The following is a 71,369-nucleotide window of genomic DNA, read 5'->3' as shown; positions in this document are numbered from 1 at the left end:
GCAATGAAGTATAATTAGATTCTCAACACATGGACTTGGTATTCATGGTGTCAGCAGCCTCTGAGTACTTACATAGGTCTATGCCATACATTGATTTTTTTTTTTTTTTTTTTTTTTTGCGGTACGCGGGCCTCTCACCGCTGTGGCCTCTCCCGTTGCGGAGCACAGGCTCTGGACGCGCAGGCTCAGCGGCCATGGCTCACGGGCCCAGCCGCTCCGCGGCATGTGGGATCTTCCCGGACCAGGGCACGAACCCACGTCCCCTGCATCGGCAGGCGGACGCTCAACCACTGCACCACCAGGGAAGCCCTTTACATTGATTTTTAAAAAGACTATTTTTAAAGAGAAGTTTTAGGTTTACAGCAAAAATTGAGAGAAAGGTACAGGGATTTCCCATATAGCCTCTGCCCCACACATACACAGCCTCCCCCATTATCAACGTACCTCGCCAGAGTGGTACAGTTTTTACACCTGATGAATCTGCACTGACACAGCATCATCATCCCAAGCCCGTGGTTTACCTTAGGGTTCACTTGGTGTTGTACATGCTATGGGTTTGGACAAATGTATAATGACATCTACCCATCATTATATCATACGGAGTATTTTCACTGCCCTAAAGATCTGTGCTTTGCTTATTCATTCCTAACTGCTCCCCAAGTTCCTGGCAACCACTGATCTTTTTACTGGCTCCATAGTTTTGCATTTTCCAGAATGGCATAGCGTTGAGGCCAAACGGTGTGTAGACTTTTCAGATTGGCTTCTTTCACTAAGTCATATGCATGTACATTTCCTCCACGTCGTTTCACGGCTGGATCGCTCATTGTGTGTGTTCAATAATATTCCATTGTTGGGATGTACTGTAGTTTAATCGCACATGCAGTGATTTTAATTCTGCTGGGTGCGGTATGACCTGGTTGGCTGAGGGCACAGTGTGAAGTGTATGGACAAGAACATGTTGCCAAATTAATGAGGACACCAGCTGACTTCCCACCAACAGATGCTGGCTTCTGCGGGGGTGATGGGGGGACTGGCACAGTTACCTTCACAGTGTCATAAAAAACTCTCTCAGTATAGTGAGAAACAACCTTGAGAAAAATCCGGTTGCTAGTGACAATGATACAAAAGAGGAGAAATGAAAGACCTCCAAGGACATGACTGTTCTTGTCCAGAAAACAGAGCATTTAGAGAGAATAAGGGTGCTTTACTGGTGGGCCCCGATGCAGGAACTCACGAAGTGCTCAGAATGTATTCCTCACGAATAGAAAGGCTCTATTCTATACAAAGTGCGTAGTGGTAGAGGGAAATTGTCAGGTTAAGCTTCACGAAGGGAGTGATCTTGGGGCAGATTCTTGGAAGATAAGTCATGTACCGACCATGTGACTAAAATCAAAAGAAGAGAAAGAGCCTCGCCTGTTTGGAAAATACTGGTCAAAAACCAAACAAAGGGACTTCTATTGCTGGCCAAGGAGGGTGATAGGGATTTAACCGCTGACCAGAAACAAACAAAAGTGATCATGGCAGGAAAAGGTCATAAGCTGGTTGTTTGCCCTTGAAATATCGTTTCCAATAGCATCAGTTTTAAGTGGTACTTTCATTCCTGACTAACCCACAAAAGCTTGTTTCCTCCACATGACGGAATTTCAACTGCGTTCTCTGTTAAGTAGGTTTTGTGGCCTGGTTTGAAGACACAGTCCCCACTTTATACATTGTTTTCCTGGAGGAGATTTTGGGAGACAAGAGCAAAGAAACCATGTTTATTCCAAAAGCCCTTTTACCTGCTGCCAGGTGCCTGCTGAAATGGAAATGGAGAGGTGTGGGTGACAGGTCTGGCCTCTGGGAACAGTTAGGCGTCTTTTGGTCAGTGGATGAAGGTCTTGTCTAAGCACTTGAGGGCTCGCTCCTCCGTGGGGAGGGCTGTCCGAGGCTCTGGGCTGCCCTGAAAGGGTAACTGGGGAATTCTTATGGACCCAGAGGCTCTCCAGCTTGATACAGCTCCTTTTAACCCAGGTAATGTAATGAGTGAAAGGAGTGGTGGGAGATGATAAATGGCAAATAAATGTCAATGTTCAGCAGGTAATAGGGTCTGTGGACATTTAGCAAAACAGAGAACACATATTCCTGTGGGGCAGAGAAAATACTCACCGGGTATTCTGTCGGCTCTTACATTGCCCCGTCTCCCTTGTAGCTGAGTTGGGTCCACCTGATAAGTTTTGGTCAATGGATTCTGAAGCGAAATGTCAAGCTGGGTGGTCAACAGCCAGGGTGCTTCCTCCACCTCTCCTTCCTCCCCCCAGTAATCTTGGATGCTACTAATTTATATGATGGGTCACAGGAAGGAGGAAGCCTGGATCCCTGAGTTGCTGGTTGGAGCAGAGCCCTCACCAACCCTCAGTGGACTTTGAGTGAATGAACAGTAATCTTTCGTTGGGTTAAGCTGCTAGGATTTTTTTTTTGTTTTATTTGTTATGTCATCAGAGCCCATTCTGTCTTGACTAATATACTATTTAAGTCTGAGCCAGATGGTTGCTGCCGTACATAATGCAGGATTGGTGTTGCCTAATATCCCAGTTTTTCAAAACAAGCCAGAAATGGACATTTTCGTGTGACTCCGGGTTTGAAATGCTGGCGACATATTCAACTTGAAAACACCATGGTTCTACGCTGTGTAGACCAAACATGTCGGTGGGCTGAGTTCAGCTTATCAGGGGCCAGTTTCCAATCTCTAAGGTCCCTCCAGCCTATTTAAGTATTTTACAAACTTAATGTCCTGTTACCATTCTAATTTCAGACTTAAAGGCAACAATTGCGGGGATCAGTGGTGGGGAAATAAATGTCTCAGAAACTTCAAGCTAAAACGTACGAGGTCATAGCCAAGGAAGGTAACCCAAAGAGGAAGTTCTTCTGCTTCTTCTCTCTCCCCTCCTCTCTTCCCTGCCCTTCCCACCACCTTCCAAAAAGGATGTGAGGCGTGCCTTAGGTCAGGTTCTCCAGAAGCAGATGCTGAGATGGGGCTTCAAGAGCAAGTGATTTGCTAAGCAGATGCTCCCAGGGCAGGTTGGTTAGGGATGGAGAAAGCAGGGAGCGAAAGGGGAGGAACCAAGCAAAGATGACACCATCTCAGGCAACATCCTGCAGAAGGTAACTTGTCCTGACCCTATGGGGAAGCTTGGAGGGCTAGTTACACCTCCGAGTTGTCCCGACCCAAAGCAAGGGGTCTGTGCTTTCATTCTCCTCAACCGGACAGTCTGGCTAATGACCAAAGTGGGGATGCAAGGCAGGTATGTGAACACCAGGCACCACCAGCTCTCCGAGCCTGCAGGTAGAGTGGTCCAGGAGCCCAGGGGCAGCCCTTCAAAAAAGACCCGCAGGTACCCGCCATTGGAAACACAGTGATGGGGGCAGCTGGGGGCGCAGGTGCAGAGAAATGATAAAATGGGATGTGAGGGTATTGGGGCACAGCATGGATACGGCCCACGTTAGGCGTCAAAAAGATCTAAGGAAAAGAATTCTCTAAAACTGCATCATTAGGGAATGGAAAAGAGTGATTTTGTTGGGAGCTCACGTAGTAGAGATCGTAGTTCTTTGTAAGCACATGGTAATTGTGTGACTTTGGGAATCTCGTTTAATTTCTCTGAGCCTCAGTTGGCTTGGGATGATAGGGTTGCTCTGAAGAGCACAGAAGTAGTGTGTTAGGCACTTAAGCCTGGTGCATTTTGGTGCTCACCAAAAGTCCTTAGCACCTTCCTTCCACACGCTCCTGGGACCCCGGGTCCAAGCACCTGCTGTCCGATGCTCTCCTCTGTCCGGACGCCCTTCAGTAGCCTGCACCTCCCCGCTTCCCCGGGCGATGCCTCCTCCCAGAACTGGTCCTTCTCTGGTCCACGGGGTCCTCTCCAGGGAGTAGATTCCACCTCCATCACTTGGAAGCATCTGATACAAAACTGATGCATGTTTCAACATTCCTAACCTAAAAGGACCCTCCAGCAGTGAAATCAAGAAGTGTTAAAAATCTTGCTGTGCAGGTAGTTATTCTGGTTGTCAGAAATAGAGACAGAGGAAGAAGAAGGAGCTGCTTGTACGAACATATGAGCACTTGAACTGGAATCCAAGCTGACCAGGGTCCCGGGCAGCCTCAGGGACTCGATGGCCCCTCCATCTCACTCACTTCCCATCCTCCAGGGCCAGACGTGACAGGGGGCAGCAGCCAGCCTGGGTGCCCCCATTACAGTCCGCGACTACCTCTGTGCACAGTCCCCGGGGTGCTGGTGGCAGGATTGTGACATTTGTGGTTTTGTGGGACAGGAGCCCGACCAACAGCACTTTGTCACAGATTCATTTCTGTGATATACTAGGGACTCACCAACAAGGTCAGCCCTGCTCCAAGCTGCAAGGTTAAAATTCACAGTCATCCACGGAGCACCTGCTGTGAGTCAGAAATGGTGCTTTGGCCCAACTCGGAGACAGTGCAGAAGATGGACAAATAAAAAGAGAATCTCCAAGGCAACGGAGAGGAGTGCTATTTGGGCGGGATGCAGGGGTGGTGAAGTGGGGACCGTAGCAACACAGGGGATGGATTCCTAACCAGTCCTTTCAGGGCGTTTGGGAACTTTCCAAGAAATAATAAGCTGAGAGCTGGGGGATGAGCACAAGTCAGAGAGGAGAAGGAGGCCGAGAGAATTCCAGGCGGTGAGAAGGGGTAGGGCAGGGCTTGGAAGACAGGACAGAACACACATGTTCGTTAGAGGCGCTGCAAAGTGCAGCCCACCTGTCACCTGGGACGGAATATGTCGGGGATATTTCAAAGCACCATCACAGCAAGTTTTGTTACAGGAGAAAAGGATGTAAGTCAGCTAATAAGTAGGCTATAACCAGGTTTTCGTTTTGCTCTGTTTTGATTTTTTTTTATTGCAGGACTTCTCAGAACCTTTAGAATTCTTCTAGATGCTCATGTCCATCAGGAAATCCTCCAATGGACTTTTTTCCCAAGAAATATTTAGCGTGCTCCATGGAGCCCTTAGTGGGCAGTGCTACCTCGGTAGAGGCACCTGGCTGAAGCTCCGTGGACAAAACAGGGCTGAGAAAGTGGTCTCTGGAGATCGAAAGACCCAGGTTTTTTGACTGATTCTATGAACAAATTGTTCACTGTTTCTAGCTTTGTTTCCCTCATTGGTTAAAAAACAACACCACAAATAATAGTTCCAAAAATAATAGTTGTCAACAGTGGTTGCCCCTGGGGGCTGGGGATGGACTGGCAAGGGGCTTGATGGAATTTTCTGGGTTGACAATAACGTTCTGTATTACTCAGGTGGATGCAATGATCAAATTCCACCCGTGGTGCCCTTGAGATGTGCACATTGTACTGTATGTAAGTCTTACCTCAGAAAAGTTAAACATGTATTGCACTTTAATGATTTTCATGCCACGTTATTTAAGAGTGAAAAATACGCTGGCATCTGCAACTTACTTTTAAATGAATAAAAGTTAAATGGGTTGGTAGATGGATAGTTCTGTGATAAAGCAAATGCCGCTAAAAGGGAGCAAATAGAGACTCTACGTGGTAGGAATTTGGGTGTACACTGGGTCACTCTTTCGAATTTTTTGGTAATTTTTTGCATAATAAAATGTTGGTGAAAAGGAATAGTAACTATTTCTCAGGTCAAAATTTCAGTACTTAGCACAGTGTCCAGAACAGAATAAGTTGGTGATGATTGTTATTATTAACGGTAAGTAGATAGTGGCAAAATGGAGGCGGAGCCTTTGGCTTTGGCAGTAATTCAGAGAAATTAAACCAGGGCCTAAAATAGAGTAGTTGCCGTGAGAATGAAGGTGGTGGAAACATTTCCAAGGTGCAGCTGCTAACACTTGGTGGCCAGTGGGTAACTGGTGTTGAGAGAAGGGGAAGAGGCTGGGATGCTGCTGCAGCTTCTGGTCTTGGCAATGGACGGATGCTGGTACCTTTCAGAGATAACCATCCTCTCCAGATGGAGGATAGCTGGCTCTAGAATGTCCTGGGACTCCATGCAGTTTTGTTGCCAAGGAGCCGCCGCAGCCCTGACCCTTTGACAAGTCTTATCTTCCCCCCTTCCAAAGAACAGTTCAACATATGTCAAGCTTTGTTTCCACCCATGAAGGGAAAATCTTGAGGCTTCAAGTCCCTCCCTCAGGAAGATGCTTCAAGGGACACTCTTTAAAGTACTTTGCAGATTTCTCTGGAAACGACACCCTTCGTGGTCCTGGTGTCTGCAGGTTGTTAAGAAAGTCGTAGCTCCGGGGAGGGGAGTGGCCGCTCAGAGAGCAGGCTGCATCCTTCCGCGGGCTGGAGTGCAGTTCCTGCAGCCCTGAGAGCTGATCCTCGCTGGGCAGTGCTCAGCACTCAGATCAGCGTTGCCATCAAAACTGTGACCCACAGGTGGTAGAATGATGCTTCCCAGTACAACTACTTTTTCTAGCCAAGAAAGTGCTGAACGTTGAGAGTTACTGTTTTCATTATTCAGCGCTCTTCCCAAGTAAGGGTTCTGTCCTTCATAAAAACTTTCCTGTTTTTTGATTTTCCATAGGCCTTGCGTTGGGGATTGAAAAAGTACCATTTGTTTCGGTGTTCAAAGAAAACATTTTAATAGTCAAGCTTATGCCACAGATGAGAGTTCGCGGTTCCAGGCCAGGGATTGTACCAACTGCAGGGCTGGGCTCAGCCTTCTCCGCAGCGATGCTGCTGGAAGTATTGTGCACACATGGGACCGGTGCCGGCTCAAAAACTAGTACCGGGCTGCTGTGAGTAAGGAGAAATTGAGAGTGAGAATTTAGAAGGTTTCAGAGCAGTTTTACGTGGCATGACATCCAGTGCGTGACCAGGGGACACGTCCATCTGGCATGTCTATAGGATCCTACAGAGGCTCAGGAGTCTTCTCAGTCTCTCTGACCTTACCACTCTCCTTCTTCACGGACACAGCCGAGCCAGCAATGAAAGCCCGTTTTCCAGGCCCCCGAGCACCAAGAGCGCCACCAAGTCTATCCACTACCCCCGAGGACATTGCCTCTCCTCTGCTGGCAGAGTCCTGCTTCTGAATACAACCTGTGTGGTACCAAACCCCATCCCTGTGATTCTTCATGTATCAGTTAGCTTCTGCTGTGTAAGAAATCATCCCAACTCAGTGGCTTAAAATGACACATTATTGGTTTTCACGATGCTGAGAGCTGGCTGGGTTTTGTTTGGCATCCCTTCTGGTCTGGGCCAGCATCAGCTGTTCTTTCCTGGGGTGGCTCACATGTCTGGGGCCTTTGCTGTGTTGGCTGGGATGGTTGAGATCATGCTCCGTATGGTCTCTCGATACCCAGCAGGCCTCCCTGGGCTTATTGGGATGATGGGGAACAGTGCCCAGCAGCAGGAGAGTAACCCCCAATGGGCAAGTGGGGGTTAAGCCTCTGCTGATGTCATCCTGCTAATGTCCCATTGGCCAAAGCAGGTCATGTGGTCAGCTCCGGATTCAAACAGTGGAGAAACAGACTGTACCTCTTCATGGAGGGAACAGAAAAGCTACATTGCAGAGAGGCGGGCATACAGGGACGGGAAGATTTCCCGGCTATTTTTGCATCTAATCAAGATTGAAGAGACCAAGTGACATTGTTTGCTCCTGGCCCATAGTAACTGCTCACTAAAGAGCTACTGAATGAATATGTTTACTTCTTTTTTTGCTGTACGCGGGCTTCTCACTGTTGTGGCCTCTCCTGTTGTGGAGCACAGGCTCCGGACACGCAGGCTCAGCGGCCATGGCTCACGGGCCCAGTCGCTCCGTGGCATGTGGGATCCCCCCGGACCGGGGCACGAACCTGCGTCCCCTGCGTTGGCAGGCGGACTCTCAACCACTGCGCCACCAGGGAAGCCGTGAATGAATATGTTTTTAAGAGGCCTTCAGTTTTCCTCCTCTTCACATATTTGAGGTTAAGATGTTCAAAGTACACTGCTCCCAGAGTCTGGTTCTGACTGTCGATGGCCTTGGATGCCCAAAACGCTTAGTCATCTGTTTACTCTGTCATCATGGAAGAAGCCAGTAAAGTCCAGTGACCTTAGTAAGAGGAACTGTATGGCTTTTGTTTCCCATATAGAAGCAACCACTGGTGTAGACTGGGAACTCGATCTTCATTCATTGTGTGGTTGTTAAGACAACACCAACTGGTTTCAGCTATTCACACAGGTATTCACACATAACATTGTGCATAAAGAATAGGGAGTAGGGATCAGCTGGTGAAATTGTTGGGCGAAAAATGGCTCCATCAGGCATATATCTGGAGAAAACTCTAATTCGAAAAGATACACGCACCCCAATGTTCATAGCAGCACTATTCACAATAGACAAGACATGGAAGCAACCTAAGTGTCCATCAACAGATGAATGGATAAAGAAGATGTGGTGCATATATACAATGGAATACTACTCAGCCATAAAAAGGAATGAAATAGTGCCACTTGCAGCAACATGGATGGACCTAGAGATCGTCATACTAAATGAAGTAAGTCAGACAGAGAAAGACAAATATCATAGGATATCACTTATATGTGGAATCTAAAAAAATGATACAAATGAACTTATTTACAAAACAGAAATAGACCCACAGACATAGAAAACGAACTTATAGTTCCCAAAGGGGAAACATGGTGGGGGGAGGATAAATTAGGAATTTGGGATTAACAGATACGCACTGCTATATATAAAATAGATAAACAACAAGGACCTACTGTATAGCACACGGAACTGTACTCAATATTTTGTAATAACCTAGAAAGGAAAAGAAATCTGAAAAGATTTTTCAGAATCACTGTGCTGCACACCTCAAACTAACACAGCATTGTAAATCAACTATACCTCAATTTAAAAAAACAGAAGGGCTTCCCTGGTGGCGCAGTGGTTGAGAGTCCACCTGCCAATGCAGGGGACACAGGTTCGTGCCCCGGTCCGGGAAGATCCCACATGCCACGGAGCGGCTGGGCCCGTGAGCCATGGCCGCTGAGCCTGTGCGTCTGGAGCCTGTGCTCCTCAATGGGAGAGGCCACAGCAGTGAGAGGCCCGCGTACAGCAAAAAAATAAAAAATAAAAATAAAAAAACAGAAAAAAATGAATAGAGGAACTTGAGCTTGCAGAAAAAGTTTTCTTGCCTTTTCTAATAAACCTCACATTTCCAGAAAAAAAAAAAATAAGGAAAATGGCGCCAGCAGTCATCTGAGTGGACGCACACCCACTGATGTGCAGAGAGTGGGGCTCTGGTGCCACCAGGCTTACGGACAGGTTCATGGACCAGGTTCTTCCTTTACATAGCTCCATAGCTAAGTGGTCCAGGCATCCAGCCCCATAACAGGTCTTTTCCCTCAGCTGGATCGAGTGAAGCTTCTTTGTCAGAAGGTCTTCCAGTTGGGGGCCCATCACTGCCAACCCATGCCAACCACTCTCACCCTGGATTCTCTGGAAGAAGCTCTTCAGCTGGGTCATTTGAGGAAGCTGGGGTGGTCTGCACGATGATACGACCAGGATGCTTCTGTTTCTCTGGAGGATTTCCTGCCCTCCCCTGCAGCCTGCATCCTACGGCCATCGCTGGGTTTCTGTGCACCAGCTCCAATATTCCTCCACGCATCACCTCTCTCTATATGTTGGGGTGCGTCAGAGGGGCCTGGGGCTGATCTAGGAAAAAAAGATATGACCACAGGAAGCTGTAACACACAGCAAGCTTCATTAGGCTCTTGGACAGGGTTGCATGAGAGACAAGGTCTGTCAGCATGAGACTCTGCATAGGGACCACCATCCAGAAAGGGAAGAAGAAAGGAACTCCTCAGGAGGGGGGGGGGTCCCATTGAGGCTGCCCAGCTGCCCGGTGGGGCGTCTCTGGGTCAGAGGACTGAAGGACCGAAGCGCTTTGGGGGTCTTACAACCACAAGGCTCTCATCAATAGCCTTCAGATGTGAGGTGAGGTTTCATGGGGTATGCAAAGCAGGCAGCTTCTAAATAACTAAAACTTTACTCATTCCGGCTATTTTTAAACTGATTGGCTGTGTAAAAATTGGCGTTAGATGCCAGCAAGCTTTCAGGTAATGGGTCTCAGCTATGCTCAAGATATAAACCACTGAGGGGCCAATACCCAGAGGCCACCTTCGGATCACTCCCATAACCCCATAACTGGGTTCTGGGGTGTTCTTCTGAAGACCAGGATGAGGCCACCCTGAGTTAAGATGCTGTGGTCCCCCTAAAACGAGAATAAACGTATGACAGGGGAGAGCCTGAGTGGCGATTGGGAACCACGTTGCTCCGATGACCTCAGACCACATCCAGCCGATTCCTTACTCAGGATCACAGCCCCTGTGGAAGCTGTCTCTTCCCTGCTGGGGGGAAGTTAGCTGGCCTGCGGGCCTTAGCCGATGCCTGCTACCTACACATCGCCTCTTCATTTCCTGATGTGCCTGGAGCCAGTCTGAGGAAATGCCATCTCTTCCATTTGTCTCCACTGATTGAGGCTAGAACGTCAGGGCCGGGGAGGGTCATGTGGCCCAGTGTTTCCAGTAGTGAGCTCCAGGGAATCTAAGTCTCGGGAAGAAATCTGGGAACAAACGTTCCATGGTACCATACATTTAGAAAATGCTTCATCACCTAGTTCCCTCCTAGGGATTCCCAAGACACGATTATAAGTTCAAGGATCCAAGACTATAGAGGAGTGAGTATGTCAGGTAGAGCGTCCTTTGGGGAGACTCTTGAAGATATATCACTTGGGAGGAAGATTCAAACGGCCCTGAGGTCTTCCAAGGATTTAGGAACTCACAAGGTACTGAAATTCAGATATTAAGGGTATTTTGAGTTCATTATGGTTGCACGGCATAAAGGACAGATGAGGCAAGAGAGAGGGAGAGAGAGACAGAGAGAGAGAGAGAGAGAGAGAGGGAGGGAGAGGGAGGGAGGGAGAGAGGGAGGGAGAGAGAGAGGGAGGGAGGGAGGGAGGGAGAGAGAGAGGGAGGGAGGGAGGGAGGGAGGGAGAGAGGGAGGGAGAGAGAGAGGGAGGGAGAGAGAGAGGGAGGGAGGGAGGGAGAGGGAGGGAGGGAGGGAGGGAGGGAGAGAGGGAGGGAGGGAGGGAGGGAGGGAGGGAGAGAGGGAGGGAGGGAGGGAGGGAGGGAGGGAGGGAGGGAGGGAGGGAGGGAGGGAGAGGTTCTGAGAAATAAGCTGGTAAGACAAGGGGGTCAGTTTAATGCCCTTGGTCGAGTGAACCACAGGTTTCATCTGAACCATGTCTGACCTTGCTTTTGCTGAAGGTTGTAGGGAATCTCAGATTCAAAGTCACATACTAAACTAAAGAACTGTTGGCTTATTCAGGGTTCCTAAAGAACAACCAAAGTCCAGGCCACCCCCCGCTTTTTCTCTGAGTCTCCTGATGTATTTAAACACGAACAACATAAGGTTGCCAAACTCACGGTCCATGTAAACGCTTACATTTGACCATCAACATCGTAAGACACACATCGTATTTCATTTGTAATTCAGCGGTGTCCTACCACCTCCGTGCCTGGGTGTGTGAGTCCCATCTGGAGACAGCACAAAAGATGACGCGAGGCCTGGCCTGAGGCCCTGCTGACCCCTCCCTGGGGTGGGCCGAGTGCAAATTCCTCCACTGACACCAGAAAAGTCAGAGTCTCATCGTGACGGAGGCACGAGGCTAAGATCTGTGATTATTAATCATGAATAACCCTGTGATATGTTCCGTTGCATGCAACCTTATTTTTCCCATTTTATGTTACAAGTTGGAAACACAGACGTTAGCTGTCATTCTCCAAGATTTGCAGTCTTTCATTTTTGTCGCTGTGGAAACTGGGATGAGTCTAAGATGGTACATTTGATGGAATTTAGTGACATATGGCCCAAGTTTACACTTGGGCTCCACCATCTGCCCCCTCTGTGCCCTTGGGCACTCGGTTAGCCTTGTGGGGCTGCAGGGGTCACAGCGGTCCACCCACCCTGGGATTTTTGTAGGTATTAAATGCGAGGTTATAGCACAGCACCCGGGGAGTGCCGATCAATTATAGGGATGGTATTTTGTAACTCCCCCCTCCAACCACGCGTTGTTGACTTTTCCTCATTTCCTTAAATCATCTTCCTCAACGTTATGTTTAGTATCTACACAGCATTTCATCCGAGGACTGTACCGACTTTTGTCCAGTCCCTCCCCTATTGTTCGAGATTTAGGATGTTCATGTTTTCCTTCATTATAAAAGTGCTGAAACATATAGCTGCATTTTTTGTTTAGCACATCCACATTTCTAGAATTTTAATGTCTAGATCAGAATTCTAAGGTAATTGCCGCATGAAGCCCAGGCCTTATCACCCACGTCCCCTGGAGAGAAATTTCCTACTCTTTAACAATGAAGAGTAAAAATACTTGAAGCTTTGCCCAGTCCTGCCTTGAACCTCTGCAAAGGTTTTGACCTCGATCTGTGAACACCATTGGCTTCCGCTGAGGTTTCACGCTGGGTAAGTGGTTTGAGGAGTCGTGAGGAGGAAAACTTCTGCTCTCAAGTTCACTTGAAGTGCAACCTCGTTCCTCCAGCTCAGAGGCGCTCATGGGACAGAACCAAGCATCGTGGAGGCAACGAGTCTTCGCGGGTGTGCCCCCCCGCCCCTCCCAGGTCCCCTGTGGGATGGTCTGCGTGCACCCTTTCTTTAAAAAAAAAATTTTATTGGAGTATAGTTAACTTACAATACTGTGTTAGTTTCAGGTGTACTTTTTTTGTTTTGTTTTGCTTTCTTTGTGTTTTGCTGGTGATGAATGCCCCACAGCCTGGCGTGGTCCCGTCTGCCTGAATCAAGCATTCCCTCGGCTTTTAGTGGACTTTCCCGTCCACCTCCCTCAACAACTACCAACATCGGCATTGTCGCACCTGGTCTCCACGGGGCTTGGAAAGTCCATCCACGCCTCTCCTAGCCCATCATCCTTATGTGGCAAGATTGTCCCCTTCCCCACCTCCGGGAGCCTCTCCCCACCCAGAGCAGAAAAATGTCCCTCGGAGTAAAAGTTTTTAGGAAAGCTTCAGAGTTTTCAATCCCAGGTACAAATCCATCCAGACCCTCTCTTGCTTGAGTTGCTTCTGCATCCTGGCTCTGCCAGCTCGTGAGATGTCAGAGAAAAGACTGCCTTCCCCCCTCCGCTTGCATCTATGGAATCTGGCCTTCCTAAGCAACAGTGCATTTGGGAACAAAGAATTCTTTGTATTTTGTATCATGCCATTGGTTCCACGTGATCAGTCTGTGCTTTCTCTCTCCCACAGGTGACGGAGCTAAAGGTACAGTTTATCCCATGATACATTGTATATTTGTGTAACTTAGGGAACAGCCTTGGGCCAACCAGAGTTTGTGTCTCATAGGCTGCTTTCCACCTGCTTCTCTGTTGCTCATTGAGAATGTCTTCCAGGGACTTGGAGATGACATAGTTTCAGACACATCCAGTTCTAGCGGGATCTGCTCACGGAAGTCACACCGGCTTCGTTCCTTCCTCTCTCCTCCCCCCTCCCCTTCCTTCCTTCCCTCTGCTCTGCTTTCTTTCCCCTCCTTTGCTAGCTCTCTTAATAATAAGCTGCTCAGAAGAGTCTGGATGGGGCAGTAGCCGGCCTTTGGAGGACCCTTTCAGTCCAGCTGAGTCCGGGCCTCGCCAGGAACGCCCACGCAGGCTGCTGGCTGCCATGAAACAGGAAAGTCCTCCCTGGTCGAGTAAAACACTCCCCAGATATTGACCGAGCGCCTGGTGAGGGGCCGATGCTCCAACAACAACTTCATCCACTGGACAAATGCCCAGTTGAGACTCACCTCTGTTTTTCCTTTGGGAAATCTGCATAGTGGAAAAAAAAAATCACAGGTTTGGAAATCGGAGGAGCTGGTTGCAAGTCCCAGCCCCAGCAGGTACTCGCTGGCCCCTGGAGGAAACACTGTCAATTCTCCCAGCCTCAGTTTCCAGCTAGAAAAATGGTCATGATTCCCCTTCAGGTAAGAGACTATATGAAACCGCATTTTCGCCACCGTAAGTGCAGAAAATAAGGGCTGCCTCTCACTTTCAGAATCTGCTCGGATTCTCCTCCCCGTAGAGAACAGTGATGGTCTTCTGAAATCAAACTGTCAGCCACGTGCTAATTCCACCCGGGGCTGGCTGCACGGGACAGTGAAACTGACACCTCCAAGGCAGGGTAAGTCAGGGCACTGGAAAGGGGGACGCACAGGACTGGGGCAGTTGGTGGAGGCTTTAGGACGTTCTCTTCCTTTTTTAATGAGAAAAGAAACCTGGGTGTGTAAATGGATAAAGCGTGTCAGTATCTTTGGTGAGAAAAGGGAATTAGATTATATAACGTCTATGGAAGTGCCACGGAAAAGGTACCGATGTGCTATGAACGTCGGACACCAATAAGAGACTCCAAACAGCACTGGGTACCGAGCATGGGCTCTGCTGCCACGTGCCTGGTTTGATTGTGGCCTCTGCCATTTCTTCACGGGGTGTCTTGAGAAAATCACTCAGTGTCTTACTGTGTCTTGGTTTCCCCGTTGTAAAAAAGAGGCTGATGGGGTGCCTGTTTCCAAAGACTGCTGTAAAGATAAAATGATCTGATTCACACAAAATGTTCAGAATGATGCCGCACACGCAGGAAGCACCAGGTAAATAGGAGCTATTCTTGTTGTTATTACGTTGGTGAGTGACTTGTGGATGACTTATCCCTAGTGAGCTGAGGTAGCACAGTGCAGCCAGTCGGGACGAGCTAGTCCGATGTGTCTTCACTTTCTTTCCTCAGGGAGTTTGCCCAGTTCTCATTTTCCCTAGCTAGAAGGTGGGAGGAGATAATTTAATAATAATAATAATAATAAATGGGGTCTGGTGACTATTCGATTTATTATCATGGCAAGTAGCCCAGCGGATACTCCCCGTGGTCCTCAGGATACGTTGCTCAGCACAGATGCCTGGAGTGGGGTCCCATCTGGCTGAAGAGGGGCCTCCAGAAGCGGGGAGAGAGGTCTCGGCAGGCCTTTTCCTCGGCTGACCGTGGGGAGGCAGAGACCCTGGCCCAGGTTGGTGGGACAGCGTGTTGCGACCCACGAAGGGGCCAGCAGAGCATAGCAGTGACTGGCTCCCACGCCTCGAAGCCTCCAGAAGCATGTCAAACAGGTCACAGCCAAAGCCAGCGGGCCCTCAGGGCCTGGCTGCAGGGGGCCACGTGGGAGGAGGCACAGGGCTGGGAGAGCAGGTCCCGGATGCAGAGCTTATGCCAGGATGGCGGGCTGATGAGACTGGCTCAATCCAGCCAGAAGCAAGATGCATTCCCCACAGCCCACCCCACCCGAGCTTTCTTCCTCTGAATCCTTAGGGCTTGGGGCAGGAGCGATCTTCTCAACGTCTCCAGGCTGAGTCCTGGCCTGAGGGGCAGTGGCCTCTGTCATGCAGGCCTCAGAGTCGGATCATGGGGGCACCCAGGAAGGGGGCTGTCTGGGGAGGCCGGGAAATCATGCTTATCAGTCCCCATCAGCACCGTGGATTGTGGGAATCTCCTCTGTCTGTGTCTGTCTCACACGCATGCACACACACCCCCCCCAAATATACACACACGCCCCTGCTTTGCCTGGCAAGACTCTGAACACAGCTCGTGTAACACTGCAGCCCACACTAGGACTTACCTCGACTTGGGTTCCACAAGAGAAGGCAGCTGGAAGGAAGCCGGGGACCGCCTGACGCCCTATGACAATCTGGCTGGATGCTGGAACATCGGGGTCGTTAGAAATGACCCACACCTGAGCCCCCTCCCAGGCCGCCGCGTCCACGGCTCTGGGCCCGGGCGAGGATATTCCCAGGCTCTCGGGGGATTCTGAGGAACAGCTGAGGGTGAGATCTGAGATATGAAAAAAGGCTAAATGGTTTCACTGGGCCTGGAAAGATGCTGGCTGGGGGTAGGACGGGGGAAGGCCAGCAGGCCACCTCCTGACTGCGGAGGCCAACAGAACGCAAAGCGTCTGTGGCAGAGAGGGACGTCCCCGCATGCATGGGTGCTCCAGATGGGGGACCCTCGACATAAGGTGGGGAGAAACTGCCAGAAATCCAGGAAACTCATTCAGTGAAACCAAGTCCCCTTGTCTTGAAGCTTCCACCCAAGAGGACTTGCTAGAGATGGAGGATGCTTTCCGAGCTCGAAGGGGGACAAGTTGCAGAGAGCCCGAGGAACACCTGCTTTCATTTGTCTACCTCTCCGCAGCAGCTCTTCAATTGTCCTTCCAGCCTGTCCTGCCCCACAGGTTAGAATGTTCTCAACAGAGCTTTGCTTATTTGAATTATCTCATGAAGGTCAACATTTAATCACGACTCGATTGAAGGCCCATGGAAGACAGAGCTGAAAGAACCCATTTCTTGGAGCTGTGTTCCAGTACCCGCCCATGTGGTAGAGCACAGAGGGGTCTAGACAGACAGGGCAGGTAGCAGGGCCCTTCTGCTGTTGGGGGCTGGGACCGTGGATGTGATTTGGTTCCCTGCAGAGATGCTGTGAAGAGATGACCTGTGCAATGTCTGAGCCCCTTAAAATTATGTTGTTGATAAAGGATGGAACCTACCTGCACACACGTGTTAGACACACAGTGTATTTCATCTTTGCAGACTCCACTGGGAGGGGAGGGGGATGGGACCGAGGACTGGGGGACCTCTTTGTTCTCACACAGGCTGCCACTTGCGGTGAGAACGGGCACACCCAGAGCTCCTCTCCTGGCCGAGTCCAGGCTCTCCACACCCCCCAGGGCCTCTTGGGATCATTGTGTTTACTCTCAAATACGCAAAGCTGGGCGCTGTCTCTTTAAATAGTAGAGGCTGAGAGGCTCTCAGGCCACCATGACATATCCCAGCATTGGACCAGCCCCTGAATAAACTGGGTGGACGCCCGGTCTGGCTTCAGTTACAGGGAGCACCACCAGGGCACATCTCGAGAAGCCTGGCTGGAAGCAGCGGGGCTAGATCTGCCAGCTGCCGGTCTTTCCACCGCCCTGTTCCGGGGGGGCCTCGCCTGGGCATCCGTCACGTTTGACTGCAAAGAAAGCCGCGGGGAGGAAGGGGTTACACCGTTTGGCCTGGTGAGTTGTCTTGGCAAACTCTGCCTCTGGATGGTGTGTGCTTATGCTTTGCAGAGAGCTGCCCAGCCCCGCGTCCTGCCAACCACAAATGGAAAGCGTTGCAGGGGAGGTGGCACGTGTGTGTTGGAATCCACCGGAGAGTCAGAGGATTTCTAAAATCCTTGGTTAAGAGCTGGATGTATACTCTGGCTGGGGAGGGGAGAAGGACCCTCTGGGAGCATCTAGAAACCTCAGTGTACCCAGAGTGGAAGGGAGAAAGGGGACCAGATGCGCCTTCCCTGATGGGAAATAGCTCTGCACACACAGCTGGCAGGTGGCCTTGGATTGGTAGGCAGGTTAGGGAGAAACCTAACCTCTGCTCCACCTGTAGCGGAGCCCTGGCTGGGCTCTGGGTGTGGCCGAGCTGGTGACACCAGCCACACTGGGTGGTATCCTGTCTTCCACCCCTCGGGGCTGAGTAGGCAGGACGCAGGCGAGGGGCAGTGAGGTGACCGCCAGGGACGGGTGGGTTCAGGTGTCCCACAGTGCGGTGTGACCTGGTTATTGATAAAAACATTGGATTCAAAAGAAAGGAAGAGATGAGCTATATCTGACCACGTGTGCACTTTTCTAAATGTATGTACTTCATTTAAAAGTTTAGTTGGAACAAAAGAAAGGAAGGGAAAGAAACTCCTGAGTTAAATATGCTAATATTTATAAAGTGCTTAGAATAGTCCCGGGTACCTGGTGACCATGTGAACATTGGTTAGATAAATAAAAATGTCTGAATGGCATATGAAGAAGGGCAATAATTCCCAGGGCAAACCCGGCCTAGACCATGACCCAGGAGGCGAGAGGTCACTCCCATTGGTAGGTAGAAGGTAGTCCTTCTACCTACATATGTGCTTTCAATCTATGGGATTGATAAGCAATTTTAGTTTAGGGGGTCAGGCTTTCCTTAAAAGGTTGTTGTGAGGATTAAATGTGAAATAATAATTAATAATTATAATAATAGTGACAATTTACTGGGTACTGATCCTTTATTCTTTTCCAGACGCTATGCTAATTGCTTCACACACTCTTTTAATCAACACCATAACCCTTTAAAATGGCCATTCTCAGTCCTGTTTCCAGATGAGAAAACCGAAGCACCCCAAACTTCAGCTAACTGCCCAAATCCACAACCCTGAGTAAGCAGGGTAATCGGGTTCGTCTAAACCCAGTGGCAACGTGCCTAACCATTGGACCACACCACCTCTCACAGAGTGTGTCATGCGCACTGAGCGAAAACTTTACAAGGAGTCTTCTTTTTAATCTAAGGATTTTTGAAAGCCCATTGTTGGAAGATTTTTTTCAAATTATTTTTACCTGAAGAATGTACAATTAGCTACAATAAGCAGCTACTTTCATATAGTAAAATAAGTAGCATGGGAGTATTTGACTCGTTCAGAGCGATGATGTTTTGTGACACAAACGCTGGCAGGTGTAGGTGTCTTGTGTACGACCTGCTGCATTAGCCGGCAGACGTTTAATACCCACCTTCCGGCTCCGGGTTCCTGCCTCAAGGCTGGACCCCCAGAGCGTCTTGTTGGGGCGCGCCTGTCGTGCGCCCGGAAGGGCTATCCTCTCTCCCCGTGACGCTGGGCGGACCCCGTTCAGGCGGCTGTGAATCAGCTGATTTCCCTGGCTGCGCTTCCCCCACCTCAAATGGCCAACTCCCCACCCTGTGGCCGGGGACGCGAGCCGAGGCCGGGCGCCAAGCCAGGCAAACTCGCCTGGAGCGTTCCGGGTTGTGGTCTGGATTTCCCCAGCGACCCCAGGGCGCGCTGTCCTGCAGTGGGCAGGCCTCTTCCTCCTCCCCCAACCCTCACCCGAGCAGACCCGCTAGATCGGTCCCGGGAATCCGAGGCACCCGGCGCTGATCGCGCAGGCGGGCTTGGCGCGGGTGCGCCCCGCTAGGACTGTAGGGCAGGCCAGGGACGCCAGGACCCGAGGGAAGGGAGGTCTGCCAGCGCTTAAGTGCCATCTCCCCCTATCCGTGGCAGGGGCATCCAGGCTGGCTCTCCCCGCGGGCGCGGTCCGACTGCGTGCGCCCCAGAGCCCCGCGCTGGTCACCCACGGAGGCGACCTCTGGCGGGCTTTCCCACGTGGGCAGAAGGGCCAGTATATCGGTCAACTCTTGGTCTCCGTGACCTCCGCGGAGCCAGGGAAGCGGAGGTGAGAAAGCTCGCTGCCTCCTAGTTTCGAGGACAAGCCACCGCTGTTTTGGAGTCATCGACTTTCTCCTGGGGCGCAGTGAAGGCCGAGGAACTGGCTCCTGCCCTGCCTCCCTCCTCACTGCCCTCTCCCCTCCCCGGGTCCCGCCCCCCTGCACACGCTGACCCGGGGACACACCCTACTGCAGCGACGCAGACAGGGCGTTGTTCCCGTTAAAGGGGAACGCCGGGATCCTCCCTCCGGCCCCTAGCTCGGCGCACGCAGCCCCGCAGAGCAGCTGTCTTTCCGGACGCCAGCCGCCGAGCGGACGCACGCGGTCTGTGCCCGAGGCCACTCTGAGGATCTCCGAGGATCGGGGACAGCTATCCCTTTGGGCTGTAAGTGCTTTTGGCAGGGAAAGTGGAGGAGATGGAAGAGGAACGTGGGCATCTTTCGTAGACGGTGACAGAACGCGCGGAGCAGGGGGCCTCGGGCTGGCGCGGTCCCCGATCGCGGGTAGACCACCGCCTGTCTCGCGTCCTTCCTACGGGGCTTGTAGGGACCCATTGCGGGGTGCCTGGTGGTCTGTAAACCGCCGGGGACGCGGGTGCTGGTGTCCGGGTATGGGGCAGGGGCGGAGCACTTTTCGCCTCGCTGGACTCACTGGCAAAGCGGTCCCTGCGGTGGACATCTCCGGGGTACAGGACCCCCGTGCCCCCCACCCCCACCCCCTGCCCTCGGCATTAGGAGTCACTGGATTTAATTTAAACCTTCTGGGAGACATCAGAAAATCGTGCTTATTTCCTCTTGCACATTCCAGAGTTTCACTGAACGTGTTGCTTACGGGGAGGAACGGAGAGGTTTGCGATTGGGTATTTTAAAAACCGAGTTATTGAAACGATGTCTCTGGCCCAAGATTCTGTCCTGAAGTAGCCCCCCAAACGCAGCTCATCTTCGGAGACGTGCAAATCCTCCCACAGGTCGGCGGATCTCAGTCCCTAAGGTCTGCAAAATGTGGGGCTAGGACCACGCCGTGGCGGAGAGAAGATGTCCTGCCGGCTCCGTCCGGCTGCGCTTCTCCTGGGACCCAACCCATTCCCTCCGCCTCTCCTTCCCACCGGACACTGGCTCCCCTCCATCCAGGCTCCTGGGCCCCTGTCCCGGGAGCGCAACGGCCCGGCGCGCAGGGCTGCCGGGGGAAGCGCGCGCGGTGGGCAGGAGGCGCCGGCCCCAGCAGTTCTCTCCGGCCGTTCTTTCCTCTCAGCTCTATCCAGCTCTGCGCCTTCTCTCCGGGGCCGCTGGTGTCGATGCCAAGCTGTGCTGGGGCCGGGACGGCTCCCCTGCGCGGGAGGAACTGGGTGGAAACTTGGGAGCCTAGCGGAATGCGGAGCGCCCTGGGGTCTGGGAACCCGGCTTCCCGCCGCGCGCTCTCCCTCCCAGCTCGCCGCTGGTGTCCCCGGGCCTCTCGCAGAAATCTGGGCCCCTTCCGCTCACCCCCAGCTCCACCCCACGGGGGAACACGACCTCTCGCCCTCCGCCCCCCTTCTCCTCGTTGGGCTGCCCCCGGAACCCCCAGGTGGGTGGAGGCGCGCTGCGGCCTCTGCTTGGCACTCTGGAAAAACCTCGCTTCCCGGGGTGACTTCGACGTGCGTCGTGCGTACCACTTGTTTTGTTCCAAAAGCAGAAGATGTTCGGTCGCAGGCGGGCTCGACGGACTGTGGGGCGGGGATGCCGCGGTCGGCTGCTGCCCTCTCTCGGCGGTCGCCGGGCGGGGTGGGCGGGCGGGCGCGGCGCCAGGCCCGGGCCTTCCGAGCGCAGGACCCTCCCTCCGCGTCCCTCCCTCCCTTCTTTCCTCCCTCCTTCCTTTCCTCCCTCGCTCGCTCGGTCAGGCCGGTTCGCTCGGCCTCACGTCCAGTTCGGCCCTCTCTCCGGCCAGGCAGAGACTCCGCTGAGCAGAACTCGCCGCCAGAATGCTTCTCCTGCTGCTGGGTATCATCGTCCTCCACGTCGCGGTGCTTGTGCTGCTGTTCGTCTCCACGATCGTCAGCGTGAGTCTCCGGCGGGCAGCGGGCGGGCGGCGGGCGGGAGGGGCGCCCGGGGCTCACCCCGAGCTCGGCCTCCGGATGGCGGTTCCAACTGTGTCCCCTCCAGTTTGCAGACAAAGCGTCTCAGACATCCCAGGGCCCTTTGCAGTTTCTGGCAATCCGCGCCTTTTCAAAAGTAGTTTTGCGAAAACCAGAGCAGATTCAGCGGGAGGAAGGAAGCGAGCGCGGGGCTAGGTGAAGCCACGCAGGCCTCTCTTTAAGCCAGAGAATTTAGGTACAGATCCAGGGGTTCCCCCCCCCAACCCCGGCCCTTCATTTGATAAGCTTGTGTAGCATTTTCCTTAATGCAGGGTCGTTGAGGAAGGAAGTGGAGTATTTAGGAAGGTTTGTTTTTTCTCCAAATGGCATCCGTCAGATGGGCGGTTTAGTTCATAAAACAGCCTTTAGGACTTGAAATTGGAAAGTTCAAACTGGCTTTTCCCTAAGAGTTCACAGCCCCAGGTCTGCTTTGCGCTGTGGACGTGGTACCTTCTTAGAAAAGCCTCCTCCAGTACAAACAGGTCACTGGGATAACTTGTGTTGCAAAACCATCAGACGTCAAGCTCATTAGCTTTTAAACTTATTTTCTTGAAGCTAAGCCCAGACTCGGGCAGTTATGCGACCGTGGCCTTAACTTCTGTATATACAGCAAGTCCCAGGCGTGATGTTCTGGCCTGGTTCAAAGGTTGAGAAATAATTATGTTGGGGATTGGTGAGTTGGTCCATCGTTTACCAGCATCCTGCCAACATCTTAAGTGTGCCTTATGGCGATCTTGTCAGGTTGATAGGAATTGTAAGTAAGGAAATGGGCTCAGAGTGGCTGCGGCTTTGGGAATGATACCCGGGAGATGGGGGGTGGGGGGAGCTTGGATGCAGGTGTCCTGGGTTGAGTCCACGGCTCCTTCTACTACAGCACACACCTCGGCGCAGAGCAACTTATGTGTGTGTGTGTGTAGTACTTTTACACTTACAGAGTGCTTTTCACTAGCAAAGCCCCGGCCCTCCCCTCTGGCTGTCTGGGCCAGACCACCACATCTCCCCTTTCTCAAGCACGACCCTGGACTCTGGCTAGGCAGCCCCGGGGCAGGGCAGGGGCAGGCCCCGTAGACAGGTTGAGGAGGTTGCTCTTTGCCTACCCTTGGTCTTCTCCCTCCCCCTTTCCGTCACTCCTCACGGACTCCCCTGATTTACCACGTCTGGTTCTCTCCAGCAATGGATGGTGGGCAATGGACACGCGACCGACCTCTGGCAAAACTGTAGCACCTCTTCACTGGGCAACGTCCAACACTGTTTCACATCGTCAGCAAACGGTGAGAATGGTTTTTTGCTCCACAGGTTCGTCCTGATCTGTCCGCGGCATGTTTCTCTGTCCAGACCTGGAAGCACTTGTTCTTGGAAGACATAAGCTAGAGAGTTGTTGCCAGGGTGGGGTGGGACATGGCCAAGACGTCCCAAGACAAAAGGGGAGGGGCGGTCGCTTCACTGGCTACACTGAGATCCTGGGGAGTCTTTGTGCGTTCTCCCTACCTACAGAGAAGCCCTAGAGCACCCCACCCCCTGCTTCCCATCACTTGTGTAAGGCTTCTTGTGAACCAAGAAATGTGGACACACATAAGCAGTGATGATGCAAAACCTTAGGCAGACCCCACTGGGAGTTTCAGTCCAGTTAGCGTCTTTGGTTTGGTGGCAGGATATCCAGGAATGTCCTGTGTCTTCCTGGTGCAGTGATGGGGGGGCTGTCCTGAGGATAGACGGGCCAGCTTTTGGTCTCCAGTTATAGGATTTCCTCTCTGCATCTTGGGCCTCAGGGGTACCATTTAGCATCATAGCTGTTGAGCGATTCCTCGTTGCAAGATGGGGCATTGACGCTATTTGCACAACCCCAAGCTTAGCCCGGGAGTATTTCTGCTCTGTCCTTAGCATCTTTTCTGTGAGATATTGGAAACCAGGCTTTCCTGGGTTCAGGTTAAGGGGTTAATTGGCCATGGAAGCACTCACCAGCTACTTCCAGTGCCCAGAGGGAAGGAGGGCTCAGTGGGGACCTGGTGTCTTTGGATGTGGAGAGGCAGAGAGAAACAGGATGCATTCTTTTTGGTGACTGGGAGGTGTCTGGTGGCAGCGTGGACCCTGGCAGGGGCCACAGTGCCCGGCATTGAGGACACGGTGGGCCAGGCTCTGCATGGTCTCGTGTTCCAAAGGACATGTCCTTAGCCTGGAGAGGGAAGTACCTATAGATGTGACAGAACTTTCCTGACATCTTGGGTTTAAAGACCAGCAAAGTACACGTTTTGATGAGGCTGCAGCTGCCCCGAGATCAAGTATTTCTGTTGAAGATGTTACGCTCAGTGAGAGAAACCAGTTCAGACGCAGCTCAACAAAGCAGGAAGGGCAGTGGCCCTTCGTTCTGTATGTGCACGGTCCAATTTCTTTGCGGGACTTTTCCCCTCAGGGCTCTGCACCCAGCAGTACTCAAGCTGTCCCTGAAGTATCACCAACGAAATATCTCCAACCTCAGTATAAAGAGAAACTGCTCGAACTACTGTAGTTTATATGGGGAGGATAGGCAAGGACTAGAAGACCCTGCTTTATGTTTCCACTTTCCTGGGGGAAGAAAAGAAAAGACACCAGTCTTTGTAGAAGGGAGCAGTCCTTAAACTTTTCTCGGAGTCTGTGAAGGATATTGAATTCAAACCACCCTAGAGGTTGCATTGTGAGTTGGCAATCAAATAACTGAAACACTCGGAGCGTCTGCGCATGTGGCCACAGCACTGCTTGGCCCCAAAGCCACAGCATCCGGTCTCCGGGGCAGGGTTTGGCTGGAGTTCCTTGAAGCTCAGGATGGGAGGCTCCCTGCTCGCTACTGACACCTGGTGGCCACGAGTGGTGACTCCGCCCACAAGGGCCGGCTTTCCCTGAGACCCCCCCGAGGTGTCCACCTGGACATTGCCCAACTGGCATTTGGCCACGTGGGGTTGGCAGGGGTTTCTCGACTCAGTCCCGGAAGGAGCAGTTTTGGCAGGCATACTCCAACCCGGCTGGGTTTCAAGAGGGATGAGTCGGCAGAGGCGCAGTGATCTAAATTGTCCGACCTGCTGGACCGTGATGTTTGCCTGCTGCGGACCTGCCTCCTGCATCTTCTGCGGTCGGGAGTGGCTGCTGTTCCGCCCTCGCAGCAGCTCTCAAAGAGGCACCAGCGTTATTCCTATCGCTCAGCTGGCTCTTTGTGTACAAGCTCACCTTCCTGGGTTCGTTGACAGTGACTTTGGGGTGTGCATCGCGGGTCTTTATACAAATCCGCGTGGTTGCTTCCCTGGGCGGGGGGGGGGGGGGGGGGGGGTCCCAGATCGTGCTTCTCCTCCGCATCCGCCTTCTCGGCTCTCCCAGTAAGGGCGTTCTGAGGAACTCTGGACAAGCCGGGTTTGTTTGCACTTGGGCTGATGCTAAGTCAGAACTTCCCATTTAAGCTTCCCCAGTGGTCGCTATCTCTGTTCTCATCTTCTGATGGGTCAGTTTGTGTTACAACCTCAGCTCTGATGGGGGTGAAGCCTCTGGGACTCCTTTGCCTTTTCGATTGGGTTTAACCATTTCTGGGCCAAACAAGAGGTGAAAAAAATACAGAATTAAAAACAATTAGACTGCCTTTACAGATGAACTCTGCTAGTTGTAAACCAGTCACCTTGGTCCGTATTTGCTCTTAGAATGTTTCAAACATACTTTTTATTTTAGTAACTGAAAGTAATTCGTTACAGATACCAATTTGTGAAGAATATGTTGCAAGCATGTTATGTGAAAACGCGTTGGTTTACGAGACTTGCTATTTCTGCTGAAGGGGCTTGTTTTTGCACGTGCGGGGCTGGGGCCGTGCACCTCTGCAGGGCGTCATTCCCTTGTTTTTCTTATACGGATGGTGGTTGTGCCACATTAACTGCACAACAGTCAAACGTCTATGTTATACGGTTGGAAGGAAACAGATTAGATTTTTTTCCCTCAGACTCTTTCTTGATATTAGAGTAGTTTTAGATTCCTCACTAAATGCCCTCAATTCTGTCTGCTTTTCCATTTTCTAAATGTATTTACACACCCTCTGGCCCCATCCTGATCCTGTCTGCAGGTAGAGGTGAAGGAGGCTTAGTGGGGGAATATTTATCATGACTTTGTTTTGAATGCCTTTCGGCCTGAGGGATATAAGGACTTGGAGAATGTGCACGTTGGCCTTGACAGTCCTGAGCTCTGTGCAGGGGGATGAATCACTGTGCAGGCAGCATAGGCCAGATACCCAAGGAGTGGGGACAGGCGGGCAGCGCCAGAGTTCAGGGGAGGAAGTGGAAGGCAGGTCTCATGTGGGAGGGGGGATTTGATCCATCCTCCAAAGGATGGGCAGGATTTAAATAAATGCAGGCAAGGAGGAGGCGATTCCCTACTGAGGCAATGATGACCTAAAGCAAGGGGAAGGCAATGGAAGGACACATTAGACCGGTTGGCTAGCGTTCCGAATGGGATTAAGATTGACTGCATAAAACAGTACATCTTTAGATGGTAGTGGCCTAAATAAGATAGTTTATTTCTCTCTCTTTCAAAAGAAGTGTGGAAGTAGGCAGCCTGAGATAGGTATGGCTGTTCCAGGAAATTGTCAGAGCCCCAGGCACTTTCTAGCTTATTACTTTGCCATCTCTCAGATTTGGACCTCATGGACCAAAAGGCTGCTAGAGCACCAGCCATTTCTCTACCCTTCAAGCAAGGGTATAGAAAGGAGGAGGAGAAGAATGTGTCCCCCTCCCGTTTAATGAAACGTCCCCGGATAGACCACACACTTCTGCTTTTATCTTTTCCTGGAAGTTCATCACAGAACCACACCTAGTGACAAGGGAGGCTGAGAATGGAGTCATTTGGCTTCATGGGAAGCATGGCTTCTCGATTCATAGAAATTTAATAGCGAGCACCTCCCAGTAAGCCTGGCTTGAGACTCTTCCCTTCAGGGCTTTGACTACCCCGCTCCATACCAATCTCTTTCACGAGAGCTCTGCTGTGTCCTATGCAGTTTCAGAGCAGAGCCCAGTTACTTTAGGATTCTCCAAATAGCCCATCTCTGCTGTGTCCTATGCAGTTTCAGAGCAGAGCCCGATTACTTTAGGATTCTCCAAATGGCCCATCTCTGCTGTGTCCTGGACGCCATCAGCAAGACAGTGACCCGTACTGGAAACTGGAGATTCCTTCGACTTGCCTCTCTTTCTTTCCACCTCCCAAGTTGTTAACAAGTCTTACTGTTTCATGATGTCTCTTGAATCCTTGTTTCCTTCCTGTCCAGACCTCTCTTCTGACCTCCAGATGAGCATATACAGCTAACCTACCTGACAGTTTGGCTGGGATGTCCAGAGGCATCTCCAAACCGGCCAGACTTTGCCCCCCTCCACCCGATCTCCCTCTTTGATGGTCTCTAGTGTTTTAGTGGATGCCGCTTCACCATCCAGTGAGCTTCATGCCCAGAGTCTGCCTGGATGTGTTTCCTTCTCTCCCCTCTCAGAAGCATCCTAGGTCCCACTCCACGCCCGTCACCATGCCTGCAGTTACTGTCAGGGCCGCTGCTGCAGCCTCCTAACTCCTGACCTTTCTTCCTTCCTTGTAACTCGTTTTGCATATTGAATCAAGGATGATGTTTAAAAATACAAACCTCATCGTATTACTCTCAGTTTAAAACCTCTCAGAGGTCCGTTACTGGTCCGCATCTTCAGATGAGCGTCTTTGCTAAGGTCCATACCTGAATGATCTGTTCCTGTTTCCCATTAAGCCTCACGTCCCATCTCTCCTCCCCTTCATCTTGGAATTTCAGCCTTCTCTCACTTCTTTGATCCTGAACTTCCCACCTCAGGACTCCCCCGGCCCTCCTTTCCCCCCTCCCTCTGTTCTTTCATGCAGGACTATTCACTGAACACCTGCCCCGTAGGAGATTCCACCGCAGACACCAAGGCTGCAAGAGTGGACAAGAGTTTCCGTCTTACCGGGCGGAACAGTCAAGAAACGTGGATAGTCAGGGGGCAGTGATAGGAAAGACAAAGAGAATAAAGCAGGGTGATGTGTAATGAGGGACTTGGGTGAGGAAGGCTGTCCTCTTGGAGAAATGACGGCCTGAGGATGACCAGGAAGGAGTCAGCCACAGGGACGTCTGGGGCAGGTTCTAGACAGCGGGACCTCCCAAGGACAAGATCTCTGGGGTGGGAAGGAGCCTGGCAGAGTTGAGGGACAGAGAGCACAGGAGATGGAGCAGCGGCCAGCCTGTAGAGCCTTCTAGACCCCAGAAAGGAGTTTGGTGCAGATGGATGGTTTCTAATTTTTATGATTTCATTTAGACCTGCTCTGTCTTATATGCGTTTCTCAGCTGTTTTATTCCAAGATGGAGTAAAAGTCTTGTGCGTTTATAAGGCAGAAAACATCAGAAATCTTACAAAGTAGAAATGCACCTATCTATTTCCAGCAGCAGCGACCTCGTGGCCGTTAGGTTGTGGGCAGCATTAGACCAATGCTTCGGATTGAAAATTAGAAAAAAATAAGTCTTGCCAATCTCAGGAGCCCCCGACTTGAGCCCTCGGTGGTCTCCTGTGTCTGTGTCTTCTGTGATCTCAGATTTATCTCGTTTATCCACTTGGTGGCATTGTCATTTCTGCAAGGACATCATACCATTTCTTCATCTGAGGCTCAGCTTTTGGTCAGAATTTAGAAAACACAGGAGGCCCTCTGCACTTATGGGTTCATGTTTTGCAATTTAAAATCTCTGTGGCTCCCTGGGCCAACCCGCAAGCTCTGACCCAGTAATGACTCTTGATTTAACAGGCCCTCGTGGGATGAGGAGGTCCTGGCAGGCGAGCGAGGTGCAGGGAGTGGGACGTGGTGTCATAATGATGATGTTTCGACCCTTGGAGTCTCTCGTCAGATGCCAGCATCCATGAGTTAATTCAGAACGCTTGTTCAGACCTGGGTCTGTACCATATGGCCCTGGAAGCTCAGGCTTTGCTTTTTAAAAAACTTAAATTGGGCTTCCCTGGTGGTGCAGTGGTTGGGAGTCCGCCTGCCAATGCAGGGGACGCGGGTTCGTGCCCCGGTCCGGGAAGATCCCACATGCCGCGGAGCGGCTGGGCCCGCGAGCCGTGGCCGCTGAGCCTGCGCGTCCGGAGCCTGTGCTCCACAACGGGAGAGGCCACGACAGTGAGAGGCCCGCGTGCTCCAAAAAAAAAAAAAAAAAATTTAAATTGCATTCCCAGCATTCTACCAGAGTCAAGAAAGCATCCCTTGTAGTTCAGGAGCAGGGATTGGCCGTGGGGTGGCCTGAGGGTGTGGATTTGGTCTTTGGTGCCTGAGAAGAGGAAGTCTGGCACGAAGGCTTCTGAGTATGTGGTCATCAGCACACACGTAGACTCTGACCTTGGCGGGGACCTGGGAGGTCATCAGATTCATCCCCCTTCCCATCCCACTAGCTTCGGACTGTCTGCAATGTGCCCACCATGTGCACATCCTACCAGTGATGGGGAACTCACTACCTTTCAAGAGAACGTCTTTCATTTTCAGAGCTGCCAGCGTGGTCCATTCATCCATTCTTCAAATATATGGAGCGCATCCTAGGTGCTGGGCAGACAGAGCTCAACAAGAAAGACCAGTCCCTGCCCCGGCGGATGGAGCTCACAGTTACGCAGGGGAGACGGAGGATAGACAATGAATGAGTCATTGTGGGCAGCGGGCAGCGCTCTGTAGGAGACAGAGAGAGCGATGGAATAGCAAGTCACCACTGGGGAGGAAGCAGCTGGTCATGGCAGGCCTCTTCCTGCCAGAGTCCCGTGGATGGAGGCTTATAAGATGGGAGAGACCAGCTGTGTGAAGAACTGCAGGAAGAGAATTCCAGAAGGTGATGGAAGGGCCAGGACCCTGAGGCAGGAAGAGTTTGGTGTGTCCACCAGTGCCAGGCTGGCGTGTCTGAGTGTGCTACAGGCAGGAGAGGACGGGCTGACGGCTCGGGCCATGATGCTGAGAAGGACAGCCCAGCCACACTGAAGGGTTTGGAGCAGAAGAGTGGCGTGACCTGACTTGTGTTTTGAAAGTTCATCCTGGCCGTTAACACTGAGAATGTAGAACGTCAGCAAAGCACTTGGATTTGGGAATCTGTGGCTCAGGGCAGAGGTCTGGGCTGGAAATTCAGATTTGGAGTCATCCGTGTCTACGGAGGGTATTTGATGTCCTGGTGCTGGGGAGTTGATGAGAGGAGAGGCAGAGGAGCAGAGGTGTCCAGAGTGAGTCCTGTGACACTCCAGCAGCTGATGGGTACAGGAGGGAGTTGGCAGAGAGGTTGGGGAGGAGGGGCCGGTGATGCGGGGGAAATGCCCTGGGATGCTGTCATTAACAAATTACATAGCTGAGGCCACGACTGTCCTCTGAATTTCCAGTCGTTTCTGGATGTCTTAATTCATGCCTGGGGGGCTGGACCTGGGTTTTACAGGTTGCAAGCTTGTCCTCAAGGAGTTTAAACGCCCATCGTGTCCCCAGACTGACTTCAAATATTTGGAGGCTGCGGCTTTATCTCCCCAGGGTCTTCCTTTCTCTGTGATGCCTTCTTCTTGCAGTGGCTTTTCTGGTGCTGGTGACAGTCCTTGGCTGTCAGCTGGCTAACATGCTGCCTCTGGATGGCAAGCATGGGCCTCTTGCTGCTTCTCTGCAGATGGCTTGTGGTTTGGCTTGGCAGGTGGACGAGCAGAGAAGGGGGAACTCTCTCCCTTTGCTGTCCCATTCTTCCTCCTTCCTCCCTATGTTCTGTGGATGCCAAACCTAAAGAAGGGCAGCAGGATCCTTTAATTTGTTAGCTTTCAAACATGCTTTTCAACTCCTCAGCACCCCAGTGGGTGGGTACCTGGAGTCCCTGCTTTTCTGCACTGGGTCTGCCTCTTACGAGCTGGTTACCTGGGGCAGGTGCCCTGGTGGCCTAATAGGGTGAGCGTGGAGGTGGGACCTTGAGTAGGCACCCGTCGCATCCCATGTGTCCTGGAGCCTCTTCCTGTTCAGGATATAATTGTGACAGCGGGTGCGGGGAGGGGAACCTTTGAGCCGGGCCTGGGAAATTGGGTAGAACTTCAGTAGGCATGGGGAGGAGAGAAGAGTGGGTGCTTTCCTATGACTGGTGGGCTGGGGGCTCTTAATTTCCATGATGCTTGGCTTCCTTTTTATATTTTAGGATTAAAAAGGAGAGGGGAACCTCTGATTATTTTTATATGGAGAATGCCTTTTAAAGCCAAAGATTGTGAGCCCCCTCCCCCAGGCATACCCTCCTTCCCTGTACATTTCCATCAGCACAGCTTGTGATCGGGCAGTTAAAATGCCTTTCTCCTTTCCACTGTCATTGTCTGTGGCCAAAACCCGCATGTCCAGGTGGCCTGTTCTTAACAACACCAACAAAAATGGTTCTCCAATAAGTCAATTTGGAAAACACCATTTAAAAGTTACCCAGGCTATTTTTTTAATGGTAAGACTTCTCAGAGCTTTGAGTATGTCGTTGTACATTGCAGTGTCCGAGGAGGGAGGTTAATATACTTGACCATGGAAGCCACTCCCTCTGTTTGTCTGTTTAATCAGCAACAAGTCTTTGGGAAACACAGCCTAACCTGGCCCTCCTGTTACTAGAGTTTTCCAACCAGGGAATAGAGGAAGCCTGAAACAGCTGTATATTTTCAGTAACCTCAGAACCTCAATGGCTGTATTATATTCCCCGTTCAAGTCTAAAGACTAGTGAGAATAAGACTTGTGGTATCAAACCACACATATAAATTAGACTCTGGAAAACTAGCTCCTGTGCCCATCAGGAAGCCTCTTGGTTAGGAGGGCAGTTAACTGAGTGACGGTGTCAGGTGCAGCCAGAGCGCCTTGAACTTCTATTCACTAGTCATCAGTCAGAGGTTCTGCTGCAGTTGAAATGCCCTCGTGATTGTGAGTTGAAAGAGCCTCCCCCGTGGCCTTCCTCTTCCGCGTGAGCTCCTGGCCAGAGGGAGCTGAAAGCCCCTGTGTAGCTTTCCCCTCTGGCAAGCATCCTGCGTGGGTCACGGGCAAAGTCAGCCTGAGCCCTGGGCCCGATTTCAAAGCTCCCAGCTGGACTGGATGGGAAGAAGCTGGAGCCCTGGGCGAGGACCACGCGGGGCCCCGTATAGGCTCCCACCGGTGAGCGAAGCTTAACAGCCAAGGCCACCTGGATAGGAGGCAGGCCGCTGGGCAAGTCAGCCGTCTCTGGGATGACATTCATCTCGAGGAGGAAGGAGAGCGGTGGTTTGTGGGATGGCGGTGGGTAGGGTAGCGAGGTTTGGGGGTGGGGATCGGCGGGGATCGAGGCCTGGCGGGTCGCGCGCTTTGGGAAGCAGCACAGCATTATGCAAATGGGCGGCACTTACTCCTGCAGTGGTGACTCACCCCCACGGCCTCTTTCCTCCTGGCTTGGCTACCCCCAGTTTATCCTCTGACTCAACGGCCACCGTCCTTCCGTTCACTTCCGGAAAACCTGTTCTCTCTATGGAGTCAGAGAGCTTTTATGAACTGCCTGAGTGGAATGCAAGGTGGGGAGGGGCTGCCAGGGGCGTGGCTCCAGGCTGGGAGTGAAAGAGGCACAGGAACGCAGCGGGGCTGGTGCACTGAAGAGGGCTGCATCCCTTCCGAGCTCTTAGCTCACCAGATCTAGGCCCTGGGCTAAGAATACAGCTGAGGGGGCAGATGTATTTCCTTCATTGCTTAGCTGCCGCTGGGGCAGGAATCTGACCTTTGGTCATTGGGCATCTCCAGCTTTCCCTTCTGCGGGGGGAGTGGGTGTGCTGGCAGCCACGGCCTGGCCCACGTCAGAGAGCTGTCAGCAGCCCTATTACCTGGCATGCGCATGAGAACAGCAGGTCTGCGAAAGGCTTTTAATTCCTGTGCTTGGCACCAACGTTCGAGGTTACAACGCTGCCCCCGGGGATTCCACGAATAGTTCTCGGGCGCTGATCATGGGCTCTGCTAACGACCCTGAACTTGTGGTTTGGGAGAAAAGAGTATCACTGCCTTGGGGCTTGGGTAGAAGTTCAGACTCGCCACTTGGCACGGTGGTCTCACGTGAAGGTTGATGTGTATGAAACAGGACTGCAGTGGACGGGGCTTTCCCTTCCGTCCAGGTCTCTCCACTCTAACAATTGTTTTCTGTATGTCGGATGTGCTTGTCTGTAGCAGAGGCTGGCAAACGATAGCCTGCAGGTCCAGTCGGGTCCACGGCCTGATTCTGTAAATAAGATTTTATCAGGTGAACAGGCCACACCCACTCATTTACATATCGACTAAGGCTGATTTTCTGCTAAGGTGGCGAACTTGAGTAGTTGCCACGGAGACCGTATGGCCTGCGAAGCCTAAACTATTTACAACCTGACTCGTCACAGATAATTTGCCAACCTCTGCGCTGAAGATCCCGTATGAAATGATAGCAGAGTTGTATTAAAATACTTTTTGGTGTTCCTGTTGGCACCTTATAATAACATGGCTTATGTGGACACGGTTGTCCCCGTTATACATGTCCTTGGTGCGGCCCAGGTGGAGATGCCCCAGGTACCATCCTGGAACAGTCTGTAGGTGCTCATTTACCCTGCCCCTCAGCTCAGCCTTTTCACGGGGTTATTTGTATTGTACAGAGCTTTTATATCAACACTTTTATTTGATCGTTACAACAATCCTCTGAGATAGTTAATCCCACTTGTTACAGGAGAGGGATTCGGGGGCAAAAATATGCAAGTAGCCGGTTAAGCCGGGGGTACCCAGGCCTGTTCTGTTGGAGGGCGTGGCCTGAGCACGGCTGGGACCACAGCCTGTGGGTTTAACACACGTACTGTCAATATCATTCCTTGCTGAAGAAATCTTTACATCTCATCTTGATTTCTTTATCCAAGGGATTATCTGGGATACTATTTTAAAATGTCCCAATTTATGTTGGCTGGTTTGTTTTGAATTTCTACTTTCTGTTTGCCTTAAGTTGTGTTTACATCATGTCTGCTTTTTTTTGAGATTTATTGAGATTTTTTGGTTGTTGCCTGATGCGTGGTTTGCAAGACTGTCCCATGTGTGTTTGCAAATAATTCGTAGTCTTTGTTAAAGGGACATACATGGCCTACATAGCTATTAAACTGAATTGGTTAACGCTGTAATACAAATAATCTATATCTTACCGTATTTTGATCTACTTGCTTTATCTATTCTGAGAGAGCTGTGCTTAAATCTTCCACTAGGCTTGTTATTATCGATTTCTTCTCACATTTCAGTTATTTTTTGCTTTATTTTTTTTCCAGGCCATGCTATTATATGCATAGAAATTTATGACTTTTATTTCTTCATGATAAACTGGATCTTTCCTCACTGGCCATTTTCCTCTTTTTCAATTTGAATCCCGTCCGCCTGATGCTATTATTACTGTACGTTTTTGTTAATATTTGCCTGGTGTCTCTTTTCAAAATCTTTTGATTTTCAACTGTTGTTGGTTTTAGGTATATCTCTTGTATCAGCTACAAATGACGTAATTCAAGATGGAGTTCCACATCTTATAATGAGTGACCTGAACCCATTCACACATGCTGTGATCGATAGAGCTGGACTTGTTCTCAGCGTGTGTGTGTGTTACTTATTGTGCTTAAGGTTGAAAACTTGCTTCTTCAACTCTGTATCCCCAGAACAAACCAGAGAGCTTGGCTCAAAACAGAAGGTGTACAGCCAAGACCCATTGAATAAAAACTTCCTTGACTTCCTGATTGGGATCTGATGTGAGAAACAGCTTACGGAAAGCTAACTCAATTGTAATGAGCTTGGCACTAAAATTCAAGTTCCTGGTGAAAGAGTTTCGAGAAGAATTTCATTACGTTATTAAATCTAAGGGACTTCTCCTATTGATGTAGGCTTAACATGTATGATTTTGAGTTTTCTCTAAATATGAGGTCTGGCGGAAGTTTCCTGTTGTTAATGATAGGTAAAGACTTTAGGAAAAGATCTCAGAATCAGAGAGGGAAATCTAGGATGTCACCTGCCCCAGCTGTGCCCCTTCTGAGGGTGTGCCTTGAAGGCCACTCTGCAGCAAAATAGAATCACTGTTTTAGTTCTAGATTTGGGGCTCAGATTTCTTTGTTTCCAGCTTCACCTACCAAAGTGCTGGATAATTGCTTTATTACAAAAAAATGACATTATGGCAGCACTGGCTTTGTTGCAGATCACTCCTCCAGAAGAAGTGCTACGCTGGGCATAGTGGTTCAATTAGAGATACAAAAATGAAGCTGGGATGGCTCACAACGCATTAGACATCCTTTTCGAACCTTAATTGACAAAGAAATTGCAAAGATAAACGAAGTGTATAGTCCATCACGGTGGAAAGAACACTAGACTAGAATCAAGGGCCTCCCAGCTTTGGCTGTGCCAGTGGGGCTCATCCAGACATCTCTGGAAATCTCGGTCAGTACAAAGGGGTGGGTTAGTTGATCCCTCAGGCTTCTTCCAACTCTAAAATGCTTCCAGTCTCAGTCTGGAAAAATGTCTGTGTCTGTGAGACTCGAGTCACAGTTACCCCAACCAGTACCCTTAAAATTCTGCCTTGAGCCACTCGCAGCTCAAACCAGGTTCACCTCTGTGAGTTATTGGACGTCCCTGGCAGCCCAGTGGTTAAGACTCTGTGCTTCCACTGCGGGGGCCTGGGTTCGATCCCTGAATGGGGAGCTAAGATCCCGCATGCTGCGTGGTGTGGCCAAAAAGAAAAAAAAAAAAAAGGGAACATCTTCGCGAGTTATTGATGATAAACCATCGCGATTTCACAGCTTTTTCTACTGTGTTGAGCACTGGTGTGTGTTTTTCTAAGCCAAGGCCCATTAATCCATTACTGAGTGGAGAGGATCAAACCTGGGTCTTCTCTAATTGACCTTTCTTGTTGAGAGCAGTGCCCACCCCAGTGATTCTCAGGTGCTTGGAAGGAAGGATGCAGGCGACAGGTTGGCAGGGCCCCTGGAGGTCTCCTGGGGGCACACTGCAAGTTCCCCTCTCTGGTGTTAAGCCCAGGTTGTTGCCTCTTGTCTGTTCCTTCCTGAAATGACCTTCATTTGCAGTAGATGGTGAACTACAGAGTTCCCTTCCTTGCCTGAATTTCAGTTGGGTGCCTGGAGATTTGATCTAAGGCTGGGGGTTCAGCAAAGATGAGGAAGGGTCATCCGTGGTGCTATCTGATGGTCGGACTGAGCACCCACTGCTCTGAGATCAGCGTGACTGAGGGAGAGCAGAGGCATTCATAGCTAAATAAAGCATGCTCTTCCCATCAGCATTTTCTTGCGACTTTCTACAGAATTAGTCTTGGCTCCAATAGCATTTGCGTCTTCCCAGCCATCCCCACGGTCTCTCTGTCTCCTTGGGGGATGCTAATATTTTGAACAGTGGTTTGGAACTATTCTCAGAATCCAGGGACTCCAAGAAGCCCTTCGAACCCCCGAGGGCAGGGAGGGAGGAGGCAGAGGGCGGGGCTCAGAGCCCCTTGAACACACGCACATCTGTGTAAGTAACACATTTGGCTAGAAGACTGGAAGGGAATTCAATGTATTTTAACTGGAGTTTAACTCCTTGCGGTGGGACTAGGTAGTGTCTTAGAGCCTTTTCTTAAAACGTCTACAATTAAACACGTTTTAATACCTTTTTTTTTCCCTCCAAAAGAAAGCAGGAAATAAAGAATGACTTTTAAGAGTGGGAAGGTGGATAGTCCGACTTCTGTTCACAGGAGGGATGCGGCTGCTGCCCGGGGCGGGTGGGTGGGGGTGGGTGGGGAGTGGCTTTCAGCTGTCCTGGTGCTCCGGGCCCCGCCCCCCGCGGCAGAGCCCCGCCTCCCCGCGCCCCACGCCCGGGCTTTTCCTAACCCAGTGTCTCTCCCTCAGAATGGCTGCAGTCTGTCCAGGCCACCATGATCCTGTCCATCATCTTCAGCGTTCTGTCCCTGTTCCTGTTCTTCTGCCAGCTCTTCACCCTCACCAAGGGGGGCCGGTTTTACATCACCGGAGTCTTCCAGATCCTTGCTGGTAAGTCGGAGATGACTGAGTCCATGAGGGGGCTGGGCACCCCCAGACTGCAGCACGATCCGTCAGAAGGGCGTGGCTCAGAATGACTGGCGTGCAGGAGTCCTCCCCGTGGATGGATTTCATACAGCACAGGTGTGTGTGTGTGTGTGTGTGAATCTGGGAACTCTCCACTTCTCCATGGAACGGGGTGCATAGGAAACAGGGCTAGGGGTTCTGGAAGGAGGGTCCCTAACCTGTGGCGGAGCTACAGTTTGGACATATCATCAGAGGTAAATGCTGAGGATGTCGGTAGAGCACAGGCCAGTCTTGAGGGTGGATTTCTGTAGCTCACGTTATGCCCCGGGACCATCCCTGCTTCAGCACGGAAATGGCCCCGATCTGCTGCCGAGGTTGCTCTCAGGTACCTGTCGCCTACCTCTAAGCAGTGATGGAGTCACCTGAAAAATTCTTACTCTCCTTTACTCTGGCCCCTGGAGTCCACCAGCCTCCGACTTACTGGTGTCTTCCTTTCGGCATGTGTAACACACCATCGGTTCCAGGTTATCGACACGCACCGTGTGCAGAGTCCTAGATGTGACGCCTTCCAGCTCTTGTCTCTGGATTCTGGCCGTTGTCTCACTTTGTTTCCTTTTATCCTTCTGTCCGTTGATGGCCAGTGGACTGAGTCAGCAGAGCACTGGAGAGACATAGGAAGCAGGTGTGGTGGATTCTACACTCCAGGCTAATAACTCTTAAAATCTGTATGTGCCAGAGTACGTCTGGGGACTGTGAAATGTTCTCAGTTCTGGCCCCTGAGTGGGCAGGGGTGTAGCATCTCTTGTTTAGTTGCTGAAGCACCACCATGACTCATGAGCAGTCATTGGAGGGTTGAAAACAGCGCACAAGTCCTGGATGGATGGATGGATAGACAGGTGGATGGATGGGCAGGCAGAGCTCATGGCTTACATAGGTTTGTATGGCAAGACACAACCTGATTTTGAATGTCGATGACCCTTTTCTAGAAGCCAGAGACTTATGCTTTACTGGAAAAAGTAAGTAAACTAGAGAACCATTTCTCATCAAATTCCTAAATACAACATGTCAATGTGCACCATTTGGAATTTCAAAACCAAACAGTGCTTTGCTACTTGATTTTATCAAGGTTTTATTATATCAGCCAAGCTTCTGGGAGTGTTGCCAGCTTTGCTAAATTACCAATTCTTCAGTGAGATATCATCTCTGGGTACATCAGGAGCAGTGATCATTATTCACCCCATTTCCAGAAGTAGCACAGAAAACTAGACTATATTCTGGGATTTCCTTTTAGGCTCCCTGTTTGCAGTTTGATATCAATGGTGATCCTGTCCATGGTATCAATGATTATATCCTCAAGAAAAAGTGATATAAAATACTTATATTTGATCTATATGCACTTGTTATTTTACTGATAAAGAAACTGAGACTGGGAGGGCTAAATGAACACGTAGCTCATGCAAGGACACCGGGTGCCCCCATTTCTTCCCATCCCACGTGGACTGAATACATTTAGAGATTCAGAATCCACCCGAGTTTTTAAGGAATGCAACATCCAAGGCAGAAACTGCTTCTGATATGATCTTTCATTGAACCTGACTGACCGTGGAAGATGAGTTCAAATCTACCCCATTTATGATTCTCAAGTTCCCAAACATCTGTGAGGAATGAGTCTACACCACCAGGACTAGTCAGACTGGAAACACTGGACAGAGCGAACTTACTTTTGAAGGGACATCTCAGGGCAGGGAGTGCCTCATCTTCATTTTTCCAACTGAGATATTTTAGCTTAAAATTCTCTAACGTTGTCTTTTTAGCAAGGTCATTTTCGGTCAAAAACCAAAGTCCAGAGATAAGTACTTCGTTCAACCCAAACGCTCTTAGGTACTGAGATTTTGCTAATCTTCCAAAGTTTGTTTACTCATTCCTCCTCGTTTCACTGTTTGGATTCTTCTCCAAACTCAGTCCAAGCCTTCTAGAACTCTGCCATGAAAACCTCCGGATATAGAAGCACATGGTTTGTTCTTGCGTTATCCCCTTCAAATCTAGCTTCTTATCTCTCCCGAGACCTAGTTTTCGGTTATCGGTTTGTCAGTTTAGCGGTCCATCTGTGAATAGGAAGTTGTCTGGAGGTTGAAGTGTTGATCCAGAGTAGCGGTTGTACTTTGTACGTCCTAAGAATGTTCTGTGCTTGTTCCGTCCGGTCAAAAGGACCTGAGAAAGCTAGTCTTCTAGAAACCTCAGCTCTCTAGAATGTTGTGTTTGAACTTGCTGTAGGGTCTTCCTACTAAACTTGGGATTTAAGAGAGTGGGGACTTCCCTTAGAGATTTCCAGACTTCAGTGTCTGACAACCCTGCTCATGTGTGTTTCCTATCTCACGGCCTATGAAGGATTCAGTAACTAGAGAGACAGTTAGGGAAGGGCTGTTGGGGGTGAGAAATTACCCCTTAATATCAAGGAACAAATCAGAAAAGCAAAAACAATCAGAAAACAAAAAGGAGAGTAGAAAGGAGGGAGGGAGGGAGGGAGGAAAGAAGGAAGGAAGGAAGGAAGGAAGGGAGGAGCCCTTCCATCATGGGATGTGCAATCTACAAGTGGGTTGTGGCCACCGTAGCTGCGATCCACGCAGGGCAGATGCTTCTTGAAGCACTGAAGCCTGTTGTGTGGAAGCCTCCAAACTATGCTGAGTGTCCCAGGGGCTGTCAGGGCCGGATCGTCTCTGCGTAGCTTCCTTCTGGAGGGCCCAGCTGTGGACTTTTTAAACACACGCGTGAGCATGCAGGAAGGGCAGGTGAAAGGCGTGTGGGGCTCTTTGGCTGATTGCAGACTTGGGAGCCGTCTCTGCCTGGCTCTAGATGACTGACTTGCCTGTGCTTGTGGGGCTGCCTGTCTCACTGCATCATCTCTTCTCCACTTATATAAGCTGCGAGTCTCACCTTTAAGAACTGTCTTTCCTTGATTACATACTTCTTAGGTTGGCTGCTTCTTTTTTTTTTTTTTTTTTTTTGCAGTACGCGGGCCTCTCACTGCTGCGGCCTCTCCCGTTGCGGAGCACAGGCTCCGGACGTGCAGGCTCAGTAGTTGTGGCTTACGGGCCCAGCCGCTCTGCGGCATGTGGGATCTTCCCGGACCGGGGCACGAACCCGCGTCCCCTGCATCAGCAGGTGGACATTCAACCACTGCGCCACAAGGGAAGCCCAGGTTGGCTGCTTCTTGAAGACGTTTTAAGAGGCTCCGTCATCTAGTTGGGTGCTCCTCAATCTCAGCTGCAGACCATAATCACCTTTTGTGAGAAAGGGGGTGCTTTTAAAAAACGCTGGTGCTCAGGCTTCATCCCCAGAGAGTCTCATTTAAGAGTTCTTGGGGGCTTCCCTGGTGGCGCAGTGGTTGAGAGTCCACCTGCCGATGCAGGGGATACGGGTTCGTGCCCCGGTCCAGGAAGATCCCACATGCTGCGGAGCGGCTGGGCCCGTGAGCCATGGCCGCTGAGCCTGCACGTCCGGAGCCTGTGCTCCGCCACGGGAGAGGCCACAACAGTGAGAGGCCCGCGTACCGCAAAAGAAAAAAAAAAAAAAGAGTTCTTGGGCAGGGCTGCTCCCTGGTGACTCTGATGTCCATCCAGAGTTGGGCACCACTGTTGCAGCCATTAACCTGCCCTAATCCCACTGTAAGTTCTTCTAGGATGATTTACAGAGCTCATCCTATCCACGAGCCATCAAGTCTTCTAAACCCTCTTCTTAGAGAAGGACCGTCCTGATCCTGTATCTGGATTTTGGAGTCATTCTTATTTTCAGGACCTGCAGCCATCTGTTCCCAGACAGTGCTTACCCTGGCCCCGGCTCTGTTGGGTTGAGTGGCACAGGATGGGAAAGCATCACGGAGATACAGACTATGTTTTGATTTATTTCACGAGTCACACCCAGCGGCGAGCTCCACGCACACCTCCTAGAACGCCCTGAATGTCCCACTTGTTGGGTGACTGGGTAATGTGTTCCCTTGGCAGAATTAAACTCAGGCCACCTGTGTAGTTTCTGTGATTGTGTTTATTGCGATTACGAGGAACAGCAAGGATGGTAGGAAACTCCTTTTAAAGTGACTTTTACTTTTTCTGTTTGTTTTGTTCCTTTTCTTTCATACACATTGAGGTGGGTAGAGAGCATTTAGAATGAAAATCTGGGGGAGGAATAAAAGCCCAGTGCTCTTCCTGTTCTGAGTGGTTCCAAGACACCTTAAGTCGGAGACCACGTTAAGAAACACCAGTTCTGGGCGAATCATCCCAGATGTTGCCCTGGCTGGGCCCAGATGGGCATCTAGTAATGCTGTGGGCGATTTGCAAGGCTGCAGGAATCACACGGAGGCTGAGAATGGAAAGGGGGCTGGCGGCACAGAGGAGGCTCGGTGTGGGTGGGACAGAGAGCCCAGTGCTCTCCGGGTAATGGACCTTCCAGCATCTTCCTTCTCTACCTTGTGGCCTGAAGGGTGAGGTGGGGAGAGACAGGGGCCTCGCTCACGGAACGAGCTCCAGGGAGGCGCTCCCACTGCCCATCTCGGTGGTCTCCCCCAGTGCTCACTCCCTAGCCAGCCCCACCCAGGCTCCTGGCTTCGCTCCAGGCTCTGAGCTGCTTCGGCAGAGGTCACGGATGTACACGGACGGCCATTTGCTGACTCCCTCCCCTGCTTTCGATACTGTTGCCATCTCTCCCCTTGAAACTGTACTTCCTCAGCTTGCAAGACCATTTCCCCAAGTTCCCTAAGTTAACCCACCAGGCAGTCACGCCAGAGCCGCCCACCCCCACCCCAGTCCACCACCGGCTCCTCCATCGTGTGGCATCACACCTAGATATTGTGCTCATTTCTTTTCTTTTACTTGCAAACACCATTGCTGGGCAAAAGCCAACTCACGCACCTTCCTGTCCCCGATCTTGGCCCCACCTCTAAATCTGGGGCGGTCTTTCTGGACACGCCTCTGATCCTGTTTCTCCTCCACAAAAGCTGTGCTTCCCTCCACAACCTCGTCAAGTGCCCTGGTGGCCCTCTCTTCCAGCCTCCATCACAGAGACTCTGAGTGGGACCCGCTGGTGGTGTCCACGGGGCCCTCCGTCCTCCTTGCCGCGCTCGTGGTCTCCCTTCTATCTGGGATTTCCTTCACACCTTTCAGCACCTGGCCACCTCTTCCACATCCTTTAGACCCCGGTCAAGCCCCGTGTCCCCTTTCAGGATTCCCCAGGCCCCTGATCGATCTGTGCTCTCAGGGCATCCGGTGTGTTTCTCTCTCCTTTCCTTGGAATCACATCCTACTCTCTTGGAAGTCTCTACTGCCGTGTCTGTTTCCAGATGACACTCACCTTGAAGGTGGGGACCACGTCTTGTGGATCTCAGTGCACTCAGCGTCCAGAATGGTACCCGCACATGCCAGGTGCTTATTCCATGTTGACTGAACCGAACAGAATGGAGATGAGGAAGCCTAGAGAACCCCCTCCCTTCCTTCCTCTGCCTTTGGTCTCTTGGGGACTCCCTTCTAAAGATGCCGGGCTCTGATTGTTCACCTGTGGCTGCTGTCACCATTAAAGGGGGCTCGAGGCCTGGTCTTCGGGGAGCATGTCTAGTGATGCAGACCCAGCCATGCTGAGGCAGGGGGGGAACTCTTGGGAAGTCTTGAGCGGCCAGCATTTCTGTGTTGTCTGGACAGGGTCAGTGCCTTTCCACGTACAGCTGACCTTTGCTCCCAGACGCAGGCCCCTCCCTGCTCATCTCTGGGGAGGGCAGCACACCTGCGTGTAGTCGGTGGCCTCACTTACCTTCTCCACGGAGACCTTCAAAAACGCACCTCCACCTACGGGTGGCCAAGAACGCGAATCACAGTCCCTTTACTGGGAGAAGTGTTTGACTTTTCGGGACTCACTACCTGCTCTGTATTCCGGGGCACGTCTGTTGCTTTGCATACAGACAGCCTTGTAATGATACATTCCCTAAAGCATCCGTCTCCCGACAACAGTAATTATAAAGTGTGTATCCTCTTATCCTCTTGTTGACTTTGCAAGTGTACAAGCGTCTGGATTCTTGAAGCGAAGCATAAATCCCTCTACTTCTGAGATACTCCCAGGGCGAATGCCATATAATTAAGCCACTGAGTTAGTCACTGCACTTGTGTGTCCTGTCTCTCTCGCTCCCCCCAGGTCATAGACAAAGTGTTTTTTCTTTGCTATTTTCTCTTTGCTGGGGAAATCTGGACACAGCTGGTCCACGCAGCTATCACTACATTTCTCATGCTGCTGCTGGCTAGACACACGCCCCATTTGAAAGATGATGGGCACTGTCTTGCCCTTCAGATGCTCTGCTTACATCTCACTCTCTCCCTTGCTCTTGCCTCGCCTTTGAGGCTCTGCCATCATTAGGTAGGTCAGATATAGCCTAAGAGACAGGCAAGAATTAGCACTTTGGAGAGGTGAGCTATAGACCTTGAGGTCCAGCAGATTGAAACCGCAGTTTCCCTCCTGTGACCGTTGGCCAGCTATGACTTCCCCGCGGAAACAGATGTCTTCCCGTCTCCCGGGCTATCTGTAGGTGGCAGGTCCTGGAGCTGATGCCCCTGTGGTCCCAAGACTGTTGTGTGGCTCTCTCGACGGGGGCCAATGGAGTGGGTGTTTTCTCTCTCTGACTTGCAGAAGGACAATCTTATCGGGGCAGTGAATGTTACACAGTCCCACTTCTGCACTTTGTTCAAACAGAGTCGCAGTGTCCAGTTAAATAACCCAAATAGCAGTGAGGTTAGATGTAGGTGGTCCGGGCCTTGGGGGGCTCTGGACCCACAGGCATCCCACATGCGTTCTGGACTTATAATAGAGTCAGTCAGAGCCTGTCAAAGCCCCTGTGTTCAGGAGCGGACAGAGCAGGCTTTGTGCCGCTCTGGGCTGGGGTGCTCACGTCACTGGACTCCTCCCTGCAGGGATGCTGACCGTCACCGTGGGCATGGACCGTCACGCTTGAACTTGCCTGCTTTGTGGGGTCTCAGGTGGAGGATTTTCTTGTCCCTCCACCAAGGCTGTGTGGTAGACAAGGAAGGGGTTGCCTGACCTGCCTGCAGATCTGATACCCTTTCACCTTTGTTTGGGCTTTAGACCAACCTTGGGGGACCAAGAACAGTTGAAAGGGACCAGGCACCACGCAGCTTGCCCGTGACCACCTCCTCTCTCTGCAGCGTCCTTCCCCCCTTTCCTCTCCCCGTGTTCTTCTGTCTGCCTAGTGGTGCCCGTGGGCGTTGCTTGCTTGGTCTCTGATGTAGCGATCCTGCTAAGGAGGTCAGCATGGAGTTCCGCCCCTGTGCTCGGCGTGAGTGCCGCTCAGATAACGGTGAGGTGTCCCTTTCCCTGATTTCAGAGAATGCCGCCACCCATCTGTGGAGTGGTTTACCGGCTTCCAGGGGCTCCCACACCCAGCCATCCTTGCAAAGACATAGGTGGGCTTCTCTTGCCACCCGAATTCTCGCTGGGCCCCTCGTGTCAACTGGCAATGGGTGACGGTTAAAGGAAATGAGGAGGAAAGAGGAGGGGAGACCTTGGAAGCCATGGTCTGGGTCACATAGATTGGACGCAGAGAGCAGATCGTTTCCTGGATTCCGGTGCCTTTGAGCCCCTCCTGTCAGTTCTGGATCTGGTGGCAGATTCCTGCCTGAGATCGATGTGCCCTCTCTTCCTGCAGCCCGTATCCTTCTCCCTAAGAAGGAGAGAAGGGTGCCCTGGTGTGTGTGTGTGTGTGTGTGTGTGTGTGTGTGTGTGTGTGTGTGTGTGTGTGAGGTGGGGTCGAGTCTGGGAGGAGAGCAGGGTGGGTGGGGCAGGTGCTCCGGGTCCCATGGAGTCTGGTTTGGGGGTGGTGCAGGGTCCCCGCTCCATGACCCCTCCTGCCCCCAGCTGGTCCCTCTCCTTCCCAGGTCTGTGTGTGATGAGCGCGGCATCCATCTACACGGTCAGGCACCCGGAATGGCATCTCAACTCGGAGAACTCCTACGGCTTTGCCTACATCCTGGCTTGGGTGGCCTTCCCACTGGCCCTCCTCAGCGGCGTCATCTATGTGATCTTGCGGAAACGTGAATGAGGCACCGGGACAGGACGTCCGAGGGTCTGAGCGCACGCAGGGAGGGAGGAAGTAAACCAGAAGCCAGGAAAAAAAAGGAGCTAGCCAAAAAACCCAAACTCAAACCAAACCAAACAGAGAGCAGGTGCGGGGGGTGGTTAGTGTTGATTGAAGATGTATATAATATCGACGGTTTATAAAACCTATTTATAACACTTTTTACATATATGTACATAGTATTGTTTGCTTTATGTGTTGACCATCAGCCTTGGGTTGAACCTTAAAGTAGCTAAGGAACTTGACATCCTAACCGTATAATCAAGCTCAGTTTTTTTGTTTGTTTGTTTTTGTTTGTTTTGCCCAGAAATAAAATAAGTCCATCTTGCCCCTTCCCTTTCGTCTGAAAGAAGATGCCTCCCTCCCACTCCACCTCATTTAGAAAACCAAAGTGTGGGTAGAAACCCCAAATGGCCCAAAGCCCTTTTACTGTGGGTGACCCAGTGTGTCACACACAGACATGCACTGCCCACGCCTCTGTGTGCAGCCTTACCTGCACTCGGACAGAACCCCCAAACTGGAGCCCTCGGAGAATCACGGCTTGTGGCTTTGGAATACTTGCCCTTGAAGGGGGGTGTCCCGGTCACGCATCTAGGTGAGAAATTGGTGACAACAAACCTACGAAGTGGTGCTATGTATTTACCATTCCTTGTGATCACTAATCGTCTAAACGCCTCACTGGAAATTCAGTTAACAATTTTACAGCATGAAGTCGAACAGAGACCTGAATAATTCTGTGTAAGATAAATGGTTTATAACCACATTTGTACCTAGCTAGGCTGCTGTTATTACTATAATGAATAACAAACCACCGCCTTTATCACTCCCACGTTTTCCTTATGGTCGGAGCATCAGGACAAGCTTCTAGACCCCCTGGGACAGTGGTTCCTGGGATGCAGCACGGTCTAGACTGTCCTCTGACTCCAAGGACTGTCTGGCAATGACTCGTACTGGCCACCAACTGTAGATGTATATACGGTGCCCTTCTGATGCTAAGACTCCAGACCTTTTTTTTTTTTTTTATATATTTTTTGCTTCGCTTTTTCTGATTTTATACCAACTGTGTGGACTAAGATGCATTCAAATAAACATCAGAGTAACTCACTGAGCTCTCGTGGGTTTTTGTGGGTGAGGGTGCGAGGTGCGTGTCGGAGCAGAGGGAAGAGGGTCACGGAGCCGCTGTTGGGCAGATGACCTGGGTTGCTCTGGCGTCTTTGGACATCCGTGATGGAAGGGCTTCTCCCTTCCAAGGTTTCCAGCAGAGACCCGCTTTCTCTCTTTTGACTCGGATAGATTGGGTAAAGTGGCACAGATGGCCACAAGGTGATTGAAAAAACTGGGAATTTCACTTTACGTGCTTGAACTTTGAAACTACACATGTTTATGTCATAAGGTTTCTTTTATAGCATTTAACTAAAAATAAAAATTAATAATTAAGAACAAAGAAGAACAGAAATGGCCCAAATCTCACCATTTAGGTAACACTTTTGGCATTAAAAAAAGTAATATACATCCAGGATCATGACATGCGAAAGCCTCTTTTCCCCCTCTTTTCCATAGTCTCTCGCCAAAGGTAACCAGAAGACATAGTTTATGATTTCTGCCAGGAAAAAATGCAGTGCCCACACAGATACATCCATTCAAGTATTTGTAAAATTTACGCAAAATGGAGAAAAATACTCACGTTATTCTGCACCATGCTGTTCTTCTCACCTAAGGATATAAATTGGAGATCTTTCTATAGGAACATATACCTTATTCTATTTTTAGTGAGCTCTGTTTCAGTCTTTCCAAATCTGCATAGTATTTCACTGTGTAGCTGCACATTTATTTACCAGTCCCTCAATGATAAACACTTTGATTGTGTCCTGGTTTTTATTATTACCCAAAATGCTTCAGTGAACATGCTTACACATGAATATTGGTGCATTTTAAGAGTACATCCAAGTGCTAAATTCCTGGTAAGGATATTACCAAGACAAAGGGCATGCATATTTTTAAGAAGTATAATAGGTATGGCCAACTTTGCCTCCAGAAAAATTGGACCAACTCTGTGCTCTTTTTCTACACATAACTCACGGGGGCTGCCCCAAACAGAGGCATGTTAAACTAAAAAATCTTGAGTAGAAACAGGTACTTGCTACCAGTTCCTTTGCAAGTGGTTGTGGTGGATCTCCCGTCCACGGGCCAGTCTTTCTGATCTGGGAACCCGTCTGCCGTAGTTTATTCTAAGTGTGAAAATACTTGCAGATCATGTATCTGGAAAAGGACTTGTATTCAGAATATACATAAAGAACTCTAACACTCAATATTAAACAGACAAATAATCCAATTAAGATGTGGGCAAAGGACGTGAATAGATTTTTTTTTTTTTTTTGCGGTACGCGGGCCTCTTACTGTTGTGGCCTCTCCCGCTGCGGAGCACAGGCTCCGGACGCGCAGGCTCAGCGGCCATGGCTCATGGGCCCAGCCGCTCCGCGGCATGTGGGATCTTCCCGCACCGGGGCACGAACCCGTGTCCCCTGCATCGGCAGGCGGACTCTCAACCACTGCGCCACCAGGGAAGCCCATGAATAGATTTTTGTCCAAGGTATATATGCAAATGGCCAGTAAGCAACTGGAAAAAATGTTCAACATCTTTGGTCATCAGGGAAATGCAAACACAAACCACAGTGAGATACTAGTTCATACCCACTAGGTAAGCTCAAATCAAAAAGTCTGATAATAACACAGGTTAATGAGGAGGTGGAGAGATTGGAGCCCAGATACACCGCTGGTGGGAATGGAAATGGTTCAGCAGCTTTGGAGAATACTGTCCGTTCCTCAAAGGGTTAAGCATAGCAACCCTATGACCCTATGACCCAGCAATTCCTCTTCTAGGTATTTATGCAAGAGACATGAACAAATGTGTCTGAGCAGGAACTTGTACGTGGATGTTTATGGCAGCATTAATTATAACAGTCAAAAGATGGAAACAGACCCAAAGTTCATCAGCTGATGAATGAGTTAACAAAATGTAGTCTATCCACATGCTTTCTCCGTAAAAAGTAATGAGGTACTGCTACGTGCGACAACATGGATGAACCTGGGAAATCTTATGCTAAGTGAAGGAATCTGGTCATAAAAGACTGCATATTACACGATTGAATTTCTATGAAAATCCAGAACTGGGAAATGGATAGGGACAGATTTGTTTAGAGCTGGGAAAGGGCGGATGAGGATGTGGGGCTGCAATACCTAACAAGTAGGATGTTTCCTTCTGAGTGATGAAATGCTCTAACATTGTGATGATGGCTGTACCTCTTTTCACAGAGGCGAATATACTAAAAACCAATGAACTGTATATTTCAAATGGGTCAATTGGATAGTAGGAGAATTATATCTCAATAAAGCTCCTAAAAAAGAAAAGAAAAGGGACAGCTGTTTGCTCTAGCCCTTGCTAATTTTCTCATTAGGTCTGTTCTTTCTGTTTGGAAAGTAGTCACCTTTTATTTTTTGTGCTTTCAGATGTATATTTTAAAGGGATGAGATTCTTATTCCTTCTGAGCGATATAAAGCAAAACAGGATATTAGAGATGAACGGTTAACATAGCTCTTCACTCACAGAATCTTGGGTTTTCCCAGAGGGTTGTTTTGATGACATTTATTTTCCGTCCTTGAGCTCTTCTGAGAAATACTGCAATCTTAGGAATTTGTAGCAATGGAGTTTTGGTTCGAAACTGCCCTCCTAGCAGCTGCTTTGTGTTTTGCATTCAGGGGGGTACCGCTTATGAAATGGCAAATGCAGGGAGGTGTCAGGCTGGCTTCTTTGCAATTATCTTCTCTCCAGGACCTTGAACCCTTTTTGTCTTAGCGACTCTGAACTTCAGTTTTGTCTCCCCAACTTTTCGAGGTGCTAAGAACGCTCTTAGCCTTCCTGCCCTTTGCAACTGCCTTCAGGACAGCTTTTCAATCTCTTGGTCTGTTGCTTATTAATTGGCAAATTTTTTAAACAGAAATTTAGGAAAGGATATTGGGGTTTTCTTCTCACATCTGCTGCCTGAGTCCTGGAGGTCTTGGTATCTCTTGATGCTGTCAAACAGATGAAAAACTAGAATCCAGATTTTCTAGTAGTTCTTGGCCAGAAGAAGTTATCTATTCTATAAGCTGCTATGAGCTATTCTACAAGAAGACCCTTTTATTTTGAAAACAAAAATTCAGTATTTATTTTGAAAGAGTTCATTTAAATGTATAAGTGTCAATTGGGGGGAACATTGATAACGTCCTGGGCAGGCACACAGTCTGGATAAACTCTAATGATTCCACTCTTTGTTTACACTTTAGTAACATTTTTTGTTTTCATTATGTAGGTCCTATACTTTTACGTTAACTCTGTTTCTAGGCATTTACATGCTTTATGGCTTTTGTGAATTTCTTTTATTCTATGGTGTTTTATTGCTAGTTATTGTGGGCATGTTGGAAACATTGATTTTTCTCAAGTTTTATACTCGTTTCTTTTACTGAATTGCCTCATTATTTTCAATATTTCTCTAGTTAATTATCTTGGCTTTTCACATAGATAATCACAGCATAGCAAGAACAGAAAAAAAGGGAGATAATGTGCCTTTTCTTCCTTTTCTGTACTTACAGTTCTTAATTCTTAAAATTTTATTAATTTTCTAAAACTTCTAGAACATGCCAAATAATAGCTGTGAGAGTAGACATCATTCCAGTTTTTTTCTGAATTTAATAGGAACGCTAGTGCTTATAATTATTTAACAATAATTTATTTCAGTAAGTACATAATTCTGATTCTCAACTTAATAAGAGTTTTAACCAAGAATTTATATTAAATGTTACCAATTTTTTTCAATCTTTATCAAGAAGACTTTATTTTTTATACCTTTAAAAAAGAAAGGTGAATCCTATCAATAGTTTTCTTAATATTGACTCATTGATTTTGTTAATGGAGTAAAGTCCACTTTTTGGAAAGCAGCATTCTTTTGACATATTGTTGGGTTATTTTTGCTAGTATTTTATTAAGGCATTTTTGGTGTTAATGAGATTGATTTTGAGGGCTGTGTGTGTGTGTTGAGGATGGAAGTGTGGAATGAACTCCATCCGTATTAGTACACAGAAAACATCAGTGTGTTTTGTTGGGGGACTGTGTGGGGACTCATTTTCTACACTTCTGGCAGTTTTCAAGTCATGTGCACTTCTGTGCGATGACTGCTGAGAATTGTGAGACAGTTCACAATCGATTGACCTGTTGATTTGACATAATTGATCGTGATGCTTAGACTCTTCACAATCTAATCAGTGGACTCTAAAACTTAACTCTACACATTGAGAATTTCCAGTGGATCGTCTCTGGGCTTGATATTGATCCTTTTCTTTTTGGAATTCCATCTGGAGCCAAGAAGAAGGTAAAAATAAGATCTAAAAATGCCCAAGCTTTATTACTGCCCTCAGATTTAGAATATAAAATCTTCAATGGGCCGATCCGTATGCGGCAGGCACGGAGGTTTAAGATTGGGAGAGGTATGGGACCACCTTGAGGCTCCTACACTGTTTATCAGGACCTAAATCTCTGAGAAATATACGGTGAGTCCACATCTCTGAAGGACTGCAGACAAGAAACATTTCCTAATTGAGTGAAAAAGCATTCCCTTTACTCTTTGTGCTCCCTTGGTTTCCATTAGGTATTTCCCAGGATAATTTTATGGCTTTGCCAAATTAAAAAGAACAACAAGAAAACGATTCTCTAAGAGCACTAGATTCGCACTATTCATCCTGAAGGAGATGAATATCCTTTTACCTTACGAAATCAGTGACGCACCTTCAAAAGTACTGGAAAGGCTTTCATTACCCACGTAGACAGGGGATGTCAGTCTTGAAACTTTAAATTAGGGGTGCTTTTCTCATGCCACTCCCAAGTAGGTAATTCAAGGAGTCAGTTACAATGTATGGGTTTCAAAGTAGATTTCCACAGAGGGAGCCCCTGTTTGAGTAATAGAATGTTCCTTTTACCTCCGTTAAAACTAAGAAACTAGAGATTTTGAATAGGATTCATTTGCATAATTTTTCCACCTCCAGCTCTATTTGCAGTCAAATGCTCTACCACTGAGCTATACTTCCACACCACTCCAGCTCTATTTGTGTACTAAGCACAAGAATTTTTTTGGCAGAAATGAACCAAAGGACTGTTTCTATTATGGCTGAGTAATATGCCATTGCATATATGTGCCACATCTTCTTTATCCATTCATCTGTCGATGGACACTTACTTCCATGTCCTGGCCATTGTAAATAGTGCTGCAATGAACATGGTGGTACATGTCTCTCTCTCTTTTTTTTTTAACATCTCTATTGGAGTATAATTGCTTTACAATGGTGTGTTAGTTTCTGCTTTATAACAAAGTGAATCAGTTATACATATACATATGTTCCCATATCTCTTCCCTCTTGCATCTCCCTCCCTCCCACCCTCCCTATCCCACCCCTCTAGGTGGTCACAAACCACCGAGCTGATCTCCCTGTGCTATGCGGCTGCTTCCCACTAGCTATCTATTTTATGTTTGGTAGTGTATGTATGTCCATGCCACTCTCTCACTTTGTCACAGCTTACCCTTCCCCCTCCCCATATCCTCAAGTCTGTTCTCCAGTAGGTCTGTGTCTTTATTCCCGTCTTACCCCTAGGTTCTTCATGACATTTTTTTTTCTTAGATTCCATATATATGTGTTAGCATACGGTATTTGTCTTTCTCTTTCTGACTTACTTCACTCTGTATGACAGACTCTAGGTCCATCCACCTCACTACAAATAACTCAATTTCGTTTCTTTTTATGGCTGAGTAATATTCCACTGTATATATGTGCCACATCTTCTTTATCCATTCATCCGATGATGGACACTTAGGTTGTTTCCAGTGTTTTTGACTATATATCCAAAAACTATATATATAGGTATTTTTTTTAGCATTTTGGAAGGATTTTTAGTATTAAAAGATGCATAGATGACTTTTTTGCTGGTATCAACTGATATCAACATTTCACTAGTACAGAACTCAGCACAAGACAGCTCTATGAGAAACAAAATAAAAGAAATATAAACGTCTAGAATCTTAGAGAGACTACAGACTAGTGAGGCGGGTTAGACAGATGTATACCCAGAATCTCAGTGGCGTGCTTACAATTTGACCTAAGCTCAAAACAATATGGGTACATCCCAAAGTGAGAAATAATGGTGTCACCTACCACTTATTGAGTGCTTTACCGGGCATGAACTGGAGTGTTTCCACGCATTGTTTCTTTGATGACGCATGGAAAATGCATACGAAAATCTGAACTTACAAGATAGCTCAATTAAAGGGTGACTATTTGCATTATAAAAGAATTCTTTGTGGTGCAAAAGTATTAGCATGGGGTTCCTTTAAATAGCATCTCCCCTGCGTATTAACGTGTTTATTTATAGATCATTAACTACTTGACAGAGATGCCGCAGGGCAGAGCAGCTCACAGACAACTGGTCAGGTGGCCTTACCGGTGGAAGATCAATTCAATTTGAAGACAGAGTGTCTTTGAAATGATACACGAAGTGAATGGGGAAAGGGGATTCATTTGCCCAAATTTGTTTGATCTCAGTGGGGAGCACATACATCGGGTGAACCGCACACCTATGTGCTCTCACTCATGCTTTATCCAGGCAGATGCGTTCTCCACTCTGTATGGCTAAGGTCTGACCTGTTCAGGGTCATAGCGATGTTTGGCCTCCTTTGGGTTGCGCTTTAATTAAGAGGTAAAATGATTAAAGTGACAGATGTTTCTAGCCTGAGGACCCGGGCCCTGTTACATCAAGCAGATGGTCCCAAGTAGGAGAGCATCCTCTAATGAAGAAACATTTGCAATTCATGAGCGTTCGTGATGTCCATTTCTCTCACTCTCCAATGTTCTGCTTGTCAGGGGTCCCATTGTGTGGCCAGGGACCATGATGAATTAGGCAAACCCCTTCTGGTTTGGGACAGTGTCTTGCGCTGACGAAAATTAAAAGTATTATCACCCAGAAGATCAGAGTGGGGAGTTCTCCTGCCCTCTCTCTCATGTGCCTGCTGATCTGGCTGAGAGTCAACACCTACGGCACAGGCTCTATCAAGGTATGAATTGGCTTTAAGGACGCAGAGCTGTGAAAGAACTCACTTGCTTCTCCCTTCGATTCCTGAAATTCTCACTTTGGGATTGACCCTGGTTGATCTGGGGCTCCTTTTGATTCTTTGCCCGGACGACTGGCAGGCAGAGGCTCAGGAAAAACTCTCATTTGCAGGCAAAATATTTTGGCTTGATACCAGAAAACGGATTCTGCTTTTGATGCCCAGTGTGACCTGGGGCAAATCACACACACACACACAACCAGATAAACTTAACCCAAGTAAGGGAAAACAAATACACCGCAGTAGAAGCGAGACGGGGAAGGTGACCCCAGATTCTAGGTGGATTAAAACAATAAAAAGATGATTCTGGAAACAATTCCATGTGAATACATTTCAAATTGTTACGGAAATGGATGCTTTTCTAGGAAATTCAAAACTTGACACAAGGAAGAGACCTAAATAAAGCAATCACCGTGAGAAAATGTTTAAACATTTGTTAAAGGACTATCCCATCCCAGAAATACGAGGCCAAGAGGGCACTAAAAAGCAGCTTTTTGACCTTCAAAGGCTAGAAAATTCTTGCACTATTTAATGTGTTCCAGAGCATAGATAAAAATAGAAGGCTTTCCAGTTCGTTTTACTAAGTTAGCCTAACCACACGTTATCAATCAGCTTCCCAGCAGGAAACAGATCTCACACTCACATTGACTAATTTGAAGAGAGCTCAGTTAAGGTGTGGGAAGGATGCAGAAGTGTCAGATGGTAGTGCAGTCCTGTTCACCACCCTTGGCTTGAAGGGGCGGGGAGAGGGTCTTATCAGAACCTCCCAGGAGGGCCTGGCAGCAGTTGTGATCTTTGCTCCTTGGACCCAGTCAGCCTCCCGTGAACTTGCAGGGAAGGCCTGGGAGAATAGATGCCCTCACCCCCTTCTTCTCCCACCCTCCGATTTCCTTCCTGGTTACTCATTGGCCAAACCCAACTGGAAGCCATAGGTCAATGGAGTCCATTGATGTGGTCCCTGTGGGTCAGCCTCCTAGGGCAGACAGCAGGTGGAGGAAGGTGGAGGTGGCCCTAGAGGGGCCGACGGAAGTCCTGTCACACACCATAGTACTGCAATACCTTGAGGGCAACCTGAAAAGCATTGCACAAAGAACACAAGTGGAGAACAACCTAGCCTCTAAATAGAGATGCAAAAATATTGAAATGAAATACAAGCAAATTGAATTCAGAACTTTATAATGATACTATTAGCAAATAATGCTTTAGAGTTGGGTTGGCTGTTATTCTAATTTCATATATGTATATTTTTAGAACACTTTGTTTTTGATTCTTCATGTTTCAAGGAAAATCCCCACTCTTTCCTTCCTTATTCTCTCCTTCCCAAGGGAGGAGAAATGACTTACTTAATTGATGAGTGTTGAAGAGGACACGGGGCCTGATGGGTCTCTTTTGGAATGAGTTTCTCCATGGAATGTAAGCCTCCTCTGCTTCTCCATGGAGTAGCATTACAGGGAAGACCTCTGGGCTTTAAGCTGGGCCAGTGACCAGGGGGGAAATTTACTGAATTCAAGGGCAAAAAATTAGCAAGACCATTTAGCTGTGCATCTAGACCGTGTCATCCAATCCAGTTTTTATCAGTAATCAAGCTAACATTTATCTCCATCTGATTCCTCTATCTTTTTATTCATTCTGCACTTTGGAGGAGAATGAACAGTGTTAATTTAGTGGCCTTTAAAAAGTGCTAACATCAAGGGTGTGGAGAAAAGGGAACCCTCCTACACTGTTGACAGGAATGGAAGTTCGTGCAGCCATGATAGAAAACAGTATGGAGGTTCCTTAAAAAATTAAAAATTGAACTACCATATGATCCAGCATTCCCACTTCTGAGTGTATATCTCAAGGAAACGAAATCATTATCTTGAAGAGATATCTGCGGACCCACGTTCATTGCAGCATCAGTCAAAACAGTGAAGACATGGAAACAACCTAAGTGTCTGTCAACTTATGAATGCATATATAAGATGTGGTCTGTATATATGAAATGGAATAGTATTGAGCCACGAGAAAGAAGGAAATCCTGCCGTTTGCAACAACATGGATGGACCTTGAAGGCATTATGCTCAGTGAGATGAGTCTTTAAGCAAATACTATATGATCTCACTTATATGTGGAAACTTAAAAAAAAAACAACTGAACTTGTAACAAGAGACTGGATTGGTGGTCCCCAGGGGCTGGGGGTGGAGGATTTGGGGAGACATTATTTAAGGGTACAAATTGCAACTGGTAGAGAAATAAGTTTTGGAGATTTAATGCACAACATAGCGCTGATAGTAAAAAATACTGCATTATAAACTTCAAAGTTGCTAAGAGACTAGATCTGAACTGTTCTCAACACAAAAAAGAAATGGTAGTTATATGACACGATAAGGTGTTAGCTAATGTTGCTGTAGTATTCATGTGACAAAATATAAATGCATCAGACTTACACAATGCTATGTGTCGATTATAGCTCAGTTAAAAAAGTAAAAAAAAAGTAAAAAAAAAAAAAATGCCAACACCATTTACCTCTAATCCTTCTTTCTGTAGACACTGCTCTGTCATCACCACCAAGCAGTCGTAGAGCCAGTGGGACTCTCTATAAATCGCCTTCTGGGCAGGGAAGAATCAGAGAGAGCAACAAAAAAAATTCATTGCCTTTTGAGCTCTGAAGCAGACCTTCAGAAATCTGTAGCCCAAAGAGAGAATTAAAAGCCACCGCTCTTCTGTGAGCAGAGAGAATAAAGCTTTGATTTTTCAGAAACTTGGCTCTAAGCGGAAGAATCAGACGTGAAGTATATATCATCTCTCGGAGCACGAGAAGAATTGGAGCTGAAGTAGGACGCTCTCCCCTGCCAGGACAAGGAGAGATCTCAACCATCGGCAAGAAAGGAAGAGTGAGAGGGTACTCGAGGTTGGAGGTGATGGTCAGGGATGGAAATTTTTACAGTATCATCAGAGGAGCTGAAGGAGGGTCCCAGAGCAGAAGAGGCCATTTCCGCCCCAAAGTGGGGTCACTGATGCTGAGCCCCATGTCAGGAAACCAAGACTTAATTACAGTTTCAGCCTCTCCCAGAAATGGAATCTTAAACCAGGGAATCGGGAATCCCCTGATCAGCGCCAGTGAGGTCACCTGCCGGGTGGACCCCTGCATCCCCTAAAGGGAAGTGAGTGACCTTGCAGTAACCAACCTGCTTTTGGCCGAGTACAACTTCCTGTTCCCGCTCCTTCTGCCTGTAAAATCTTTGACTTTGTACAGTTCCTCGGAGCTCCTTTCTCTCTGCTGGATTGGATGATGACCAATTTATGAATCATTGAGTAAAGCCAGTAAGATCTTTAAATTTTACTCAGTTAAATTTTATTTTTTAACAGGTCTAAGTCCAAACAAAACACAACAAAACATGCCCGTGTTGAGTCCAGTGGTTGAAGTTGACATGGAACCATACGGTCTAGGAGGTGGCGTTGGGGTAGGGGGAGGGAGAGATTCAAAGTTTGGAATGAGCAGATACACACTACTGTATATAAAATAGATAACCAACAAGGACATACCATATAGAACAGGGAACTATGCCCAATATCTTGTAATAATCTATAGAGGAAGAGAATGTGAAAAAAGAATATATATATATATATATATGTATAAGGGAATCCCTTTGCTGTTCACCTGAAACTAACACAACATTGTAAATCAACTATATTTCACTAAAAATAAAAAAAAGAAGGTGGCCTTGCAGATTCCTGGGCTCTTTTGGGGAAAGCAGGCAGAATTCCCTGCCCCAGCCCCCTGGTGGAAGGCCAGACTTCTGTTAGAACAAATGGTCCCTAGAACACACTTTGCGATTTGCGGTTGTGCTTAGTTAGTTCCTGGATCTGAGGCCAGGAGCTTGAATTTGGGCAAAAGAGCACACCTGACACCTTTGGGCAGAGAAGCTTTAAGCTGCCTGCACTTTCTCCTTTCCTGGGGACCGAGTGGATTGTGTCAGCACCTGCCAGAGACCAGAGACTCTTGTTTTCTGATAACCTGACTGTATTTCTCAGAGGTCTTCCTGCCTCAGGAAGCTTCACAGTGCTGTGATGCAAGAAATAAATGTCTTGGCTGTTCCTAAAGGGGCTCCCACGACCAGGTGAAGACAGGAAAGGGGTGATGGTAAGAGCGCAGATGCGCAAAACGACTAAAGCTCTCAAAGTACTTGCTCACGGCAGCGTTGAATCGGAGTCACTTCGAGCTGAGAAAAGTGGCATCTCAGAAGATTAAAATGTTTTCCCAAGAACACAGAGCCATGGCGTGGCAGAGAGGGCATTCAGACCCAGGGTTTAAGCTTCTGGCTGGTCCCAGTCCTTTCTTGCTCCATCTCTCTGGGCTGCAGTGATGGCTCGGGTCGCGATGAATGTCAATGAACTTTTAATGAGGTCTTAATCAACTGCTTCATTACTGGGACTCTCGGGGAGCCCAAGCCATGGTCCTTCGGAGACAAAGGCTGGTATTCAAGCCAAAAGGACTTGAGACTGCTCACAGGTCCTGCTTCCTTTCAAGGACAGCGCTGTCCGCCTTTTCACCCCATTACTTCCACCGCCAGGAGGACCTTGAACCAAACAAAAGGAAACCCTCAGATCTACTTTGCATTAGCTCTGGACCGCCCTTGGCCTCAGTGCTAATGAAGGAACTCAATAAATTCCCTCCGAAAAGTTGCATTTTATTTGCATATGTTTAGCTGCCCCCAGTATCCCTAATTCCTAAGACTGATGTGACCCTCAGAAAACCACAGGAAGCCACATTTTCCCTCCCTCCCCTCCCCAGCTAACCTGTCTTGCTTATTGAGGCCCATCTAACAACAGAGTTTAGCCCCTGGCAGATTTTCCACACAACAGAAAGGCAGAGATTCATACGCCTTCATTCTGAGCTGCTAACTTAGCTTGAAAATCCCAGCTTGACCTCATTTCTTACTGTCTTTTCTCCTGCAAAGACCCAAATGTGGATACGCTCACAGCTCGAGAGAACTACTGCTGGTGGAAGGATCGTTCTCGATAAGCTCTTGGTTTTCAAGCGTTTTACCAAATAATGTGGACCTGTCATGAGCATTTTGTCTGGGTGCCGAGATCAGACTTGAGGAAATTGTCATAGACTTTTTGTGTATTTTACAGTCATTCTCATCAGATGCCTTGAACACGGAGCCCTGAAAACGGCCAACTTTTAAAATTCAAATATCGATTCAGTACATTATGCTCACACAGAAGGAGCTGGGCATCCCGCTATTTCACTCTCTGAAGATTCTGTGAGCAGTAACGTCCGTAAGAGGATGGCCACTGTAGGTAGCACGAGTGGGATTACACAATACCTACTTATTGGAAGATAGTAGAAATCAGATTGTAATAATAATAATAACAACAGGGCTTCCCTGGTGGCGCAGTGGTTGAGAGTCCCCCTGCCGATGCAGGGGACACGGGTTCGTGCCCCGGTCCGGGAAGATCCCACGTGCCGCGGAGCGGCTGCGCCCGTGAGCCATGGCCGCTGAGCCTGCGCGTCCGGAGCCTGTGCTCCGCAACGGGAGAGGCCACAACAGTGAGAGGCCCGCGTACCGCCAAAAAAAATAAAAATAAAAAAAAATAACAACAACAATAACACTAATAATAATAATGGTTCCAGTGCATTTTCTTTCCTGTTTCACTTCTATTAACATTAGACACACAATTCACCTTCAGCCAGAAAATGGCGCAAAGGAAGGATCCCTTTAAAAGCCCACTCTGGTTGTCAGGTCCTTCACCCCTTTCCCCATCTTCCTTCTTAACCACCTCAAACCCAGGAGGAGGGAAATGTTAAAAAACAAAATTCAACTGAGTTAGTTTTGAAGATCTCATTGACTTCATTCAACAGTTCACGAATCAGGCACCATCCAACCTGGCAGATAGAAAGGAGCTCCGAGGACGCGTACGAAATACACAGTCGCTGAACGCTCTCTCGAGAGCCAAGCTGATCCAGCGCCTCAATGTTTTGGTCCAAATGCAAAGTTACGGCAGTCATTTGCATAGTGAGACACATCCTCCGTACCAATGAATTTTAAATTTCAAAGCAAGTATTAACTGTACATTATTTATATATGTCACCTCTTCCTATATAAGTGATTGCATTTTGGTCTATTCTGTTAAAAACAAGACAACAGGCCCAAAATGGAGTCACTTATGCTAAGTCCCATGTCACCCAACCAAGACTTAATTATAGGCAACAAATGGCTTTACTACTTTATAAAAATCTTTTTAAATTAAAGAAGTTTGTAACACTAGGTGTCTATTTCCACAGCAAGTGTGTGATAGATTCATTCCTGTAATTAGCATTTATTTAGTCTTAGTTATAAGGCACAGAGACATGGAAAAGACACCCTTTATCCTGAAGGAACTCGCAAACTTATGGGGAGACCTATAGTTCATTGTTAACCATTTCTATTATATACTTGTGTATTGTGCAATTTTATAAAGCTATAATATATAATGCAAAATTCATTCGTCAAACACTAGGGAGCCCTCTATGTTCACGTATAGTATATAGATGCACACACAATAGAATTCATTCATCAGAAAAGTTTGGGAGGCCTCTCACAGAGGGGAACATTGATGATCTCCGTTTTGAGATAGACATTCTGTCTACAGGTACGTTCAGAGCAGTACAGGGCGTGCAGAAGCCAACTCAGCCGCTGAAGCAGCTTCTGGAGTAGTATGCAGGGGCAGATGGGCTGCAGTCCCCTGGGAGCGACAGGGGAGGGACCTGGGCTGAGCTGCCAATTAGGGGATTCCCTAGAGGTCCGATCTGTCCCTTTATATGTTCAGGTGAATTTGAAAACCTTATTTCTTCCTTAAGGAAGAGACAGGAGAAACTGCTCCGTGAGGTGTGGAGAACGCTGACCTGCGTGAGGCCATTAATGACAAGGGATCATAAAGAATCACTTGGGGTCACATCCTTAGCAGAGAACCAGCTGAGAGACTTCAAACCCAGGAGAAATCTGTGAAAGGTCCAGAGCTGAAGACAAAAGCAAAAAAAAGGGGGTATTCAGGCAAAAAGTCCAACATCTCTCAGAGCAGCAGTGACCACATCCCACTGCCCCCCAACCTCCATACCTGTGTCAACTACAATCGACCCTTGCCATCTACCTCTACCAGGGTTAAATCATGTGCTCTGCAGCTGCTGACTTGCACCACCCCCCGAAAGGAGTTCAGGGCGGAGAGCAGAATTGAGGCGCTCTGTGCTCTGGGAAAAACTGGCAGAACAGGTCTTCAGAGAGTTAAATATTTTCAGGAGCTGATTTTATGAGCCCAGTCCTTGTATCTCCTCATATCTAGAAAAGCACTAAAATCCTTCGTGGTGACGACTGCTCCTCGTGACTAGCAGAAACCTGCTGCAGAATAATATGTGCTCGATCGCATGGACTCCCCTCCCCGCTTCGCCCAAATCACATCTATCCTGACCTTCCCCGCTGCCTCTCTGGAGCAGTTTCTCAGAGCTCTCTGAAATGCTGTCTCCTGGGCTGCAGTTCTCATTTTGCCCCCAATAAAACTGAACTCACAACTCTCACGTTGTGCATTTTTTTTAAAGTTGACACCTGCCAGGGTTCCTTCAAAGCACGCACCACGTGTAACCCAGGCGAGGGCTCGTACATGACCTCACGAGGTGAATACCTGTAGCCCCGTTTTATTTTATTTTATTTACTTATTTTTAATTTAATTTTTATTTTATATTAGAGTACAGTGGATTTACAACGTTGTGTTAGTGTCGGGTGTACAGCAAAGTGATTCACTTACACATACACATATATCCATTCTTTTTCAGGTTCTTTTCCCATATAGGTTATTGCAGAATATTGAGTAGAGTTCCCTGTGCTCTGCAGTAGGTCTTTGTAGATGATCTATGAGCTGCAGAGAAGTGAAATAATTTACCCAAAGGTAAAACCTCGGTGAAACCAAGACAGCAACGGGCAATGGATGCTGAATTGTTCCTGGCACCTGTTTCTAATAGTTCGCTGTGGATACACAAGACGAGGTTCAGGACATGCGACCCCAAAACATGGCCGCTGGGCGTATGCAATATTTTTGACCAAAGGCATTTGAGAAACGGCAGGTACAGGAAGGGCTTTCCAACCTTGCCCTGAAGCATGTCCGAGGTGCCCTCCCGGTACCCGGAGGAGAGGAGGGTCCTCGTCTGCAAAGATGGACGGAGCTGAGGAATCTGAAGGAACAGCCTTGCCAACCCCCCCAGTTCATCCCTCGTAGCTCATACCCGTGGTCCCATCACGTCTTCCCGGGACCCTCCACTTTTCATCAGAACTAGCACAGAAACGCTCAGGCTGTACCACTCCTTGGGGTCTTCACTTCTGAAAGCTCCTGTGTCCCATACAGCTCACGGTAAACGCATGTGGATCCTGTTCTCTTGTCAATCTGTCTGTTGTTACAGAGACCCAGCCGAGAACCAAAAAGCCTAGAGGAAAAGCCTATTTCCGCTGCCTTGCAAGCATCCCATTTAAATACGACTCAAGCCCTCCTTCCTCCCCTTGGTTCCCGGTTCCAGCCCTATGGTCCTGGAACAGATCTGAACCTCTCTCTCTGCAAAGCCTTACTGGCTGAGGACAGCGTTACTTTGACTGATGGCTGAGGTTTGTACTTTTCTGTACCTGAAAGCTCACCCTTGGGGACTACCCATCCCCCGTCCTAGGCCCTTCCCCCGACCAAGTGTCCAGGCCCAGCACCCCAGCTTCTCCCGTGGGACCTTGTTTAGACTCTGGCGTCTTTAGTTCTTGCTTCTCGTTAAGTAATGAACGCTGTGACTCCATCTGCAAGTTGAGGTAGGATGTGCTTAGGGCCAAGGGCCTCCCTGTTTATTACTCCTAAAGTCATCCTTCCGGGCCACAGGTGTCCTTGGAACACCTCACGTGCTCCCTGTATGGTGTCTGTGATTGGGGGCGGGGGGCATCATGGCAACAGTTGGGTCCTCTTTCCTGCAAATCCCAAGGGAAAAGAGCTCTGGCTGCAGGGACGGGAGACCAAGACCAGGCCCTCTGTCTTCGGGTCCAGGTGATGATGGACAGGCCGCCCCATCAGAGCCCAGGGCTGCTTCCTGCCCTTCTCTCTTCCTTGTGGCCAAAACCCAGTGTCAACACAGAATTAAAGTTAACCTGATAGAAACACTGATTGGAAACACTGTTCTTCTTAGAAAGTCTCGTCCCTCTGTACTCCCTCCCACCCTCCCCACGCCTCACTTCCCACTCATCTCTTCCACCCTCCAAGTTTATCTGTTGATCTGCCATCCGTCCCGCTCCCCTGAAGGTCACCCACAGGTTCCTGGCCCTCGTCTGCACTGCCCTGGGCAGGCTGGCTGCCCGGGTGCTCAGAGCCACAGAGCTCACGGCCTCCTGGGGTGAGGGTGGGGTGCCACAGGCCAGGGTCGGTGGAGGGGGAGGCCCAGGGAGCCCCACAGCCCACCTAGCCTCTGGGTGCCACCCTGCTGGTCCCTTAGCGTCCGTCATACCTGCCGGTCCCTTCCCTTACGGTCTGGGGAGCTCCTTGCCCGGAGCAGACATTCCCAGAGGGTAGAGACCACGCCCACCTTGTTCACCTGTGTCTCCAGCATCTAGCTAAGTGTCCGGCCCATCATAGACACGGCGTATGTTTGTTGGCTGAATGAATGCAGTGAAGCTCTGTGTGTGTATGTGTGTGTGTCTGTGTTTGTGTAGAGAGGGAGGGGGTAAGGTGGGATAGAGAGTAAGATGCTCCTTGTATGCTGTGGGGAAGGGGCTCATGCTGTAATGCTGAGCACGTGAGGATGAAAGAAGAAAAGAGAAAAAACTAGAACTAGAACCAAATGGTCATTTAACCACCCATCCCCCTATTCCTCCCGGCAGGACCCCCTCCCAGAATAGAGCTGAGCATGAAGCTTGCTGAGTCTTTTCCCACCTCCCTTGCAGCTAAGACTGGCTGGTGGGGCCCGGGGAGAAGGCTGCTGGGAGGGGGATCTCTTGTAGTAAAAGAGACGCAGGCGCAAAGGCCCCGCCCTTTCTGTAGGATTTTGTGTCTACAAGCGATGCCTGTGCTATTTTGTGACCATGAGTCTAGCTGGGGTAGAAAAATAACCTGGTCTTTGAGGACAAGTTGAACCTACTTTGAACAAGTCTTGCCTTCAAGTCCTGTTGTTTGAAATAACAAATGATCTTGTTTTTTCAGCCATTTTTCGTACTTTCGGAAGAAAGTGTCCTCACTGATGGATTATTACAGCCACTTATGTGAGCAAATGGCCATTTCTGACTAACACAAAAAACTTTTTTTTAAAAGATAATTTGCTCTGCCATGATCGATTTTTAAAAATAATTTTTATTTATTTATTTATTTTTGGCTGCGTTGGGTCTTCGTTGCTGCGCGCGGGCTTTCTCTAGTTGTGGCGAGCGGGGGCTACTCTTTGTTGCGTTGCGTGGGCTTCTCATTGCGGTGGTTTCTCTTGTTGTGGAACACGGGCTCTAGGTGTGCGGGCTTCAGTAGTTGTGGCGCACGGGCTTCAGTATTTGTGGCTCGTGGGCACTAGAGTGCAGGCTCGGTAGTTGTGGGGTAGATATAACCCCCACAACGAAGAGTATGGGTAGATACAGGCTAACTGGCGCGATTTGGGGGAGACTTTTAAATTTATTCATAGGTGTCCTGTGTCTGACTTACGGTTCATTTTTTATAATTATTAGCTCACAGCTTGAGAAGGGTGAGGATGGTCATTTAAAGTGTATCTTCATTTCCTGTATTTTCATAACATCTACAAATTAAATTTCTAGAAGGTGTTACAGCCACTGTAGACCATCAGGTAGGCCTGTGTATATTCGAGTGAACCTCTGAGATTCTGTGTGTCACTGAGGGGCTTCTTGAACTCTTTTTTCTCTGTTTATCCAACTGAGAATCAGGAATGCTGGTTGTATTACAAAAATCTGGCTAGGAGAAATGGTGAACCGTGCATGAAGGTCTAGGAGTCTGGGACTTAGAGGTAGGTGTCAGCAGATCATCACTACATAGTAGGTTCTAAGTACCATTGGTTAATAATGAGCAAATTCTCATTGCCTTTTCTAAAGACACTCCCCTGCTCCATATTTTAAAGGGAAATGAACAGTCATGAGTGCTAGCAGGATTTCCCTATTTTCTCCTGAAATTCCATCATATCCCAGTGGCAACACCGCTCAAGTCTAGCTGATCTGCTCAGCTCACTGACACACAGAAGAACGTGGGTCGAAATTCATCGGTGAAAATAGCCTTAAGGAAATTGCAGTCAGATGTTGGCCAGGGTCTTTTTCCCCCACAGGTGTAGTACCAGGCTGTGTCCACTGGGTGGTACGCGCGGCCACCGACTGCGCCAGGGAGGCCCGGCCTGGCTGGACTGAGTGGAAACAGATTTATAGGAAATGGAAGCGTTTAGTTCAGCACAGTTCACAATCTGATGTTTTAAAAATGTGCAATTTCCTCTGTTCTTGAACGAGCCTAGTTCTGCTTCTTAACATCGAAAAGAGACAGGCTGTAAAGTGGTCTTAAGAGATGAGAGGGTGAGTTTGAGAATAAAAGACCCCCGAAGGGCTCTGAGAGCCCAGGAGCCCAGGGTCTGCGTGAGGCTCTGGTATCGCCCAAGTCACTTTACAGCTCGGGGACTCGGAGGGAGCCAGGAGAGGGCGTGTGGTATCGATCTGATTTCCAACTCCCTTTCCATGGGAGATCCTCTGATGTATGGTAAGGAGGTTGTTTACACAGTCTGAACGTGAGGCCAGGGTCTAAACCAGGATCCTGGTGGAAGGAAAGGACGAGAAAATTGTAAACGATGATTGCTTTCGGATATTGGAGCATACATGCGGGGTCACATTTCTTTATTTTCCTAAAGTTGAATCAAGCCAGACCTCCAGGAGGCCAGGTACCCGGGAGGAGAGAATCTGAAGGAGGCTCGCTCTTTCCTGGAGGAAGCCCGTCCTGCGAAAAGCAGTCAGAGTTCATTCCTCAACGGTGGTGTCGAACTGCCCCACAGGAGAGACACAACACAGTAAGAGGAAAGGCTTTGATGGTGTTTGGTGAGGCGATGCCATCCAGCCAGAGTGATGGGGAAAGCTTTTGGCATCATTAGTTTAAAAAATACAGAGAGGGCTTCCCTGGTGGCGCAGTGGTTGAGAGTCCACCTGCCGATGCAGGGGACACAGGTTCGTGCCCCGGTCCGGGAGGATCCCACGTGCCGTGGAGCGGCTGGGCCCGTGAGCCATGGCCGCTGAGCCTGCGCGTCTGGAGCCTGTGCTCTGCAACGGGAGAGGCCACAACAGTGAGAGGCCCGTGTGCCGCAAATAAAAAAAAAAAAAAATACAGAGAAGTGAGGAGGAGCTGTATTTGGAAGGAAGTGGATGCATTTCATTCATTCATTCCCTCGTTTTATATTGAATGAGAGAGGACACCAGGCACCAGGGGTGCCGATCTCCTCGAGGACTTTATAGTCAAGAGGGGCAGACGGGCAACTGGACAGATGAGTGCTCAGATAGATGTGATCGCACAGTGCAGTAAGCACTCTAGGGGCTGCTAGGAAAGCCACGAAGGAGAGGGTGGTCAGATCCAATGTTCACAGCAGCACTATTCACAACAGCTAAGACATGGCAAGAACCTAAATGTCCATCGACAGATGCATGGATAAAGATGTGGTACGTATATACAATGGAATACTACTCAGCCATAAAAAGAATGAAATAATGCCATTTGCAGCAATATGGATACAACTAGAGATTATCATACTAAGTGAAGTCAGTCAGAGAAAGATAAATACCATGTGATATCACTTATATGTGGGATCTAAAATATGACACAAACGAACTTATTTACAAAACAGAAACAGACTCACAGACATAGACAACAGACTTGTGGTTGCCAAGAAGGAGGAGGGGTGGGGGAAGGATGGAGTGGGAGGTTGGGATTAGCAGATGCAAACTATTATATATAGAATGGATAAACAATAAGGTCCTACCGTATAGCACAGGGAACTATATTCAATATCCTGTGATAAACTATAACGGAAAAGAATATCAAAAAGAATGTTTAGAGATTGGTTCAAGATGGCGGAGTAGAAGGACGTGTGCTCACTCCCTCTTGCGAGAGCACCGAATCACAACTAACTGCTGAACAATCATCGGCAGGAAGACACTGGAACTCACCAAAAAAGATACCCACATCCAAAGACAAAGGAGAAGGCGCAATGAAACGGTAGGAGGGGTGCAATCACAATAAAGTCAAATCCCATAACTGCTGGGTGGGTGACTCACAGACTGGAGAACACTTATACCACAGAAGTCCACCCACTGGAGTGAAGGTTCTGAGCCCCACGTCAGGCTTCCCAACCTGGGGGTCTGGCAATGGGAGGAGGAATTCCCAGAAAATGAGACTTTTAAGGCTAGCAGGATTTGACTGCAGGACTTCAACAGGACTGGGGGAAACAGAGACTCCACTCTTGGAGGGCACACACAGGGTAGTGTGCACATCAGGACCCAGGGGAAGGAGGAGTGACCCCATAGGAGACTGAGCCAGACCTACCACTAGTGTTGGAGGGTCTCCTGCAGAGGTGGGGGTGGCTGTGGCTCACCACGGGGACAAGGACACTGGCAGCAGCAGTTCTGGGAAGTACTCCTTGGCGTGAGCCCTCCCAGAGTCCGCCATTAGCCCCGCCAAAGAGCCTGGTAGGCTCCAGTGCTGGGTCGCCTCAGGCCAAACAACCAACAGGGAGGGAACCCAGCCCCACCCATCATCAGACAAACGGATTAAAGTTTTACCAGAGCAACACCCAGTTCTATCCACCACCAGTGCCTCCCATCAGGAAACTTGCACAAACCTCTTAGATTGCCGCATCCACCAGAGGCCAGACAACAGATGCAAGAAGAACTACAATTCTGCAGCCTGTGGAAGGAAAACTACATTCACAGAAAGACAGACAAAATGAAAAAGCAGAGGACTTTGTACCAGATGAAGGAACAAGATAAAACCCCAGAAAAACAACTAAATGAAGTGGAGATAGGCAACCTTGCAGAAAAGGAATTCAGAATAATGATAGTGAAGATGATCCAGGACCTTGGAAAAAGAATGGAGGCAAAGATTGAGAAGATGCAAGAAATGTTTAACAGGGCTTCCCTGGTGGTGCAGTGGTTGGGAGTCCGCCTGCTGATGCAGGGGACACGGGTTCGTGCCCTGGTCTGGGAAGATCCCACATGACGTGGAGTGGCTAGGCTCGTGAGCCATGGGCACTGAGCCTGCACGTCTGGAGCCTGTGCTCTGCAATGGGAGAGGCCACAACAGTGAGAGGCCAGCGTACCACAAAAAAAAAAAAAAAAAAAAAAAAAAAAAAGAAATGTTTAACAAAGACCTAGAAGAATTAAAGAACAAACAAGCAGAGATGAACAATACAATAACTGAAATGAAAAGTACACTAGAAGGAATCAATAGCAGAATAACTGAGGCAGAAGAACGGGTAAGTGACCTGGAAGACAGGATGGTGGAATTCACTGCCACAGAACAGAATAAAGAAAAAAGAATGAAAAGAAATGAAGACAGCCTAAGAGACCTCTGGGACAACATTAAACGTAACAACATTCGCATTATAAGGGTCCCAGAAGGAGAAGAGAGAGAGAAAGGACCCGAGAAAATATTTGAAGAGATTATAGTCAAAAACTTTCCTAACATGGGAAACGAAATAGCCACCCAAGTCCAGGAAGCACAGAGAGTCCCAGGCAGGATAAACCCAAGGAGAAACACGCTGAGACACATAGTAATCAAGTTGACAAAAATTAAAGACAAAGAAAAATTATTGAAAGCAACAAGGGAAAAACGACGAATAACATACAAGGGAACTCCCATAAGGTTAACGGCTGATTTCTCAGCAGAAACTCTACAACCCAGAAAGGAGTGGCACGATATATTTAATGAAAGGGAAGAACCTACAATCAAGATTACTCTACCCGGCAAGGATCTCATTCAGATTCAACAGAAAAATCAAAAGCTTTACAGACAAGCAAAAGCTAAGAGAATTCAGCACCACCAAACCAGCTCTGCAACAAATGCTAAAGGAACTTCTCTAAGTGGGAAACACAAGAGAAGGAAAGGACCTACAAAAACAAACCCATAACAATTAAGAAAATGGTAATAGGAATACGCATATCGGTAATTACCTTAAATGAAAATGGATTAAATGCTCCAACCAAAAGACATAGGCTCACTGAATGGATACAAAAACAAGACCCATATATATGCTGTCTACAAGAGACCCACTTCAGACCTAGGGACACATACAGACTGAAAGTGGGAGATGGAAAAAGATATTCCATGTAAATGGAAATCAAAAGAAAGCTGGAGTAGCAATACTCATATCAGGTAAAAGAGACTTTAAAATAAAGAATGTTACAAGAGACAAGGAAGGACACTACATAAAGATCAAGGGATCAATCCCAGAAGAAGATATAACAATTATAAATATATATGCACCCAACATAGAAGCACCTCAATACATAAGGCAACTGCTAACAGCTATAAAAGAGGAGATCAACAGTAACACAATAATAGTGCGGGACTTTTACACCTCACTTACACCAATGGAAAGATCATCCAGACAGAAAATTAATAAGGAAACACAAGCTTTAAATGACATAATAGACCAGATAGATTTAATTTTATTTATAGGACATTCCATCCAAAAACAGCAGATTACACTTTCTTCTCAAGTGCACATGGAACATTCTCCAGGATAGATCACATCTTAGGTCACAAATCAAGCCTCGGTAAATTTAAGAAAATTGGAATCATATCAAGTATCTTTTCTGACTACAACGCTATGAGATTAGAAATCAATTACAGGGAAAAAAACATAAAAAACACAAACACATGGAGATTAAACAATACACTACTGAATAACCAAGAGATCACTGAAAAAATCAAAGAGGAAATAAAAAAATACCTAGAGACAACTTACAATGAAAACCCGACGATCCAAAACCTATGGGATGTGGCAAAAGCAATTCTAAGACGGAAGTTTATCGCAATACAAGCCTACCTCAAGAAACAAGAAAAATCTCAAATAAACAATCTAACCTTACACCTAAAGGAACTAGAGAAAGAAGAACAAACAAAACCCAAAGTTAGTAAAAGGAAATAAATCATAAAGATCAGAGCAGAAATAAATGAAACAGAAACAAAGAAAACAATAGCAAAGATCAATAAAACTAAAAGCTGGTTCTTTGAGAAGATAAACAAAATTGATAAACCTTTAGCCAGACTCATCAAGAAAAAGAGGGAGAGGACTCAAATCAATAAAATTAGAAATGGAAAAGGAGAAGTTACAACGGGCACCACAGAAATACAAAGCATCATAAGAGACTACTACAAGCAACTCTAGGCCAATAAAATGGACATCCTAGAAGAACTGGACAAATTCTTAGAAAGGTATAACCTTCCAAGACTGAACGAAGAAGAAATAGAAAATATGAACAGACCAATCACAAGTAACGAAATTGGAACTGTGATTAAAAATCTTCCAACAAACAAAAGTCCAGAACCAGATGGCTTCACAGGAGAATTCTGTCAAACATTTAGAGAAGAGCTAACACCCATCCTTCTCAAACTCTTCCAAAAAATTGCAGAGGAAAGAACACTCCCAAACTCATTCTATTAGGCCACAATCACCCTGATACCCAAACCAGACAAAGATACTACAAAAAACAGAAAATTACAGACCAATATCACTGATGAATATAGATGCAAAAATCCTCAACAAAATACTAGCAAACAGAATCCAACAACACATTTAAAGGACCATACACCATGATCAAGTGGGATTTATCCCAGGGATGCAAGGATTATATATAAATCAATCAATGTGATACACCATATCAACAAATTGAAGAATAAAAACCATATTATCATCTCAATAGATGCAGAAAAAGCTTGGCAAAATTCAACACCCATTTACGGTAAAAACTCTCCAGAAAGTGGGCATAGAGGGAACGTACCTCAACATAATAAAGGCCATATATGACAAACCCACAGCAAACATCATTCTCAATGGTGAAAAACTGAAAGCATTTCCTCTAAAGTCAGGAACAAGACAAAGATGTCCACTCTTGCCACTATTATTCAACATGGTTTTGGAAGTCCTAGCCATGGCAATCAGAGAAGAAAAAGAAATAAAAGGAATACCAATTGGAAAAGAAGAAGTAAAACTGTCACTGCTTGTAGATGACATGATACTATACGTAGAGAATCCTAAAAATGCTACCAGAAAACTACTAGAGCTAACCAATGAATTTGGTAAAGTTGCAGGATACAAAATTAACACACAGAAATCTCTTGCATTCCTATATACTAAAAACGAAAGTTCAGAAAGAGAAATCAAGGAAGTAATCCCGTTCACCATTGCAATAAAAAGAATAAAATACCTAGGAATAAACCTACCTAAGGAGGTAAAAGATCTGTACTCAGAAAACTATAAGACACTGATGAAAGAAATCAAAGATGACACAAACAGATGGAGAGATATATCATGTTCTTGGATTGGAAGAATCAATATAGTGAAAATGACTATACTACCCAAAGCAATCTACAGAGTCAATGCAATCCCTATCAAACTACCAATGGCATTTTTTACAGAACTAGAACAAAAAATCTTAAAATTTGTATGCAGACACAAAAGCCAAAACAGTCTTGAGGGAAAAAAACGGAGCTGGAGGAATCAGACTCCCTGACTTCAGACTATACTACAAAGCTATAGTAATCAAGACAATATGGTACTGGCACAAAAACAGAAATATAGATCAATGGAACAGGATAGAAAGCCCAGAGATAAACCCATACACCTTTGGTAAACTAATCTATGACAAAGGAGGTAAGGATATACATTGGAGAAAAGATAGTCTCTTCAATAAGTGGTGCTGGGAAAACTGGAGTGCTACATGTAAAAGAATGAAATTAGAACACTCCCTAACACCACACACAAAAATAAACTCAAAGTGGATTAGAGACCTAAATGTAAGACCAGGCACTATAAAACTCTTAGAGGAACACTCTTTGACATAAATCACAGCAAGATCTTTTTTGATCCACCTCCTAGAGTAATGGAAATAAAAACAAAAATAAACAAATGGGACCTAATGAAACTTAAAAGCTTTTGCAAAGCAAAGGAAACTATAAACAAGATGAAAAGACAACCCTCAGAATGGGAGAAAATATTTGGAAAGGAATCAACAGACAAAGGATTAATCTCTAAAATATATAAACAGCTCATGCAGAATAAAAAAATGGGCAGAAGACCTGAATAGACATTTCTCCAAAGAAGACATACAGATGGCCAAGAAGCACATGAAAAGCTGCTCAACATCACTAATCATTAGAGAAATGCAAATCAAAAGTACAATGAGGTATCACCTCACACCAGTTAGAATGGGCATCATCAGAAAATCTACAAACAGCAAATGCTGGAGAGGGTGTGGAGAAAAGGGAACCCTTTTACATTGTTGGTGGGAATTTAAATTGATACAGCCACTATGGAGAACAGTATGGAGGTTCCTTAAAAAACTAAAAATAGAATTACCATATGACCCAGCAATCCCACTACTGGGCATATACCCAGA

At 48.2% G+C, this 71,369-nt stretch overlaps 1 protein-coding gene across 2 annotated transcripts; it reads left to right on the top strand.

Moving 5' to 3' along the window:
- Positions 1-16,921: 16,921 nt before the first annotated feature.
- On the top strand, positions 16,922-45,680 carry PMP22 (peripheral myelin protein 22). 2 transcript variants are annotated; one of them, XM_049701759.1, is made up of 6 exons: positions 16,922-17,111; positions 19,526-19,684; positions 21,223-21,334; positions 22,581-22,680; positions 36,295-36,435; positions 44,376-45,680. In XM_049701759.1, the coding sequence occupies exons 3-6, from the start codon at positions 21,257-21,259 to the stop codon at positions 44,537-44,539; spliced, it is 483 nt and encodes a 160-aa protein (XP_049557716.1). In that variant the 5' UTR covers positions 16,922-17,111; positions 19,526-19,684; positions 21,223-21,256; the 3' UTR covers positions 44,540-45,680. The 2 variants fall into 2 exon arrangements, with proteins under 2 accessions (XP_049557716.1, XP_004266870.1); XM_004266822.4 differs by lacking the exon at positions 19,526-19,684.
- Positions 45,681-71,369: the final 25,689 nt, after the last annotated feature.

This window comes from Orcinus orca, chromosome 19, assembly GCF_937001465.1.
Source record: "Orcinus orca chromosome 19, mOrcOrc1.1, whole genome shotgun sequence".
NCBI lineage: Eukaryota > Metazoa > Chordata > Mammalia > Artiodactyla > Delphinidae > Orcinus > Orcinus orca.
The sequence above is the reverse complement of the archived record's forward strand: the minus strand, read 5'-3'. Positions and strand labels throughout refer to the sequence as shown.

What these genes read in the sequence shown, in the direction of transcription:
- PMP22 (XM_004266822.4), top strand. Translation starts at nt 21,257, where the DNA reads ATGCTTCTCCTGCTGCTGGGTATCATCGTCCTCCACGTCGCGGTGCTT. An exon ending in TCGTCTCCACGATCGTCAGC is followed by an intron (nt 21,335 to 22,580) that starts GTGAGTCTCCGG and finishes GGTTCTCTCCAG; the next exon opens with CAATGGATGGTGGGCAATGG. An exon ending in TTTCACATCGTCAGCAAACG is followed by an intron (nt 22,681 to 36,294) that starts GTGAGAATGGTT and finishes TCTCTCCCTCAG; the next exon opens with AATGGCTGCAGTCTGTCCAG.